The sequence below is a fragment of the Bidens hawaiensis genome, unplaced genomic scaffold (genome assembly GCF_021521415.1).
Source record: "Bidens hawaiensis isolate Kalapana, Puna unplaced genomic scaffold, B.hawaiensis_p1.1 tig00020443_1, whole genome shotgun sequence".
In the NCBI taxonomy this organism is placed as follows: Eukaryota; Viridiplantae; Streptophyta; class Magnoliopsida; order Asterales; family Asteraceae; genus Bidens; species Bidens hawaiensis.
In genome coordinates, this window is record NW_027493122.1 from 31234 (window position 1) to 103322 (window position 72089).

At 39.0% G+C, this 72089-nt stretch overlaps 2 protein-coding genes and 1 pseudogene across 3 annotated transcripts; 2 read left to right on the plus strand and 1 right to left on the minus strand.

Annotated features, from left to right (window-relative positions):
• The first annotated feature begins 25577 nt into the window (after window positions 1-25577).
• On the plus strand, window positions 25578-35728 carry LOC143560750 (uncharacterized). Its single transcript, XM_077048978.1, has 15 exons — window positions 25578-25683; window positions 31215-31292; window positions 32250-32386; window positions 32478-32562; window positions 32636-32738; window positions 32825-32909; window positions 33010-33090; window positions 33171-33574; window positions 33661-33742; window positions 33821-33997; window positions 34086-34139; window positions 34231-34322; window positions 34395-34460; window positions 34554-34600; window positions 35623-35728. Exons 1-13 carry the CDS (start codon window positions 25578-25580, stop codon window positions 34426-34428), a joined length of 1518 nt encoding a protein of 505 aa, XP_076905093.1. The 3' UTR covers window positions 34429-34460; window positions 34554-34600; window positions 35623-35728.
• On the plus strand, window positions 34587-36589 carry LOC143560762 (uncharacterized). The gene is made up of 2 exons (XM_077048987.1): window positions 34587-34600; window positions 35623-36589. Exons 1-2 carry the CDS (start codon window positions 34587-34589, stop codon window positions 36587-36589), a joined length of 981 nt encoding a protein of 326 aa, XP_076905102.1.
• Window positions 36590-37834: 1245 nt separating this feature from the next.
• Window positions 37835-42340, minus strand: LOC143560763 (E3 ubiquitin-protein ligase UPL5 pseudogene; annotated as a pseudogene). Its single transcript, XR_013140184.1, has 3 exons — window positions 40669-42340; window positions 38376-38965; window positions 37835-38306 (listed from the first exon to the last, which is right to left on the minus strand). The product of XR_013140184.1 is annotated as an E3 ubiquitin-protein ligase UPL5 pseudogene (transcript).
• Between the last annotated feature and the right edge of the window lie 29749 nt (window positions 42341-72089).

Sequence of the window (72089 nt, forward strand, 5' to 3'; positions counted from 1 at the left end):
ATAAACAATATTCTAAAGACGTGGATGTAAAATCACTTTGGGTATGTCCGAAAAAATACGTGAAGGGGATGTTAAAGAAACGAAAATGTTGCTTGTGAAGCTTGTCTTCTCGAATGTCGGTTTATTTGAGGTAGGAGAGGTTGACGTGGGAGGTGGTGCCATGATTTATTAGCCGAAACTCATTGGTGTTAATGAAAGGGAATGAAAAGAGAACTTTAATCTTACAAAAATCGGTTGTAAATCGTGATGCTTTTAAATCTAATGGTAAAATAAAATTTATTTAGACAAAAAGTTTTTTTTTGGCTATCGCAAAGACTTGCAAATTTTATGAAACTTTCACATAAAGACAAATGTTTTCTTTTGGCTCGCGGCCTAGGTAGAAAGGAAAGAAATGATTGTCAAGATATCTGACTTGTTGAATGAAAAATAGCCTTAAAGGGCTTAGGATTTGTTTGGAACAAGAAGTTTACTTTAAATATGGTTTGAATAAATAATTACATTATTATTAGTGGTGACGATAATACTAATAATAGTAATATTACTAATAATATTAAATAATATTAATAAATTTTATTAATAATAATATTGATAATGATGGTAATAAGAATAATGATGACGGTAATGGTACTAATAATAATGGTGGTATTAATATTAATAATGATGTTAATAATTTTATTAATAATAATAATAATAATAGTAATAGAGGTAATAAATCCTTTTTTTAAAGAAAATCCATTTGATTGAAAGTTAAATACAGCCAAGGATTTGGGTTTAAGCGCGAGGTGTTAGTAAAAGAAATAAAATATAGGAAAGTATGCAAAAGAAAATATAGACGAGTTTAATGAATTTTGTAAAGATCTAAGTATTGAAACCGGGAAATCGTGTAAGGTCGACAAAGGACACGGGGTTAGGATATTGCATGGTGGAACCAAGTTAGGCCTTCCAAAGTATAGCGGGTGTGCTAGGGTCACCACAATGATAGTAGGCTTGAAGCATGAGGTCAAACATGTGATTGAGGCAAATGGTTAGGTACAGGTCTTGCAGATGGGCGAGTGGCGTTGAGTTTGCGTGGGTTTTAGCAATAAGTGGTAATTGAATCTACCACAAATTAAAGTATATCAACGTTTTAGGGAAGTAAAGTGGTGGAATTTACACATACCATACAAAGGGTGTGTTTCAGCATGAGGTCTTTCGGTTGGGTTTAGTTTGCGTTTCTAAGAATGGTGCTGGGTTTGAATTTGAATTTACTATAGCGATGGAGGTGGGTGTGGTTAAACGTGGAGTGATCGGGATCGCAGAGGCCATTTGCTTGATAACTTGGATTGTCATTTCGCCGGTTGGGTGCGACAACTTGGAAAACGAGAAGGCGTGATACGAAACGTGAAGAATTTGCGTGACTTTGGACGTAAGTATGAAAACGACTAATAGATACATCAATGAAAACAAGTAAAGAAAAGAAATCGCATGAAACAAATTTGAAATCGAAATTGGAATTCCCATGAAACGTCATGAGTTTTCACCTTTCAATAAACGAAAACCACATAAATTATTGAATAATCACATGAAAAAATATTAAACTTACAATAAATAATGAAATCGAATTGAAAATCGAATGTTCATAAACCACCATGACTTTTTAAAATTTCAATTCTAAAACATAATAGTAAAATAACAAAGGAATATTTTAAAATTCGGTTATTACTTTGCAAACTTTTAAAAGTTTAAGCCGTAAATGAGCGTATAAATAAAGAAAACGTGTCACAAATTTTTTTTTAAAACTTAACTATTCTCGTATAAAAATGCATAATTAAATCGTACCGAAAGCTGGGTATTCGTGTACAGACTTTCAGTTAAAACACATTGTAAAACATAGAGTAGTGCAACCATATTCTTTTCACAAAGAGAATATGGTCGCGTTTGAAAACTTAACGTTGTGATTCATATGGCGTTGAAAGTGGTATGCTTTGGCTTAATAGAGTTCATGCTCTTTCCTAACTCTCCAGGTAAGCAACTGGGTCCCGCGTCTGATTGGGATTTATACGCATTGCTTATCCTTAGGTTTCAATAACCTTGGTGTCAAGAGTTTCGAAAAACAGGCACGTCCCCCTTACAGTTACTACATACCCACCATAACGAACCATCTTTAAGAAGAATAGATATCGGAACACCACAATGAAAATCAATAATTGAAAATGTTGGAAAAATTTTTATTTTTAGGCACAAGCCTTGGACTTGTGTGTGCTTGTGTAATTAAAGTAATTGAAGTAATTGAATCATCAGTATAATAGTATTTGCGTACATGAGGCATAAACAAATCAATAATAACCAAATAATGTGCATTGAACAATCAAATTAGGCTAACATAATTTCTAATCACGCAACCTAAACAATTAAGCAAATAAATTATAACCAACTAGAACACTACGTCTAATGTCCTATCTTATAGTCACGGCTTTGATACAAATCTATAACACCCCGGCTAAATCGGAATATGGCCGAGTGTGACGTACAGATTGCCCAAAACACATGTGACACTATTAAGTGACAATATTATCATTAATTAATTTAAACATCAAGTACACAAGTTTGTAACAATAAATACAAGGAAAATACAAGAACAATTAACTACTTGACCTTTTATTAATATAACCTAAGTTCTAATGTCTTTTTCATTTCATCCTCTAATAATTGTACATGTAACATATATATAAAATAAAGTCAACTAAATGAATAGTTGGTGAGTTCACACAAGTTTTGATATACGTACATAAAAATCATACAATTCCATGAACAAGTGTAAATGAGCGAGTAAGGTCCTTTCCAACTGGGATTGTGCATCAGCGTACTCAGATAAGTGCAAGTAAGGTCCTTTCCATTTGGGATTTTTCACCAACGTACTCGGATAATGAGGCCCTTTTCCACTCATAACAACAAAAGTATTGAGCGCAAAGGGGGCGTATGATCATACTATATTGAAGTAATCCATGTTCAAGTAATCTTGAGCAAATAACAAGTAAACACACAAGTCCATGTAGCGAATTGTAGTTTGTAAATAATGAATAAACGAAATTGAAATTTGGATATGATATATATGCTACCCCCAAAAGTAATAAAAGAGTAAAAAGGGGGTGCGAGAAACTCACCTTGAAGTTGAAGACAAACTTGAAATAAAACCGAAAGTGCATAAATGAAACCAAAGCAATTGAACTTCACGAACTAGAATTGAATATACAAAATAAATTATTAATTAACAATTTATAAAAGTAAATAAATCGGGTTGTCAGGATTTAGAAATGTTGAATGTATATTTGATTATGGAGTTGGATAATATGATTTTTATACTTTAACGAATTTTAACGAATTAATATTTAATTATAAAATTACGAGATTAATATCGAGTTTGGATTATGGGATTTTGATGTTAACGGTATATTTTATTTTGGACAACGAATGTGTTAACAAAGTTTAAAGTTTACGAACGAAAGTATATATATGTTTTACGAATTTTAAACAAGGCTTGACGAGTTTGAAAATCTATAGAGATCATGAATTATGGATCATTAATGAAATTTTATTTAGAAAATAATTTCGTTGGCGTGTTATAAATTTTAACGCACTAACAATTATTTATAATATTAATCGGGTTTCTAACGAAACTTATCGGAAACGAAAGTCAGGTTTTAGGTGAAAATGATAAATATAGTTTATAATTAATTTTACTTAACTTAAAATAATTTTATTTGATTTAAAAATGATTCATAAAACAATATATAGTTTATAATAATTAATATAAAGATTTAAAAACAAATAAAACAAAAAAATGCATTGACACGGATTTGAACCCGGGTCCTTATGGACATAACACAACAATTTAACCACTAGACCAGCTTGTTGTTTGATTAAGATATGAAAACAATTAATTATATACTAATACCAAAACCATCATATTCCCCATTCAAACCCTAGGTTACAATTCCATTAATCCGATCAATGATTGTTAAAAGTGAGTTAGGGGTTTTACTAGACGGCCAAAAACAATGATAATAATATTTTACCCCGATTGATGCCCATTTGAGGGAGAACCAAGCCTCGCCGAAAATCGGGTTTCGCCGGAGAAAATAGAGATTTTATAGAGTTTTTTGGATAGTGGTGAAAGTGTGAGCGATTTCAGACGAAGGTGTAGGGTATATTTATACTAGTAACTGGAGCGTTTGAGTGCTAATTGATCGTTAATGATTTTAAAGGATTCCGGTCGTTTCAACGGCGGTTACGAGTTTTATTAACCTTATATAACGAGTTAGTATAGCTATATAACTGGTCAATAACGTAATTTGGTCTAGGCCAAACGTCAATACGTGATTTAATTGAGTCAAAACTGGTTAAAAACTAAGAAATAGGCCCGCCGGAGTCGCAATTCCGGCCGTCGAAATCTTTCACCGGGAAAACGGGTTACCAGGGGGTAGTGACGGCTGCTGCTGTTGTGTTTTATTATTATTATTATTAATATATTAAAATTTGAACTGAATTTACACTTTCAGTCTTTCTAGTTCCAAGTTTAATTAAAACAAGTTTAAGTATATATACCATTTAAACCTTGCAATTTATAATGTTTTAGAATGAAAGTAAAAGTTTATCAATTGGATTATTATTGTATTATACCCGGATAGTTCGGGTCTCGTTTAAGTACAACATTAAATTCCGGAGTGTTGGTACATGTGTGTCAGTAGTTCATAGTCTAGCATTTGTAATCGAGTCTGTAATGTAATTATGTTTATGATTATGTTTATGTTTTTGTACGTGCGAAGTTGTCAACAAGTTCGCTCAGGCGAACTTGTTGAACCAGCGAAGTTATTGACAACTTCGCCTATGGCGAAGTTGTCGTGTATATAAACTGTTCAGCGGAACAGTTTATGAGTTGGTTTTTTAGGTTTTCGTTTCAGTTGTTCAGTGAACGTGTTACGTGTCAGTGTCTGTAATAGTGACCTCGAGTAACGTGTTCGGTTATCAATATAACGTGTGCGTTCATTGTTCGTGTGTTTGGTTTATACATATTCTGCACTCGTATCTAACTACGCAGGGATTCCGCACCTGCGCAGATAGCGACATCCCGTGTACGATCCGTCCAGGAACCTACAATTGGTATCAGAGCCATCGGCTCGATTGTGAGGTTCGGGATTTCACGCGGGTGTAGAAAACGTCTCGTTTGACCTATTCGCGGGACGTGTTTTTGTTGGGATTGTGTCTTACTCGTGTTTGACAGTCATTTTCAAGCCATTACATCGATCGGAAACTGCTAGATTGACGAAATCAGATCTGAACAGTTTCCTTGTTCATCGGGCGAAGTTATCTCTTCAGGCGAAGTTGCCGTCACCGGAAGTAGGGTTTCGGCGAAGATATAAGGATTAAGTGAAGTTAACCACAACTTCGCCTACCCTCATAAGTTCGCCTCAGCAAAGTTATCCTCAACTTCGCTCACCTCCCAAGTTCGCTTACCTCCTAAGTTCGCTCATTCTAAGCGAAGTTATTCTTAACTTCGCCCAGTCAAGCGAATTTAAGACCCAGCGAAGTTACACTTTCCAGCGAGGTTAACTTTCAGCGAAGTTATTCTTAACTTCGCCTACTGTGCTGTTTGGAAGATTTTTTTTAATTTTCGGATTTTCGTGTTTTCAAAAAGATGTCGTCAATTAACATCTCCGATTTGGTCAAGATGGAAGTAGAAGCGGGGTCAGCCACTAAGGCCCCGAGGTTGATGAAAGGAACTGACTTCGTGGCATGGAAGGACAGATTCATCCAATACATTAAATATCAGGATGCAAAAATGTGGGTGTGCATCCAGGATGGATATATCCCTCCAACTATGCAATACGAAGGTCGTGATGTGGTTAAGAAGTATAGCAAAATGGAGGACGAAGAAAAGAAAATGTATGAGGCCGAGAGCAAGGCCCATGCTGCGATAACAATGGCACTTCCTCAAGAGGTTCTCCATACGTTCCGAAAGTACACTTCTGCGAGAGAGCTTTGGGATGCTCTTGAAAATAGATTCGAGGGGAACGTGGGTATCCGTGCATCAAAAATTAAACTTTTGAAAACTCAGTTCTCCGTCTTCAAATTTTTGAAGAACGAATCACTGGATGATATTATCACCAGATACTATCATCTAATGACAGAGCTTAGCAATTATTCGATTGCTTACCGAGAAGAAGAGATCGTTGAAAAGCTTCTCGATGCTCTCCCACCGAAGTGGGAAATGTACACCGTTCTTATGAGGGAAGACAGAGACTTTCCGAATTATGATTTGGAAACGGCAGTAAACAAGCTCAGAACTTATGAGCTTAATATGGTTCGAAAAGAAACACCAACAGATCAGATACAAGACCCTGGTATGTATGGTGCAAAGGTTAACTCAGGCTCAAGTTCGAGGCCTGAATCTGCTGCTTATTACTCAAAAGGGGAGTCAGGCTCTGACTCTTCTCATGAAGGAAACGTTTCTGTAAACTCGAACGGTGATGTCTGTTTCGTTGCTGGAGGATCAAGTACTTCAAAGCCTCAAGCATCCACAAGTGGTTTCTCTGCAAATGCCTCAAGCAATAATTATTCCAAGATGCCTATGAGTGTAAAATCTGCTGAAGAGTAGTTTGCAGTCTATGCATCATTTATTGCTTCCTACGAAAACTACATCCAGGGGAAGATTGTGGACCCTGCTGTTCTGGATGAGGATTACGACCAGATCGATGCTGATGATCTGGAGGAGATGGATTTGCAATGGCAAATGGCAATGATTGTGAGGCGAGTTAAACGGTTTATGAAGAAAACTGGGAGAAAGTTTGTTGGTGGTAGGCCTGGATTCGACAAATCTAAGGTAAGGTGCTATAATTGTCAGCAATACGGGCACTTTGCCAAAGAATGCAGAAATGAAAGAGTTGAACGTGGACAAGGTCGGCCTACACAACACTCTGGAGTTAATAGAGAGATTAATGCCATGTTGACCAGAGAGGCAGGTGAATACAACTGGAACCTGCATTCAAATGAATCTGGTGAGCAAGCGAACATGGCTGAGGCTGAAGTTAAAGAATGTGAGAAGGTTGATGGAGATGAGAAAGCTACTGAAGAAGAAACCGCTTTCATGGCAGATGACAAGGATAATCGCTCCGAGGTAAGTACTAAGAATATTTGTACTAATTGTGAAAATTTGTCTGAGCAACTAACAACAATGACTGATCAGTACGTCCGTTTAGATGCTGATTTTAAAACTATTAAAGAAGATCACCATTTTACGAAAGCAAGAGAAAACAGTTATAAAATTAAAATAAAAGCATGTGAAAAAGACATTCAAAGCTTAAAAACTAAACTTGCTGAGAAAATTGAAATAATTGATCTTAGTTATGAAGTTTTAGAAGAAAAAACTAAAGTGATTGCTGATTGGGATAAACAGATTGCTGACCACCAGGTGAAGGTGGTGGAACTGAACCGCAAACTTGAGCAGTTCAGGAATTCCTCGGCCATCCTTGATCACCTCGTGAGTGATCAAGGTACCTCTGCAAAGAGGGGAGGAATCGGTTATCACGAAGTTCCACCACCCTTTAACCACAACTATACTTATAATCCGAGTGTTCAGAAATCTGTTGATTTCGAAGTTCCTCAGACAACTCCAATCAAGATTACAAGTGTAGAACCAAGTGTTAGCTGTGGTGAAACAAGTTAGCCTGTTTCTAGTGTGAATATTTCTGTTTCGAGTCCAGTCTCATCGGATTCGGATAAGTTGTCCGAATCTGGTCAGACAAAAGAGAAGGTAGGGTTACCCACCGGTGGAGATAAAAGTAAAATTTCTAAAAAGAGTTCTCCACTCAATCCGTACGTCCCACCTTATGTGAGACGAACGGCTGGTAACACTGCCTCTACATCCAAACCAACATTTGACAAGAAAATGGAGAGTCGATGTTGCTTTAGATGTAACAAGTTAGGACATCTAGTTGCAGATTGCCCTTTGAAGCCGAGATTCAGAGGTGTGAAGTCAAATAAAACTGAGGATAAGCGTCATTTTGTTACTGCTAAAAATGAAAACACCACAAAATACCTAAATGTAACTAATACAAGTTTTCATAAAAACAAACCTCAGTTTTTCAACCAAACCGCAAGATATAACACCTTCAATTCACAAAGGTTTGGGAGGCTTTACCCTCAATCTGCAAGGAGATTTCCTAACAGGACTTACAGAAATTATCCTGATGCTAACTTGAGAAAGCCAGGGTACGGGACGTATCGATCCAAGACCAATTGGTCTTGGGTCCCAAGATTCTAACTCTTTGTTTTATTGTGCAGGAACAGTTGAACAGGGCTGCCAACAATCTCTGGATTGTAGATAGCGGCTGTTCCCGGCACATGACGGGCAACAAACACTTGTTGCAAGATTTAAAACCTGTTCAGGGAGCAAGAGTTAGTTTTGCTGGTGAGAGCGGTGGAAGGATTACTGGTAGAGGAACAGTGTCGAATGGAAGGATGACACTTGAGAATGTGAACTTTGTGGAGGAGTTAAAGCACAATCTGCTGAGTGTGTCGCAGATTTGTGATAAAGATTACACTGTCCATTTCACGAAGAATGAAGCGATAGTATTGAAGCCTGGTTTTCAGATACCAGACGAATGGATAGTAATGAAAGCTCCACGTGAAACGAATACATATGTGATGGACAGGAGGTCTACTGAAATGGCCACCGGAGAATCTTGTTTAATGACAAAAGCAAGCGAATCAGAATCAGAATTGTGGCACAGGAGAATGGGACATATTCATCTTCGGAAGATGAACTTCATTGTCAAGAATGGGCTTGTGATGGGCGTTCCCTTAAAAAGTTTTAACTTTGAAGACAAATGTATAGCATGCAAGAAGGGAAAACAACACAAGAAAACCCATCTCACCAAGAAGATCAATTCAATTGCCGGTACTCTAGAACTACTTCATATGGATCTCTTCGGTCCCGTGAATGTAAAAAGTCTAGGTGGTACTTCTTACTGCTTGGTGATAACTGATGACTACTCGCGATACTCGTGGGTATATTTTCTGAAAACGAAAGACGAGACGGCTCAGATGGTGAAGAATCTAATTACAAAAGTTGAGAATGTCATGAGTAAATCAGTTAAATACATCAGAAGCGACAATGGGACAGAGTTCAAGAACTTTGAAATGGAAATCTTCTGTCTTCAGAAAGGAATTGAACATCAATACAGCGCTCCGTATACTCCGCAACAGAATGGAGTGGCTGAAAGGAAGAACCGAACGTTAATTGAAGGAGCCAGAACTAAGCTGGCAGACTCGAAGCTTCCTGTGATGTTCTGGGCTGAAGCAGTTGCTACAGCCTGCTATGTTCTGAATAGGGTGTTAACCGTTAAGAGACTTGGAAAAACTTGTTACGAGCTTATGCATGGAAGGAAGCCCAAATTGTGCGGTCTTGAACCATTTGGGTCTCCTTGTTCGATTTTGAAGACTAATTCGAAATTTGGTGAAGTAGCCGATGAGGGAATCTTAGTCGGTTATGTAGTTGGGACTCCCAACAGACGGGTCTTCAATACTTCGACTTGCAAGGTGGAGGTGGTTTGTAACACCGACATTACTAGTTACCAATCGCCAAAACCAAGCAATGGACCTGCTGAGCTTTTCGACTATGTTAAGCTCTTTAAGTCGTTTAACGTACCTGATTTAGAAATTTCTGAAGAAGACGAAAGAGCTGTGACGAAGATGATATTTGATGAGGAAGAGAATCTATTGCAACGACAGCTGATTGAGAAATCTCAACCTTCCACATCAAACACTATCGGTACCCCAGCGGCCTCAACTGAAGATGAATTTATTAATTCTTTTCACTCTCAGCCAGAAACAACCATAGATGAGATCTCTTCAAATTTGGAAGATAATTTGCATGTCGGTGCTATTCCGCCACGAGAATTCACAAAGATCACCCTTTGGAGAATATTATAGGTGATGTGTCCTCAAGTGTACAAACCAGAAGTAGCTTGAATGAGCACACCTGTGTTTATACAAGCATAAAAGAAACGGGTATAATGAACGAATGTTTATACTCCTGCTTTATTAGCCAGATTGAACCGAAAAATTACCAAATGGCTCTTAAGGACAGCTCGTGGGTCGAGGCCATGCAAGAAGAGTTGGCTCAATTCGAGAAGATGGAAGTCTGGACTTTGGTTGAAAAACCAAGAAATGTGCATGCTATAGGCACAAAATGGGTGTTCAAGTGTAAGAGAGATGATAAGGGGATTATCATAAGAAATAAGGCGAGGCTGGTTGTTAAAGGTTTTAATCAGCAAGAGGGTATTGATTACAATGAGGTGTTCGCTCCTGTCGCCCGGTTAGAAGCGATTCGATTGTTTTTGGCGTTTGCTGCATTTAAAAAGATGAAGGTATTTCAGTTGGATGTGAAGAGCGCGTTCCTAAATGGGAAAGTTGATGAGGTTGTGTATGTTGAGCAACCTCCGGGTTTTCCTGACCCAGACTTTCCTGATCACGTTTACAAGTTGAGCAAGGCGCTATATGGATTACATCAGGCACCTCGTGCCTGGTATTCAACGTTATCAGACTACTTGCTGGAAAATGGTTTTGAAAGGGGATCGATCGACAGTACGTTGTTTGTGAAGAGAGAAGGATGTGACTTCCTGCTGGTTCAAGTCTACGTGGATGATATCATTTTTGCTGCATCAAGAGCATCCATGTGTCAGGATTTTGAGGCTGTCATGAAGAAACGATTCGAGATGAGTGCTATGGGTGAACTAACTTTCTTTCTAGGATTGCAGGTTGATCAGAAGAAGGACGGGATGTTCATTCATCAGACGAAGTACGTTCATGATGTGCTGAAGAGATTCAAGATGGAGGACAGTTCTCCATATGACACTCCAATCTGCGTCAATCACAAATTGGGCGCAGAATCAGATGGTGACGCAGATGTGGACCCAACTCTGTATCGGGCGATAATAGGTTCATTAATGTATTTAACTGCTTCTAGGCCTGATATAATGTTTGCTGTTTGTCTTTGTGCACGTTTTCAGGCAAATCCGAAAGAATCTCATTTGAAAGGTGCAAAGAGGATACTACGGTATCTCAAGGGCAAGCCGAAGCTAGGGTTGTGGTACCCAAAGGGAGGAGACGTTGAACTGGTGGCATATACAGATTCTGATTATGGAGGTTGCAATCAGAGTCGGAAGTCGACAACAGGAGGCTGTCAGTTTCTTGGAGGAAGATTAGTTTCCTGGCAGTGCAAGAAACAGACATCAGTTGCAATCTCAACATGTGAAGCTGAATACATGGCAGCATCCAACTGCTGCTCTCAGGTTTTGTGGATTCAGCAACAATTGCGCGACTATGGTCTGAATTTCTTACTCACTCCTATTTTAATTGATAACACTGCCGCCATCTCAGTAATTAACAATCCCGTAAAACATAGTAAAACTAAGCATATTGACATTCGTCATCACTTCATACGGGATTGTGCTGAGAAGAAACTGATCAAGATCGAAAAAGTTGATACACTGGAAAATTTTGCTGATCTGTTTACAAAAGCGTTTGATAAATCCAGATTTCAAAACCTAATTGAGCTGAACGGGATGATCAATCCCGAGTAACCATGTCTTTGTGTTTATTAAAAAAAAAAACGTCACTATTGCTTAAAATTAGTCGGTTACCTCCGTTTGACGGACATATCCACGGATATGTTTTGGTCCTCTTTTCTACTTAGAAAATGAGGGTCGCCATTAACCAGATGACTGAAAGTGACCGGGGCAGTTATGATGTGTTTTCTTTCTGTCGCTGAAAATTAGTCGGTCATACATAGTTAGAAGGACACATACTTGTATGTGGTCGGTCCAGTTGATCCATTGGATCTTCAGGATTGCCGTTTACCTGAAGACTTTGACTTGATCGGGGTGACTGAAGTCAAAAGTTTTGTTAATGGGAAATGAAATTACTTTTCAAGTCTATTACTTCGTATGAAGTAACTGTGCTATGTTTAACAGAAAATTGATCTAACCTTGGAAAATGATATATATACTGATTGTGTGTGCTTAACTGGTGAAGTTATTAGGCTTAAAAGGCTTTAGGACAATCATTGTATGTCATGGTAACTTTTTATGGTGCGTAAAAATAGATGTGATACAGACTAATTTTACTTGATTTTACGTGGAAACTCCTTAAGAGTTTTGTGTGTCTTCATATATATCTTTTCGAATGATAGGCAGAAAAGCGATTACCCAGTCATACACGAGCCCATGTGTGTTCTGATTCCCGTGAAGAAAGCGTTTCAAGACACTGCAGTGATCCAGATTCGGGACTTGCAGTAAAATTCTACTTTGAAGTATATGTTCAAAAAAAAAATATATATATTTTTTTTTTTGAGGTATTGTAACATAGTAGTAATCATAAATTCAAGAACAGAAGAAGAATACATACAAGATAATCAGACACTATGGGTCGAAGTCAATTCGGGGTGACTTGGGGAAAGCCAAATACGCTTTGAGGATAGATAGGAGGCATCACTATTTCTGAGTTGTTGCCCACTTAAATTTTAAGGATTAATTGAACCTAACTCGTATCACAGAAACGATGAAAACCATCTTAAGTATATTACCTGCTTACAACCTGTCTCTATATGTCATAATACAGCTAAACATGGATCTATGTAACAGTCACATAGTTAGTATGATTCCTGTTAGGATCTTTTCTAAAAACGTAGTGGTCCCTGACTAGACTGAAATTTGATCCCTTATTTCGTTAAATTTTTATAAGTTTTTTTTTCTATTTTTGTAATTGTATTATTGTATAACTGGTTACTTGGACATGATCATTTTTTGTTTAACTCTTTTTGGAAGCTTCTAATGTTAAGTACAAGATTCTTCAAACTTAAAGGGTTGATTTTGAAATTACGGGCAAAGTTGTTGAATTCGGCGAGGTTGTGCTTAACTTCGCCTAGGCGAAGTTAAGGGTAACTTCGCCTGAACAAACTCTGCCCTATATAAGGACTTTTTATACTGGTACAGTACCATAATTTTCAAAGTTCCGGCGAACATATAATCAAAAACCAAATTATCCGGAGATCTTGTTTGCTTTTCGATTTCGATCTTTGATTTCAGTATCTATTATTCATTGACGGTATGTGTTGTCGATATCTTTCAAAAACATACTCGTTCGTTATACCCGGTTCGAGACCTCGGGTCGTCGAACCTTCAAAACCAAGATTTTCAACCTTATGTTACGTGTTCTTGGACGAGCTTTACGTCTTAACACCATTATTATGTGTTGTTCGTCTCTCCTTGATCGTCAATTTGTGCGAAAACATCGGATCTTGGCCGATTGAATCTGAACAGTCGCCGTTTCAGATTCAGGCGAAGTTATGGTTTAGGCGAAGTTATCCGCAACTTCGCCTGGAGCTTAATTTCGCCTGTGGAGAAGTTATCCGTAACTTCGCCTTGAACTCAAGTTCGCCTGAGGCGATGTTGTGATAAGGCGAAGTTATCATCAACTTCGCCTATACCAATTTACTTAACAAGTTTTAGACGAACTTACAGATGAAGCGAAGTTGTTCCCAACTTCGCCTCACCTTTAAGTTCGCCTGTACAGGTTTAATCACAACTTCGCTCGTGGTACATAGCGAACTTGTGAGTTGCTTACACATTGTCTAACTTGTTTTGTTTTGTGCAGATATGGCTGCTATTGGCGGTGCTGGTGGTGACGACGGTGATGATCAACGACAATTCTTTCCGGCCCATAACCAGTATATCATTTTAGATCCAGACGCAAGAGGCGTAGAAGACTACAGGGAGATTATCACGTTTCTCCAGAGATCAAGAATCTTTCATGCGATCACAAATACACTGCCCATTTCACAACCTAACATAGAAGACTTTTGGCAGACAGTATACTATGATTGCAGGCCTGAGCCCCCGGTGATGCGAGCAACCGTCAATGGTCATGATGTGCAGTTTTCCTCGGAAGATATACGGTTGGCTCTGCAGTTTGGTGAAGAAACAAGAGATGACCCAACGGAGTTCGTAGCTCCTTTTCGTGATGGAGCGTATTTGAGGATGGGTTATTCGGGTCCGCTGGGGGACTCGCAGAGGATGAAAGGTTTTTGCTGGATCAGTGGCGCTTCCTGATGCATGTTTTGATTGTATGCATGTCTGGGAGGAAGGCAGGAACGGATGGGATGGGCGCGACGATGCAGTCTGCCATGGCTGCACTGACTTACAACCGACGATATTCATTTAGTCAGATGATCTTTTATGAGATCGATCGTCAGAGAAGGGCTGTGGCGCGCGAGCGATTTATCATGTATCCTCGGTTCTTACAAATGATTCTGAATCATGTCGCTCCGTCGCTACCGCAGAGACGCCCTATTAGATACGTCGAATGCGTGACGAAACGTATCTTTGCTCAGTGCCGCACTTCGAGCACTCGTAGCAAGCCTGAGCTGCGTCCCAGGCATACTCCATTATTCGGGTATCTCATCAACCCGGGGTATGTTCCTGCAGGAGGGGACGAGTTCAGAGACCCACAGCCACATCAGGCGGCAGCACCACATGCTGTACCAGCTGCGCCTGCTGTATCTACTGTGGTTTCTGCTGCTGTGCCAGCTGCTGCATCTTCTGCTGTGCCTACTACTGAAGATGTCGATCTTGATGCTGCTTTTAGCGGCCATGGTTTGTTTGATATGGATGTCTCAGTTTCTCAGGTCATGGATGTTACTAGAGCAGTTACTTCGGTAGCTGACTCCGATCTTGACGAAACATTCGCTGAAGCAAGACGACTAATGGTGTCTCGGGAGAGAACTACGGGAAAGAGGCCGAGAACTGTTGACGAGGATGATGAGGAAGTTGATGAAGAGGAAGCAGTTCAGATTGTGCTCAGACGTTCAAGAAGAGAACGGACAGGTATGGGTTCGGGAGCTGGAGAATCTTCAAGGCTGGTACGTTTTGCTCCACCTGCCTTGTCTGGTATGTCTCTTATTCCTACTACAGCACAGGTTACTGCTGTCGAGACGTCGGCCCCAGCAGTTGTGTCTCTACCACCCCAATCGCTTACTACACCGGTGGTGGTTGCACGATTTGTGGAGTCGACCGTCACTACTACTGCAGGGTTACCAAGTGTACCACCTGCGGTCACTTCTGCTGCTGATGTCCCGCCAACTCCAACGCCTACTTCTGACAACGAAAGGATTGCATCGCTAGAGCGGATTGTTGCTGAACAGACAAAGACCATTGAACGCCTAGTGGAATCCAATCGACTACAAGCCGCCCTCCTGGTTGAACACGGAAAAGTAATAGATGCCTTCAAGGCATTCTTGGCATCTCAGGGGGAGAAGACTTGTAGGGGAGATGAGTTGAGGATGAAACGGAGAGAAGATCATGACGATGATCCCAATGCACCGGAAGGTGCAGGTGGTGAGCTGCCAAGAACCTCTCAGGCTCTTGGGGCTTCCACAGCTGAGGGGGAGTCTACAGGTGCAGCCGGTGACGACGTTGTAGATTTTGATGATGATGCTGATGTTGAAGATGTTATAGATGCGTTGAAAGAGTTGGATGAGGAGGATGATGAGTTTATGAATGAAGATGATGTGCTGCCTGTTGATGAGATCGAGAGGATCGGAGAGCAGATTACTGTTGAAAACGTGATAGAGGAGGGTGAGATTGTAGATGACTCCGTGGAACACGATATTCCGGAGGTTGAGAGACCAGAGTTGGGTGATGAGAGCGTGGTGGAAGATACTGAATGGGAGGAACAACCGAATTGGAAGGAGGGTTGTGCTCACTGGTTCATAAAGACGAAGAAGCCGGCGGTCCCTAAGATGTTCAGAAAAAGTTACAATATTAAGGGATACGCAGAAGCTAAGAAAGGTATTATCTGCTGGTTATATGACGAGCAGCTGCGGCTCTTCGTGATCAAACGATACGATGGAATTCAGTACTTCAGGAGAACGTTGAGATCTCTAAACACACTGCCAGAATGTGAGGTAAAAGATTTAGCCAGATTGGGATTGATAAACAGAAGTGAAGACAACATGGCTAGAATCATCGGGAAGATCGTGTGGAAGGAGTGCGTTAAAGAGAAAAAGTTTGAGCTACTGAAACCACAAAAAGGGAAACTTGTCGAAGACAAGGATAGAGGTCTGAGAGTTGATGGAAAACCTTGGATGGTTATGAAATATAAACCGATCCGGTGCCTTAAAGAAGTACCGATGAAGCTCATGCCCAAGGACGTGCTGAAAGACCTAAAATGGTGGTTCGTGGATTGTGAGACAGCGGAGGCGGTAATGGAAGATGAGGATGAACAAGAAGTGCTTAGGGTTTACGACCCGATGCATCTTGTTAATCTATCGCAGGCTGATCTGAAAGTGCTCAACGAGAAGAAGATCTTCTACATTCCTGCTTGGAAGGATCAAGCTAGGAAATATCAACGGGTGGTGTCGGTGTGTGTTAGAGAGGGAGCGCACGCATAGAGATGCAAGATTACAAGACTCAAGATTTGAAGATCAAGATATGAAGCTACTGCCAAGGGGGAGTCTGTTGGTACATGTGTGTCAGTAGTTCATAGTCTAGCATTTGTAATCGAGTCTGTAATGTAATTATGTTTATGATTATGTTTATGTTTTTGTACGTGCGAAGTTGTCAACAAGTTCGCTCAGGCGAACTTGTTGAACCAGCGAAGTTATTGACAACTTCGCCTATGGCGAAGTTGTCGTGTATATAAACTGTTCAGCGGAACAGTTTATGAGTTGGTTTTTTAGGTTTTCGTTTCAGTTGTTCAGTGAACGTGTTACGTGTCAGTGTCTGTAATAGTGACCTCGAGTCACGTGTTCGGTTATCAATATAACGTGTGCGTTCATTGTTCGTGTGTTTGGTTTATACATATTCTGCACTCGTATCTAACTACGCAGGGATTCCGCACCTGCGCAGATAGCGACATCCCGTGTACGATCCGTCCAGGAACCTACACGGAGTTTTGTTATTTAAATGAAAGGAATAGAAAACGATTGATTTATAACTTGACAAAACTTGAAATATATAGTTATATTATATATATATATAAAAATAAAAAACACCGAAAATTTTAAACGTGTCGGATTTTCGGGTTTGAAAAGTAACGAATGTTACGGGACTTACAACTTTTGGAAATTTCGTCCCGAAATTAAAATAAAATAAATATTTTAAAAACTGAGTATGGGTCGAACCACCGAATCGGATCAGGAATTCGGTTTTGGAGACTTCCATACAATATTTTATGACGCCAATAAAAAATCAGATCCATAATTATGCCCTAACGCCACCCCGCGGCCCGTTCGAAGTTTTCCCATTATTTGCAAAAGGGTATGTTAACCGAGCCGGAGGAAAAACTAAGTATTGGTCGAACCACCGAATCGGGTCAGAAATTCGGTCTTGGAGACTTCCATACAATATATTATGACCGTACGAAAGAATCGGATCAATAATTATGCCCTGAAACCACCCCGCGGCACGTTCGAAATTTTGCTAGTATTGCCAAAGGGGTATGTTCACCGAGCCGGAGGAAAAACTAAGTATGGGTCGAACCACCGAATCGGATGAGAAATTCTGTCTTGGTGACTTCCACACAATATTTTACGACCCTATGAAAGAATCGAATCAATAATTATGCCCTGGCGCCACCCAGCGGCCCGTTCGAAATTTTGCCAGTATTGACAAAGAGGTATGTTCACCGAGCCGGAGGAAAGATTGAGTATGGGTGGGGTCACCGAATTGGATCAGAAATTCGGTCTTGGTGACGTCCATGCAATATTTTATAACCTTACGAAAGAATCAGATCAATAATTATGCCCTGACGCCACCCCACGGCCCGTTCGAAATTTTGCCAATATTGCCAAAGGGGTATGTTCACCGAGCCGGGGGAAAAACTAAGTATTGGTCGAAACACCAAATCGGATCAGAAATTAGGTCTTGCAGACTTCCATACAATATTTTATAACCTTAACAAAAAATCGGATCAATAATTATGCCCTGATGCCACCTAGCGGCCCGTTCGAATTTCTGCCAGTATTGCCAAAGGGATACGTTCACGAACCGGAGGAAAAACTAAGTATGGATCGAACCACCGAATCGGATGAGAAATTATGTCTTGGTGACTTCCATACAATATTTTATGACCCAAAGAAAGAATCAGATCAATAATTATGCCTTGGCGCCCCCCCCCCCCCCCAACCCCACCCCCCCCCCCCCCTCACAGGCCCGTTTGAAATTTTGCTAGTATTGCCAAAGGGGTATGTTCACTGAGCCAGAGGAAACACTAAGTATGGGTCGAACCACCAAATCAGATCAGAAATTCGGTCTTGGTGACTTCCATACAATCTTTTATGTCCCAAAGAAAGAAATCGGATCAATAATTATGCCCTGACGCCACCCCGCGGCCCGTTCTAAATTTTACCATTATTGCCCAAGGGGTATTTTCACCGAGCCGGGGAAAAAACTGAGTATGTGTCGAACCACCGAATCGGATCAGAAATTCAGTCTTAGAGACTTCCATACAATATTTTATTACCCTAAGAATGAATCGGATCAATACAAATGCCCTGACGCCACCCCATGGCCCGTTCGAAATTTTGCCAGTATTGCCAAAGGGATATGTTTACCGAGCCGGAGAAAAAAATGAGTATGGGTCGAACCACCAAATCGGATCAGAAATTCGGTCTTGGAGACTTCCATACAATATTTTATGACCCTAAGAAAGAATCTGATCAATAATTATGCCCTAACGCCACCTCGCGGCCCGTTCGAAGTTTTGCCATTATTTGCGAAAGGGTATGTTAACCGAGCCGGAGGAAAAACTAACTATGGGTCGAACCACCGAATCGGTCCAGAAATTCAGTTTTGGAGACTTCCATACAATATTTTATGACACAACGAACGAATCGGATCAATAATTATGCCCTAACGCCACCCCGCGGCCCGTTCAAAATTTTGCCAGTATTGCCATAGGGTATGTTCACCGAGCTGGAGGAAAAACTAAGTATTGGTCGAACCACCGAATCGGAAGAGAAATTTTGTCTTGGTGACTTCCATACAATATTTTACGACCCTATGAAAGAATCGAATCAATAATTATGTCCTGGCGCCACCCAGCGGCCCGTTCGAAATTTTGCCAGTTTTGACAAAGAGGTATGTTCACCGAGCCGGAGGAAAGATTGAGTATGGGTGGGACCACCGAATTGGATCAGAAATTCGGTCTTGGTGACGTCTATGCACTATTTTATAACCTTACGAAAGAATCAGATCAATAATTATGCCCTGACGCCACCCCACGGTCCGTTCGAAATTTTACCAGTATTGCCAAAGGGGTATGTTCACCGAGCCGGAGAAAAACTGAGTATTGGTCGAAACACCGAATCGAATCAGAAATTCGGTCTTGCAGACTTCCATACAATATTTTATGACCTTAATAACAAATCGGATCAATAATTATTCCCTGACGCCATCCCGCGGCCCGTTCGAATTACTGCCAGTATTGCCAAAAAGGATACGTTCACGAGCCGGAGGAAAAACTAAGTATTGATCGAACCACCGAATAGGATGAGAAATTATGTCTAGGTAACTTCCATACAATATTTTATGAACCAAAGAAAGAATCAGATCAATAATTATGCCCTGCCCCCCCCCCCCCCCCCCCGCGGCCCTCTCGAAATTTTGCCAGTAATGCCAAAGTGGTATGTTCACCGAGCCAGAGAAAAAACTGAGTATTGGTCGAACCACCGAATCGGATCAGAAATTCAGTTTTGGAGACTTCAATACAATTTTTTATGAACCTATGAAAGAATCGGATCAATAATTATGCCCTGACGCCACCCCACGGCGCGTTCTAAATTTTACCAGTATTGCCAAAGGGGTATGTTCACCAAGCCGGAGGAAAACCTGAGCATGGGTCGAAGCACCGAATCTGATCAGAAATTCAGTCTTGGAAACTTTCATACAATATTTTATGACCCTAAGAAATAATTTGATCAATAATTATGCCCTAACGCAACCCCGCGGCCCGTTCAAAATTTTTCCTATATTGCCAAAGAGGTATGTTCACCCAGCCGGAGAAAAAACTGAGTATGGGTCATACCATCGAATCGAATCAGAAATTCGGTCTTAAAGACTTCCATATAAATTTTTATGACCCTACAAAAAAATCGGATCAATAATTATGCCCTAACGCCACCCCGCGGCCCGTTCGAATTTCTGCCAGTATTGCCAAAGGGATACGTTCACGAGCCAGAGGAAAAACTAAGTATGGATCGAACCACCGAATCGGATGAGAAATTATGTCTTGGTGACTTCCATACAATATTTTATGGCCCAAAGAAAGAATCAAATCAATAATTATGCCCTGCCCCCCCTAGGCCCGTTCGAAATTTTGCCAGTAATGCCAAAGTGGTATATTCACCGAGCAGGAGGAAAAACTAAGTATGGGTCGAACCACCGAATCGGATGAGAAATTCTGTCTTGGTGACTTCCATACAATATTTTATGACCTTAAGAAAGAATCGGATCAATAATTATGCCCTGGCACCACCCCGCGGCCCGTTCGAAATTTTGCCAGTAATTCCAAAGGGGTTTGTTCACCGAGCCAGAGGAAAAACTGAGTATGGGTCGAACCACCGAATCGGATCACCAATTAAGTCTTGGAGATTTCCATATAATATTTTACGACCCTACAAAAGAATCGGATCAATAATTATGCCCTGACGCCACTCCGCGTCACGTTCGTAATTTTGCCAGTATTGCCAAAGGGGTATGTTCACCGAGGCAGAGGAAAAACTGAGTATGGGTCGAACCAACGAATCAGATCAGAAATTCGGTGTTGGTGACATTCATACAATATCATACAACCCTATGAAAAAAGCGGATAAATAAATATGCCCTGACGCCTCCACGTGGCCCATTCGAAAATTTGCCAGTATTGCCAAAGGGGTATGTTCACCGATCCGGAGGAAAAACTAAGTATGGGTCGAACCACCGATTCAGATCAAAAATTTGGTCCTTGAGACATCTATGCAATATTTTAAGAATCTACTAAAGAATCGTATCAATAATTATGCCCTGACGCCTCCCCGCGGCACGTTCGAAATTTTGTCAGTATTGCCAAAGGGGTATGTTCACCGAGTCGTAGGAAAAACTGAGTGAGGTTCGAACCACGAATCAGATCAGAAATTCGGTCTTGGAGACTTCATACAATATTTTATGACCCTACAAAGAATCGGATAAATAAATATGCCCTGAAGCCACCACGCGACCCGTTCACCCAGCCGGAGGAAAAACTGAGTATGGGTGGAACCACCGAATTGGATCAGAAATTCGGTCTTTGTGACTATCATACAATATTATACGACCCTAAGAAAGAATCAGATCAATAATTATGCCCAGACGCCACCCCACGGCCCGTTCGAATTTTTGCTAGTATTGCCAGAGGGGTATGTTCACCGAGCCGGAGGAAAAATTGAGCACGGGTCGAACCAACGAATCGGATCAGAAATTCGGTCTTGGAGACTTCAATACAATATTTTATTACCCTAAGAAAGAATCAGATCAAAAATTATGCCCTGACGACACCCTACGGCCCGATCAAAATTTTGCCAATATTGCCAAAGGGGTATGTTCACCGAGTTGGAGAAAAAACTTAGTATGGGCCGAACCACCGAATCGGATCAGAAATTCGTTCTTGGAGACTTCCCTAAAATATTTTTTTACCCTAAGAAAAAATCGGATCAATAATTATGCCCTGACGCCACCCCGCGGCCTTTCAAAATTTTTCCAGTATTGCCAAAGGGGTTTTGTCACCGATCCGGATAAAAAGCTGAGTATGGGTCGAACCACTGAATCGGATCATAAATTCGGTATTGGTGACTTCCATATAATATTTTACGACACTACGAAAAAATCAGATCAATAATTATGCCCTGACGCCACCCCGCTGCCCGTTCGAACTTTTGCCAGTATTGTCAAAGGGGTATGTTCACCGAGCGGGGAAAAAATTGAGTATGGGTCGAACCACCGAATCGGATCAGAAATTCAGTCTTTGAGACTTCCATACAATATTTTATTACCTTAAGAAAGAATCGGATCAATAATTATGCCCTAACGACACCCCGCGGCCCGCTCGAAATTTTGCCATTATTTGCAAAAGTGTATGTTAACCGTGACGGAGGATAAACTAAGTATAGGTCGAACCACCGAATCCGGTCAGAAATTCGGTCTTGGAGACTTCCATACAATATTTTATGACCGTACGAAAGAATCGGATCAATAATTATGCCCTGAGGCCACCCCGCAGCACGTTCGAAATTTTGCTAGTATTGCCAAAGGGGTATGTTCACCGAGCCGGAGGAAAAACTAAGTATGGGTCGAACCACCGAATCGGATGAGAAATTATGTCTTGGTGACTTCCACACAATATTTTACGACCATATGAAAGAATCGAATCAATAATTAAGCCCTGACGCCACCCCACGCCCCGTTCGAAATGTTGCAAGTATTGCAAAGAGGTATGTTCACCTAGCCGGAGGAAAAACTGAGTATGGGTCGAACTACCAAATAGAATCATAAATTCGGTCTTGGTGACTTCCATACAACATTTTATGACCCTAAGTAAGAATCAGATCAATAATTATGCCCTGACACCACCCTGCGGATCGTTCGAAATTTTGCCAGTATTGCCAAAAGGGTATGTTAACCAAGCCGGAGGAAAAACTGAGTATTGCTCGAACCACCGAATCGGATCAGAAATTCGGTCTTGGAGACTTCCATACTATATTATATGACCCTACGTAAGAATCAAATCAATAAATATGCCGTGACGCCACCCCGCGGCCCATTCGAAAATTTTCCAGTATTTCCGAAGAGGTATGTTCACCGGGACGGAGGAAAACTGAGTATTGGTCGAACCACCGAATCGGATCAGAAATTCGGTCTTGGTGACTTTCATACAATATTATACGACCCTACGAAAGAATCGGATCAATAATTATGCCCTGAAGCCACCCTGTAGCCCTTTCAAAATTTTGCTAGTATTGCCCAAGGGGTATGTTCACCGAGCCGGAGGAAAAACTGAGTATGGGTCGAACCACCGAATCATATCAAAAATTCGGTCTTGGTGACTCTCATACAATATTGTACGACCCTACGAAAGAATCGAATCAATAATTATGCCCTGACGCCACCCCGCGGCCCGTTCAAAATTTTGCTAGTATTGCCAAAGGGGTATGTTCCCCTAACCGGAGGAAAAACTGAGTATGGATCGAACCACCGAATAGGATAAGAAATTCGGTCTTGGTGACTTCCATACAAATTTTTATGACCCAAAGAAAGAATAGGATCAATAATTATGCCCTGACGCTATCCCGCGGCCCGTTCGAAATTTTGCCAGTATTGCCAAAGGGGTATGTTCACCGAGCCAGAGAAAAAACTGAGTATTGATCGAACCACCGAATCGGATCAGAAATTCAGTTTTGGAGACTTCAATACAATATTTTATGAACCTAAGAAAGAATCGGATCAATAATTATGCCCTGACGCCACCCCGCGGCCCGTTCTAAATTTTGCCAGTATTGACAAAGGGGTATGTTCACCGAGCCGGAGGAAAACCTGAGTATGGGTCGAAGCACCGAATCTGATCAGAAATTTAGTCTTGGAGACTTCCATACAATATTTTATGACCCTAAGAAAGAATTTGATCAATAATTATGCCCTAACGCAACCCCGCGGCCCTTTCAAAATTTTGCCTGTATTGCCAAAGAGGTATGTTCACCCAGCCAAAGAAAAAACTGAGTATGGGTCGTACCACCAAATCGAATCAGAAATTCGGTCTTAAAAGACTTCCATATAAATTTTTATGACTCTACAAAAAAATCGGATCAATAATTATGCCTTGACGCTACCCCGCGGCCCCTTCAAAATTTTGCCAGTATTGCCTAAGGGGTATGTTCACCGAGCCGGAGGAAAAACTGAGTATGGGTCGAACCACGAATCGGATGAGAAATTCGGTCTTTAAGACTTCCATACCAAATTTTATGACCCTACGAAATAATCGGATCAATAATTATGCCCTGACGCCACCACGCGGCCCGTTCAAAAATTTTCCAGTACTGCCATAGGGGTATGTTCACCGAGCCGGAGGAAAAACTGAGTATGGGTCGAACCACTGAATCGGATCAGAAATCGGTCTTGAAGATTTCCATATAAAATTTTATGACCCTATGAAAGAATCGGATCAATAATTATGCCCTGACGCCACCACGCGGCCTGTTCGAAATTTTGCCAATATTGTAAAGGGGTATGTTCACCGAGTCGGAGGAAAAACTGAGTATGGATCGAACCACGAATCGGATCCGAAATTCGGTCTTTAAGACTTCCATATCAAATTTTGTGACCCTACGAAAGAATCAGATCAATAATTATGCCCTGACGCCACCACGCGGCCCATTCGAAATTTTGCCAGTATTGCCAAATGGGTTTGTTAACCGTGTCGGAGGAAAAACTGAGTATGGGTCGAACCACCGAATCAGATCAGAAATTCGGTCTTAGAAACTTCAATACAATATTTTATGACCCTACGAAATAATCGTATCAATAATTATGCTCTGACGTCACCCCGCAGCCCGTTCGAAATTTTGCCAGTATTGCTAAATGGATATGTTCATCGAGCCGGAGGAATAACTGAGTCTGGTTCGAACCACGAATCAGATCAGAAATTCGGTCTTGAAGACTTCCATACAAAATTTTATGATCCTACAAAAGAATCGGATAAATAAATATGCCCTGACACCACCACGCGGCCCGTTCGAAATTTTGCCAGTATTGCCAAAGGGGTATGTTCACCAAGCCGGAGAAAAAACTGAGTATTGGTCGAACCACTGAATCGGTTCAGAAATTCGGTCTTGGTGACTTTCAGATCGATTGGATGATGGAGAGGGAGGCCAGCTGACAGCGTGGTGAGGATTACACGTTACCTCCCCCACGTTTTGACCACGAGGCTAGCACATCAAGGGTCGGCGCCGGCGCCTCCACCGACGAGGACGAAGACGGCGACACAGTATTGTAGATATTTATTACATTACTTTGTTTTTTTCTATGAAACATTACTATTTTGTATGTTAAGAACTTTGATATTTTGTATGACATGGTATTATACTTTTTAATATTGTAAGGTTATAATGATTAAAATCCAACCAACCAGTAAAGATAAACATGATCATAGAATTAGTTTTAACAATATAATAATCTAACGAAATAAAAGTTTTCACAAATTATGAAAATTGAGTTCAAAGAAGATGCATATTCCAAACCAAAAGAAAAAGCCAACGGCTTGGATTTGGTTTTGCGTGTAACTAAAACCAAAATGAAGATGTAGATTTCATTTTATATTTTTTTTAAACGAATAGCCAACACCTCATTTCTGAAAAAAATTACATGATTTCTAAAAACAATTAAATAATTAAAAGACATATTTTTTCCAAATTACTTTAAATAATTTAAAGAAAAACATCAAAACGCCGCGTAAACCTCTTACCGGGGCGGTTTACAATGACTGATTTGATCGACGACGTAGATGATGATGTTGACGTTGACCATGATTTGACTGTCTCAGTTGTATGCGCCACGTTTATTGCTTTACGTGCCGTTTGGTCCGGTGTTCTAACCACACCGCTGGTGTGATTAGAAAAGCTGTTTTTTTTTCTCTTTCCTGTCTCTATAGAAATTCAAGCAGAGCATGTAATTCCCTTGGCCTCATCTTACCCCATGGGCCATGTAACACTTTGAGGAACAAAGTTCTTGACCCATCATCTTGAATCACAGACATGGACTGATGGACACTTAGGCTGTTCTCTATGGTGGGGGCATTGAAGCCCCAACCTATAACGCTCCGTTGTGGTTTAAAGCCCCTTGGGCGATATACATATATGTATATATGTATGTATGTGTGAGAGATGGAGAGAGAAAACGGTGTCAATCGTTCCACCCCCCCCCCCCCCGGTCCGCGCACCAGCCATCTGTGCGCCTCTACGGTGTTTGGCGTCATCTGCACCCCCAAAGGCGCCCATAGCGTGGAGCCTTAAGATGATCTTCTTTCACAGTCATTGTTTGACCATCTTTAAAGAACTTTTGTGATAATGAACAGTTTTGACATGTCTAACTTTCTGAAGACTCTATCTACCCTAACAGTTTTGTCATGAATTCATCTTTCATGCGTTGTGTGTCATCCTTTTGAACCAATAACTTTGTCACACCATGAACACATTAGGAGAGTGCCCCTAACTCATGAAGGCTTGGGCCATTGAGAGCATTGCGAAATGGATGCTTTTATTTATAGACACGTGTAATGTAACATTTAAACGGTCATGTAACACTAACAAACATAACATGTGTTCTCTTTCTAGTTCGAGAAGCCTAGTTCTTGATGCAAAACATGAATGTGATTTTGAGCATGTATAAGTTAGAAGTTGAACCTGTGTCATTTCTTGTATTATGAGGCATGTAATAATTCACAATTTGTTTGACTTGGCAAACACTTTCACTATTAACTAGGAAGAGAAGTGAGTTTTGAAGAGGCTGATGGAAAAAAACTTTAGATAAAAGTTTTAAAGACTTAAGTAACTTTTTTTCCATAAAGAATGGCAAATTTATGTTTATTCGGGGTTCTAAAGAAAATTATGTTTATCATTCCATTTTTGTAGCAACATGTGCATATTGTCTTATTTAATTGCTAGTTATTTAGTGTTTGTTTAGGATAGACTCCTCATGGTAATGGAACGAGCACTTAATTATATTTTTACCAAATTGATTGTAGTCTAATGGCGTGTGTTAAGGTGTTAATTGTTAAAGATTAAAAATTCTAGTGCCAAGATGGAGAATGTGTAAATTAAAATTATGTGTTATGAGGCTTGGGTGATAAAGAAAAGTAATGTTAAGTACTGTTATGTAGAGACACTTTTTTCTCACCTACAAATACCCAAAATGGGTGGTAATGGGATGAGCTTGGTTTATATATTAACAAATGTAATTAACATTTTTAAATCAAACTTTATAAATGGCAACATTTCATCAATACCTGGTGTGCATAAAACAATTTTTCAAACAAAACCACCATACATACAAACTTAGGTTCAACACACAAGCTTTATGATTTCAAGTAGTTTCTACATACTATTTGCAAGTTTCTTATAACATAAAACACTAATCATAGATATTGTTCAAGGTTTTTGAGTCTAGGTTAAAGTTCATCGAATCCCATTTACCCCCTTTCTTGAATTAAAAACAGAACTGATTTCATTGGTATATAGTCATCAAATGTTTGAGTCTTAAGTCGTTAGAAATCCTCAAAAAAACTTGAGATTTCTAGAAAATTAACTTCAGTTCCTAAGATAATTCCAGTTTTCCCTAATTCATGAGGTTGAAGAATTTCATAAGGCAACCTAAGAGAGTGTGTATGTTTAGTCATGTTTCACATGTTTATTATTTTGGCTACGTTACATAGAAAAGGTAAAAACGGTCACGGACTTGAAGTATTTCTCTCTTACAATCGTTTTGCTATTAGTTTGTTTTGTTTGATATTTTCTATTTTGCTAACAACTAAAGTAATTACTAATTAGTTATAATTATCATGCTAATCAATATAATAACAATATATCAAACTATGAAAGCAGTAAAGATTTCAAACCGTTTTCCCTAAGTTTGATATTTGACTCTTGCCTTTAGTTATAGTGATGGACTTACGGTAAAATATAAACACAAACTCAAAAGATATAAGGTATACCAAAAAATATTGTAAATCATTTGTAAGTAATAAATTGTAACAACAATTAGATATATGTGTTTATCATGCCTTTATTGTTCAATGTTTGTGGGGGTACCAACTAGAATGAACACTTACAAACTCTCTTTGTAGAGTGCATTCTTTTTTCTTTTTTCTTTTTTTAATTTCTAACGGGCTATATATGTGCTTTTTATTTTTCTTTCTACACGTATTGAGCCTCTCACGTTTCGAGCTTTGCTACTAGTTAAGAATATAACCTTTTTTTCTTTTTTTTTAAAGAGGGCAACTTAATAAGTTGTTAAAGTGTTTGGCGTCATAAAGCCTTTTATATTTTAAGTTATAAGTAGTCTAAATAATGAGAAGTCATGGGATTTTGATTTGTATTAAAAGCTAGTAAGGTTTTTTTGTTTTTTTTTTTTTTGTCAAAAGTCCTTTTTGGACTTAGGAACATAATGGGATTTTCCCCTTGGCTGGATCCCTTGTCTTGATCTAGTGACAGCATGTAGACAAGTATGAAACCAACTCTATCGTTATAGGCATTAAGTTTGTGGATATCTCTCTCTCTCTCTCAGAGACACACACACATATATATATATATATATATATATATATATATAATATTTTATTAATTGGGTTTGTAGAGGTTGATTTTTGGAAAAAAAAAGTAGAGTTTTTTTGAGAAAAAATTGGAATCACATGTGACGATGATGTATCGGGTTATTAGATTTTGTTGTTGTAGATGCTCTAATAAAGAATCCCAAACTTATTACAAATCATTTTATTACAAACTAAATGATAGAAAATGATATCGTTTTCTTAAGAACTCACAATCTTAAGCTGCTTCTTCCAAAGTTCTAACACACTTATAATTGCACCTTCCAGTATTTGAATACTCCACTCTTAGATACAGTCTAGAAGGAAGACAAATTATCACCAAGATGATGTCTCTTGTGAACAAGATATGGTATAATTATGTTCGATTGATTTCTCTACAATTATTTTCTTTATTCATTCATATATTTCTCTCTTCTTCCTAACAAGTTTTCTCAGAGAATTATAATAAGTCAACACGTGTGTAGATGTTTATAAGACCGTGTGTAGTGGGCGTCATCCAATCCCATGGAGTCCGCATAGCGCCGGGAACACCGCCCCATAGACGCGCGGGGGGGGGGGGTGGCGAAGAGGTTTTGATTGGTTGGTTTATATTATTATTTTTAATCAATAATAATTATATAAATAATAAAGAGATGATGATTAATAGGGGCTCCATCCATTATACTCATTTAGCCATAAAGCTCCTATGGTAACGTGGCGCCACATGACGCATAACGTTACCATAGGGGCTTCATCCACTACACAATACACACAGTCTAATATACGCGTAAGTTTTCGTTCATTTACATATGTAAATATAAAACCGTACCATGATACATATTAAACTAACGTTATAATCTCAAAACGGTACACAAATAAACGAATTAGTTTGATCCCGACTAACAATATGACCGGTGACAATCCAAATATTTAGTTTCGTTACCAATAACTATCTTAGTCTAATCTTACAGAGTGTTAACTCCGTCCGTCAGTTATTTCTTTTAAGTTACTATTAAAATGACCAGAATACCCTTACTAAAAATAATATGTAGGCAAATTACCAAGATACCCCTTACATCAAATAAATATAAACAAAATAATAATAAATGAATGAATATATTTAGGGGGTGCTAGATAAGGGTGCTCACGGCTTGGTATGAAATTGTGAAACAGGTCATTTGTCTGGTTTTACGGTTGATTTAGTTTTTTTTTTTACTTTCAGTTGTTCGTTTTAAAAGTTTTAAAACCTTAGCGAGCGGTTTAGTTTATGGTTTATATCGAGATCTAACCACATAAAACCGTACCAAATAGTAAAATTGTTATATAGGTTAATATTTCAATATTTCATATTACGTATATTTTACCTTTTCATTTTAGGCCATACGTAATGGGGCCATTATAAGGGCATTGACCTTTTACACTAAAGCCCATATGTGTCTTGAAGTGATAATAATTCAAAGAATATTATCCATTACACATGTTTTTGACTAAAAAGAGTGATAATGACGTGATAAAAAATGTTCCCTTAACTAGGGATAACAAATTGACAATGAGTCGGGTTTAGGGTCTTCCAAACCCATGCCTGGTTATTAAAGTTAGTCCCAAACCCGTTAGGTTTTGGGTAAACCTATTAGTTCATTAAAAATACCTGTTGGATATTCCCGACCCAACACCCGTCAGAAATCTATTGGGTTTTGACAAAATACAACTGGTCAATAACATCTAGTAAGTAACTATTAATCAACTACACCACATATTGCCATAAATTGTCTCAAACCATCAACCTTTGCCCAATAATAATAATCCTACGATGACAATCCTAAATTTTAGTTTAGTTAACAATAACAATCTCAGTCTAATATAACATAGTGTAAACTCCGTCCATCAATTAATTCTTTTAAGCTACTATGAAAATAACCAGAATACCCTTACTAACTAGGGCTGTCCAAACTGCTTGCCGCTCGACACCCGTTCGTCGCTCGCTCGAAAATCGCTCGAAAAATGCCCGTTCGATTTCCGCTTGATTTGGAAATGATCCGATCGGATCGGTTCGATTTGAAAACAAACCAAGCACGAGCAAAGCTTCGCTCTGTTCGGTACGGTTTGTTTTGCTCGAATTATTTTTTTAGTTTAAAATTTATATATAATATGTATTTATATAAAAATATACAAAATTTTAAGGATTTCTTAATTTTCTACTTTTGTGTTACTTCAAAGATTAATTTTAAACCATAGGCCACTTGTTCAATACTTTTACAATTCCACTTTTCCATAAATTTTCAAGTCATTCTGTCATTCAGTACTTCGATTACACATTTGAAAAACTAGCTACTGGTTCTCGTTACACTTGATATATGATCTATTCTATTGTTAGGAGAAAATATCCACCATATATCTTCGCTGAACTTATCATGTTTTTTTATTGCTAACTTTGAGTGTAAGACATTTTAGAGTTGAAACTCTATACATTTTTGCAGTTGAAAGTTTTGAATTAAAGATATTTTGGAGTTTTAGAATTTTAAAATTGAAAATTTTGTACGAAACCAAGCAAAACCAAGCCGCTCGATTTAAAACCAAACCAAGTTCAAGCAGAAACATATCGCTCGTTTCTTTAAATTCAAGCCGCTTGGTTCGGCTCGGTTACAAACTAAACCAAATATGAGCATGCTTGCATTAGGTTCGGTTCGATTTGTGAACAGCCCTTTTACTAACAAGTAACAATATAGTCAAATTAACAAGATACCCCTTTACATCAAATGCATATAAACAATAATAGTAATAACAAATGAATATTATATTTATTTTATTATCAGGGAACCCACATCTAACCCCTGCAACACCGCCGGCCACTGCAATAACACCGTCAGTCGTTTACTGTTGTCAGCTGCTTGGTAAGTTTCTTTTTTGTTTGTAGCTAGCTAGTCTTAACACGACACATATGGGTTTCTATTTAATATAATATTATTCTTCATTGCTAAAAAAACAACTCTTATACATATAGTATCTAACCATCATACACAAAATGCTACTTTGAATTTGGAACATATTGATTTGGCTGGTTTGATTTGAATTTCTACGTTTCTGAAAAGAGTTCAGCAACTCGACGCCGAAGAACGTTAACTTTGTTTTCGGTAGGATCGCTTATCTGTCTTTATATTGTAATTGGATCCTTTTTATTAATTAAACATTTTTATTTATTAAAAAAAGAAAATTTCTATGAACTAAGCCATAATACACATTCGAAATGCGAGTCGGTTTCAATTTTCAACGGTTTTTCGACAAAACCGCACCTTAATGAAGATTTAAACCACTCATTCATTCTTAGGACCATCAAGAGTAGTTACCAATTAATGATATACATTGACCCTAATTCAAGTTTTGTTGTTGTTTGTTTGACTAAATTTTGTTAACGAGAAGAGCAGGCCAACAAATGCTATCTCATGTATTTTCTATACTAATTTTACTACAAGGTTATGTTAGTAAAATTGCAATTTTCTTTTCTTTTCCATTAAACTCGGGGACACGAATAAACTTACATATTTTCTTCTCCTTTTTCTTCTAATTCCTTTTCCTTTCATTAAATTAAACTTTGTCTCTAAAAATTGATTTACTTATACAAGACATATATTTAAGTTAAGAGATTATTTAAAAACAATATTTAAAATTTTAATGCAATAATAGATTTTTATTTTTGTATTTGAGGATTTTATCTGTTTGATTTATATTGTTTTTGATCTATCATAGTTGTAGTAGAATTTTTACACTATTTTGCTTGTAAATTGGCGTTACAGATTATTCTCTTAGTGTACGTGTCGGGATTAAACTATGCGTTATGTTTGTGTACGCAGGTTCTTGTTTTAGCACAGTGATGGCCTCAAGGTTCCAGGCAGCGGCACTTGTATCTTCACCTATGTGTTCAAATGCGGTTGCATGGTCTGAAGAAAACTTGGTTGCAGTCGCCTCTGGACAATGTGTTACTATCATGGTAATGTTGTCATTTACTATCGTGTTACTGTTAGTTACTATTATAGCTCGAAGCCTAAAACTTTGAACTTTTCATATTCATCACTTGGCAGAATCCTGCCAAATTATTTGGACCTAAAGGTTTAATCACAATTCCTGATAGCCAGCCTTTTCCGATTGGTGTTATAAACAAAGAAGGTGCGTTTTTATTACGCTAATCTAATAATATTATTATCATTTTTGAACCTTATATGATGTGGAATGTTCACAGATTTGGCTGCTGGTTGTATTTTGCCTACGTGTTTGTCTCATGACGTGCATGCTTTTATACGCTCAATATCTTGGTCTCCGCTTGGATTGGCTCCTAATGGAGGGTATGATCGAATATTCGAATCCATTAGCAGTGTAAAAGTGACTTATAGCTTAAAAGGTTTAACCTTTTTAAGTTATTTCTGTATAGGTGTTTGCTTGCTGTTTGCACCACTAAAGGGGTAGTTAAGGTCTACCGATCTCCATTTTGTGAATTTTCTTCAGCGTGGGTAGAGGTACACATTTTCTTCACTGGCGTGTCCTAAGTTGTTATAATGTACATAACAGTTGATATAAATTATAAAGTATTGAAAAATGTGTTTTTTCTTTATATAGGTTATGAATATATCTGAAATGCTACTTACTTATTTTGCAAAAGTCGGATACAACGAGGCCAACATTCCTTCTCGAGAAAATGTAAGTTGACTTATAATATATGCGATAACTTGGTATCTTATTTTGTTGTCGCAATGATGTTTAGTCAATAATCTAGCCAGGCTGGTTTAGAGCAAGAGGATAGTGACTATGAGCCGATAACTTCCGTAAGAATAAAAAGCAAAGACAGAAGACAAAGTAAAGTTCGTTTAATAAGCGCAGAGCAGTATGCTTCTCGTAGTGCATTGCTTTCATCCCTTTTTGTTTGTTGGTCCCCGATGCTCGATAGTAAGTCGGGAAGAAGATGTTGTATACTTGCTGTAGGTGCCAAAAGTGGAATGGTTTCGTTTTGGAGAGTCCATGAACCGCAATGCTTCTCCATCACACAAGGAAACGATCCTCCTGTTGCATCACTCATAGGTGTCATCGAGGCCCATAGTTCTTGGATCACATCAATCAGTTTCTCAAAGTTTGTTTCTGATGGATCGCCTCAGCTTCTGTTAGCTACAGGATCCTCTGATGGCAGGTGAGTTGATATTTAAGTATTTACTGTTAAGCGTTCGGTAGCGGGTAGCCAAAATTTACATATTATTATGTTTTTGTTGATTTCAGTGTGAAACTGTGGCGGGGATACACCGATGACCTGCTAAAGTCCAATGAAGACGAGCATGTTTCGTTTTCTCTGTTAAAGGAGGTCAGTGTTTTGTACTAGTCGAATTCCATTTTTTTCATAGGAGTTTTATTGATTTAGATTTTTTTTAAATGTAAATAGCCATTAAACGTTGGGCCGGGGCCTTCGTCTGTACTCTCACTTCTCGTTCCAGACTCTTCCCCACACAAGATACTATTGGCGGTTGGCAAAGGTTCTGGATCTGTGGAAATATTGACTTATGATACGTCGATAGGAACGTTTGATGTATCTGGTTCACATTATGCACATGACCAAATTGTAAGCTTCCACGACTTACTTCTAATAATAGTGATTAATGTGCACAAAGTTTATAACATTCTTCTGTTGGTGATGATCGATGAATCAGGTTACAGGTTTGGCTTGGGCTTATGATGGAAAATGTTTGTACAGCTGTAGCCAGGTACTCGTAGTCTGTATTTCATCTTCCATTGATAACTTTGTTCACAGTAAAACTTATGCGCTTTTTTTTCCTTTTTTTTCGGTCGTGACAGGATGATTCTTTGCGTAGTTGGATCATAAAGGAAATTCGCTTCATGAAGTGCCTTTACCTTCAAATATTCTCGGTGTTAAGATGTCCAACGATGTATGATATCATCGACTCTCTTCTTTATTTGTTGCATTTTTTGTTGTCTCAAAATAATCTTTTTTTTTGCAGGTTCCTAATGTGTCGGATGCCTGTTTTGGCATAGCAATATCCCCTGCCAATCTTGCGATTGCTGTCGTACGATTCATTCTTTTGTAAATCTGTTAAATAAGTTCAGTTACTTCTAGATATATTCTTAAATTGGATTTTTTTTTTTTCCGAATTTTGCAGGTTCGAGTATTTGATGCTAATCTGTTAAATCCAATGTATCAGGCAAGGTAAGTCTAATGCTACAATGCATTTTTGAAGGCTTAGGATCCTCACACACCATTTTTTTCCCTATACGGCTCGTATAGGGCTATACGGTCGTATAGCACCCGAATCATGTCAGTTTGTGTCTGATGTTGTCGGTCATCGTTTATAGTGCCTCGTATAGCCATATACGGGTCCTATAAGTCTATACTAGTCGTATAGACAATTTTTTTGAAATATTTTTTAATGACCGTATATTTAATATATGTGATTTATGACTTTAACATCATATTGTAGGCTTCATGTATAGACAAATTTTTAAAAAAAAATTTTATGACCATATATTTAATATATGTGATTTATGACTTTAACATCATACGTAGCCATCATCCAGATATTATCTTAGTCGCACCATATTTTTTTTTATCAATTTTAGTCGTTTTTCGTTTCGACCCTTTAATGTGTCGTTTCACTTATATAGAATTATGTTTTATATTGAAAAGTTGAATGATATGGTATTTTAGAATAAAATAAATTGTCTATTAATATTTACATAACACGCTTAGTTAAGTAATTTGTAATTGTATCCGAAGAACATTCATTTAAGATTATATTATGTTACACTTTATAATAGTCCATACGCAATAGTCTATACGGGTCGTATAGCACTATACGGCTCGTATAGGCTTGTATAGTCTTTTTCCGGCAGCGATTAACAGTGGTCAAAAGGCAGTTTGAATTTTTCTACAGATGTTTTCTATACGGTCGTATAGCCCTATACGACCGTATAGGTTTTATGGTTTTTCAGGGAGCAATACGAGTCATTTAATGCCTATATGCCTCGTATAGGTCTATACGGTCGTATAGGCTGCAAAAAACTGTTTTTTTTGTCCCATGTTAGTAATTTGTACCCTATACGACCCGTATAGACCTACACGGCCCGTGTAGACATGTGGGGGTGGTGTATGAGGATCACATCCCTTTTTGAAAAATTAAATAATAAAAAACGCTTCTTGGTTTTGATCGTTTGTGGTAATTTTTAATGCAGGCAACAGAAGGCTGTTGTTGAGTTCTTCTGGATCGGCGGGCAAAAGCTTCAAGATGCCATGGATGAAAATTTCCCTGGTTTTCCTAACACGGATTTAGTTAACTGGGGACATAACATACTATGGTCTTTAAATCAGTATAAACGTCATCTTGATAAGCCTTTAGTTATATGGGACATTATATCAGCATTATCCACTTTCTCAAAATCTGAAGCTAACTACGTAAAGCAATTACTGGTCACGTGGCAGATGTCGAGTCTCGGGGTTGAGTGTGATCCTTCTGTTGGAAACGTTTTGCCACGTGTCGTTGCGTGTCTCTCGGACTTGACTTCGCGCCAGCTGCATCTACTTAATGTTGTTACTAGGCATGTTGTACTTAAAGAAGTCAAGTTGAATGACGAAGAACATGCATCTGATAAGGAGGAACCGGGACTATGGATTAAGCTTCTTGAAATGTGTGAAAAACATATTCGAGAAAGGCTTGTCGGTTGTAGTTTTTCTGCTACACTAAACGGTGGTTGGGAGCATGCCGGATTGGCACAAATGAGACTGTGGGTCGTGAAAAATGACAATACGGTTAAAGATTACGTGAAACGTCTTGCTTCTAAAGTTAAAAAGACCGAGAAAAGATATCTAGCAGAAAACGAGGAGCGTTGTAGCTACTGTTCAGCAGGGGTGCCATTTGAGGACACAGAAGTTGCATATTGTGAGAGAGACGAGAAGCATAAACTGACTAGATGTGCGGTTTCTATGGTTGTGTGCCCGCTTACTCCATCGTGGTTTTGCGTGTCTTGTAACAGACGAGTCTCGAATTTGCCCCCCGAGACGCTTTTTACATTGGTCAGATACCCTCCTCCATCTTTGCACAAGAATGGTGAGATAATATTGTCAAAACCGTTGTGTCCGTTTTGTGGGATACTGCTGCAAAGGTTGCAGCCCGAGTTTCTACTGTCAACGCTACCTGTATAGATTCACGGAGTTTTCCACTTCGTCTTTGTGTATATAGCCGAATACATTTAGCATCGAAAGAAACTAATATCATGTTAAAAGGATGGGCTGACTTGTCAACGATCTTCGTGACTAAGCCATTGGATTCTGTTGCACTAAGTTTTTGAGTATTCATTTTGTTTGCAGGAAACATATTATCGGTGTGGGACCATAACTTTAGCAAGAAGGTGAAGGAAGCTATACATTAACCATGTTTAATTATATAATTATATCTGTTTTGCAAGTGCTTTAGCTTAGTTAGTGTATTCTATCTAATGTGTCATTATGGTTTTGGTTGATTTGGACCTGGTTCATGGTATTACAGTATGAATCTTTCTCACATTTGCTGAAGAATGAAGATTGGTTAGTGGTGAATCTTGAAACATAAGAACTCATTCCCTTAGGCTTAACGTGGTGGGCGATTTTGGTGGGGCGACTGGGGCGATTTTGGGGGGGAACACCCCCCCCCCCCTGGTGAAATGGGGCGGGGACGGGAGGGTTGTCGTCGGAAGGAGTTTTGGTTTTATTATTATTATTATATTACTGTGTGTGTGATACTATTTGTAGCCCCTATACTATTACACCCCAGAAACAAATTTTCACCCCTTGCTGACTGGGTGCCACGTGTAGCAATTCGTTTTAATTTGTAGCCCCTTCATGCATAGCCTTAGAAAGTTACAGGTTTAAAAAACAAACACATGACCAAATTGTTTAAACATTACTATAGGTGACAATTGTGAATTTTTTTTAAATAGGTTGATTTGGGTAAAAACTAATTGTATATGGTGTTATTTGGGCCACCTAAACTTAGTTAATTGGTCAATTTGGTTCTATTGATTAAAAAAGGTAACTATTATAAACATTTTAAGTTAGAAAAAAAAACAAATCCCACAATGTGCAAATATTTAGTCTTGGAAAAATCTAACATTAAGTAAAGCCTTAACAGGTACTGCAAGTCTGCATCAACCACTGTCATTATTCAATAGCATTCCACCGCCACCATCCGGCAAACAATTTCAACCCGACTCCATTTCGGTTAACACGTGTTTATACACAAACCAAACAAGACACTTATTTTACCCGTTTTAACTCGACATATTTAATTTGTCACCCGAACCCACCAGACCAGCCCGGTCTGTTAAGCATAAACAGGATTGTAACCAAAAAGATCAATCATCACTCAACCTACTGTTTAAAATGCAAAACCACCTTTCTTCAATTAACTAGTTTCAAAGATGCAAACTGTTACTGTAACCAAAAACCAAAAACCAAAATAAAAATCAACTGCCTTTTTATTTATTTATTATATATATACCCGCTACGTACATATATATATTAACAGACCTAACGTCACCCTTTTCCTTCACGATAGACAATTTAGCACCCCTAAATCTTTACAAATAAGTGACAAAACTGTTGCTGTGTTCGTCTGTCACCATGTTCCAAAGCTGCAGCCCACATGTTCTTGAGTGATGATGTTTAGGCGTTGCTGCATGACCTCCATTGACGGGTAAGCCGGTAAACAGATGCGGTAGAAGCAGGTGTGCGAAGACGGCAGATGGTCAAAGCTGTTCTCGCCCGACTTGTAAATGTAAAGCCTTGAAGCCAAACCACCAAAACCCTCCACAGGTAGATACTTCACCGACGTCCAAAAGAACAGCAGAACCTTTCTTTGCTCTGCTGTCATTTCACCAACAATCTGCACCGCTTAACTTATTAACTGCAAATCCAACACGATTATTTAACCAAAACGAACAAGTTGACTTACCTTCCAGAACCATTGTATTTGAGGATCTGTGTCTACATAGCCATTGTATTCTGTATGCGCCTTCCAATCGTCAACAGAGATAGGACTTTCACTTCCGTGCAGCATCCCGTCAAGATCTTGAAGTTCTAAGCTTTTAAAGCATAGCTTGCGGATTTCTTCGTTTGTAACGATATCTGCAAATCCTCTAGCGAAATGAGTTGCCTGCTCGGAAACGGATGTCACAAACCGATGCTTGATCAGAAGATCAACGTACTCCTTCCTGTTACTGCTATTCACGCTAATGTTTCTGCCATCGGGTAGAAGCTCTAAAACTTTCATGGATCCCAGTTCTTCAGCCTCCCAAACAAATGTTAGACCAAGGGCGTCATCGTCCACTGCATTAGCATTCATGTCCAATATCTGTTTGCAGCTACTGTACAGGTATGGATCAGCATCCTTTATGTCTTCCAAACACACATCTAACCCGCCCAACTGCAAGAAGAATGCCTGATCGAATACTATGCCAACTTGCATTTTATGCATCAAGGCTAGGGCTATTATTCTTCCAGCAAATTTAAAATACTTGAGGTGCATCGGGTCCACCTTAGATGCTGCAACATCAAACATAACCAATAATTAATGGAGTTGGAGAATAAGATACTACACTAACAGGATGAGGTGTTTCTGATCATCGGGAGTCGAGCCTCTCAAGCCATGTTGTGCAGTTTACGGTTAAAAAATGACAGCCCTAGTTGTAAATGAGTTGGGATAATCAGGTTTCAAAAACTTTAAACTATAACCGATAACCGACCGAAATATTTATTCGGTACATCAGGTTCGGGTTACAATTTTGTCGGGTCGGGTTTATCGGGTTTCTGAACAAGTACATTTAAATAGGGGCGTGCACAAAACCAAAACCAAAAAAACCAAACCGAATTAGAAACCAGAGGATCGGTTTTGAACATTAGAAAAAACCGAAATATTGGTTTTGGTTCGGTTTTGTATTTTGTTACGAATCGAAAAAACCGAACCAAATCGAAATAACCAAAAAATCGAAATAGCCATAATATCTTAATTGTAACCATTAAAACGAACTCTGACAATGACTAGTTGTTTAGTTTTAAGTTTTAACATATGGTTAATAACAAATATATTTTGTTTCTACATATGGTTAAAACTAATGATACTGACACTTTTAGTTTTGATTTTGAATTTTAATTTTAAATGTATCTTTTATTAGCTTTTAATATTTGAAATTCAAATATTGAATATTCTATTAATCATTAGATTAAAGAAAAAAAATATCATGCCCAATTTCATTATCTTGGGTCAAGTTTTTTTTGGCCTAAAAAGTTTTGGCTCGATTAGCAAAACCGAAAAAAACCGCATCCAAAACCAAAACCAAACGGTTTTAAAAAATCATAAAACCGAAAGTTTGGTTTTTGGTTCGGTTTTAGTCAAAAACCGGACCGAACTGCACCACGCACACCCCTAAAATTAAAGAAAAAGTCCAATGCTAAAAATTTTGTAAATCTTGATTTAATATTATATGTTTATAAAATCATGTTATGTATGTTTACTGTAAAACCGTGGTGTTTTAAGTTTAGTCATATATAATATGTATAAAATCAAGTGACTCATGTTTTGTAAAGCTTATCATTAGCAAAGCTAGAGGACTGTTAGAAATGCAAATAGGTCATAGAAAGCCAACATATTTCTGTTCAGGAGTTGTGAAAAAACAGAGCTTTAATGTAAGTCAAATTTAACAGTAAAAATGCAATTTGCAGTGCCCGGTACATGAAATGCCCAGTAATTTTACACCTAATTTGGGTTTTTTGGGTTAACGCAAAAAACAAAAAACCAACCCGTTAACCGAACCATTTAACTGAAGGTCGGGTTCGAGTTTCAGACTAATCAAGTACTTGTTCGGGTTTGGGTTACAGTTAAAAATGACAGCCCTAGGTGTAACAAATAGTAATAAGCTCACTAGACAATACGTTGGACATCCAAATTCTTAGCCAACAATTGTGATCCTAATGCAAAAAAGAGAAAGAAAAGCAGCAGCTTACACAAATAAAAGAGAAAAAAAACGATTTTTTTAAATGGACTCAGGCGCGCGTTGTGTTAGCAGACCTTTTCCTTTACGTCTATGTGCAACAAACTCGTTACTGACTATTACTTCTGCTACTCTTGATTACACTACACTTGTCTATTCATGTCCTAGTACTTGTAGTAATATTTAATCAGACACATACAAATTTAATACTTGCATAACCATATACGAGAACACAGATCAACGCTATACCAAACTTACCAGGATTAGGAAAGAATCTTCTTCGATCGTTGGGGCACGCAACAAACAGAGCATTTTGAGGATTAAATATAGCTTGACACACCAAGAAAAACCATTCCCGTAACACACCAGGTCCAGTAGCTTCCTCGTTTTTAAACTCCATAAATAATCCACTACGCAACGTTCCAGGCTCCGCTCCTACAATATATTCAAAAGACTCAGCCAACAACTGCGAACGGTCAATAAGCATCTCATGAAGCTCCTCATACTCATCCTTCACCTCTGGAAGCAACATCATAACCAAATGACGCCTCGATTCAAAGTCCGTGAGCTCCTTACGCTCAAGAATCCATTTATAATCGTCTCCTCTTTTAGCATATCGAACAATCAGATAACATAACGAACCCCTGTTACCCTTCAAACTCATCCAAAACTTGTCTTCTCCACCTTGATATAACACCGCGATACTATGCAACTCCCGTAAGATACAAAGGTACTGATCCCACCCACCGTCTCCTTTCTCTTTCCGCGCCTTGATAAAGTCCTCAACTTTGTTGAGACACAATTGCAGTTTCGCTAAATGATCAAGAAAGATGGTATAAAGACAGCTAACTTCATCACTATACCAAGGAGTATGGTTGTAACGCAACGGTATCAGATTCCCATACGCCACCTGGTCAACGATCTCGTTTCTTAGAGGCCGCACAAACGCCCCGAAATCATTCACGTCACTCTGCGAAGGCCCCAAATTCACAACAGACTCCATACTCGAAACCAAATCATCCGACAACTTAGTCGCGAGCTCAACCACAAACGGAAACATCTCCTGAACTGCAATCACCACCTTCTTATAACAACCGGACTCATAAACCTTCGAATTCCTACCCAACTTAGCGTACTCCACCATCGACCCTAAACTAGTCCGACACAGTCTATACAACGGGTCATCACGAGACGCCGCTCTCGCAAGCAACTTACAAAACTCCAACACGACAGGCGCAAACTCCGAGTACAAAACCACCGGCAACGACTTAATAAAATGCTGAATCGCGTCCTGCGCGCATTTCTTATTCCCGTAACCCGGCGACACGTAGAGCATCACCAGCGCCGCAGGCGCCGACGACGAGAGAAACACATTCAAATACGGTGCAGCGTGATGGTCAACCCCTTCCGTCGTCGGCATCATATTCAAAAAGTCAGTCAATTTCGATTTAATCAACCCAAGCCCAGCTCGTTCGCCATTACACATCCTGCAAACGATCGAAACCAAGTCGTCAATCACCTGCCAGGCCTGGGGATGGCCCGTGCTGCGCATCCGAGCGACCAACACCAACCCGGAGTCATTAGTGATCCTACAGTGATGAAGACTGTGCTCCCACTGGAGCTGTTTCCCGGCGTAGAGGAGGCGTTGTTCGATGACTGGTATCCCGGTGGCGGCATGGATCTTTTCGTGGACAGACTTGATTGTGTCATCCGGGTTGCCGTGTAACACAAGGGTTTTGCCATGAGAGATGGTTTTAACGAAGAAATAGATGCGATTTGGGTGTGATGAAACACTAGGGTTTTGGGTGGAATTGGGATTAGAAGCCTTAGGTTGGAAGTGAGAGGATAAACTAGAGTTTTGATTATTATTATTATTATTATTATTATTATTATTATTATTATTATTATTATTATTATTATTATCATCATCAATTGAAGAAGTAGATGAATTGGGATTAGGGTTATTAATATTATTATTATTATTATTAATATTATTATTATCTTTTCTCATCCTGACTGAGGAAGAAGAAGAGAGGTCATCGTCGACGTAATCATCGAGCTTGCGTTTGATGCGTTGTTGGATGGAATCATAATCATAATCATAATCAAATTCATCGAAAAGGAGACTCATTGAGACGGTGATCGATTCAGAGGATAATCAAATCCTAAGAAGAAGAAGAAGAACATAAAACATTAAGGACTCAACGAACGAACTGGTGGGTGGGTTTTAGTTAAGAGAGAGAGAGTAGAGTAGAGGGTGTGGAGTAATAGTAATTAGAGTCTACAAGAGAGGGGAGAGTTTTTCTATGGTTCCGGGTTTAGGGTTGGGTTTTATCAATTTTTTTTTATTAATCCATGAGAATAAAATGAATTATTATTTTATGTTTATGTTGTGGTGATGGGGGTGGCGGTGGTAGCATTTGGTAGTGATAGCTATGCGGAAGAGTACGTACGTGATGGCTAGTGCTGTAAGCGGACCGGACGTCCGGCAGTCTGTTCGTTTATGTTCGTCCGTTTAATAAACGAACCAGACATGGAAAAAAATTTGTTCGGTAAGCTTAACGGGCAAACACGGACAGAGGTTGTGTTTGTTCAATAGTGTCCGTGAGCGTCCGATAACGCCCGTCTGATACCGTCCGTTTAATAGTTTCGTGTATGTTTAAATTCCTTGAAGAATGAAGAATTTGACGCTTGTTTCTCGTGAAACACTAGAAGTTTGTGGATTTTGAATGCCAAAACGTTATTTTGATATGATTATGTGTTTGGTTACTATGATAAGTGTTAAGTATTTTTTGGATATCATGTGGTGTAATGTTCATTAGTGTTTATGTCAAGTATATGATATGTTTATGTTTGTTTGTCAATTAACGTTCATTAGTATCCATTAGTGTTTGTTAGTCCATTAGTGCTCATTAGTGTTCGGTTGTCCATTAGTGCTCGTTACCGCCCATTTATAATACTAACGAGCGGACACAAACAGACATGGAAAAATTTAATTCTTTAATGAACGGACACGGGCACGAATTTTCGTTCGTTAAGGTGTTCGTGAACGGTCCGTTTGTTCGACAAAAACTTAACGGATGAACACGAACAAGTTCTCGTATGGTTTGGTTAAGTCCGCTACAGCCCTATTGATGGAACATATCACGGCCTAGAGAGTGAGATACGCTAAGTGAATTCCAAATCACACAATCACTTTGCAGGTTCTCCCCCCTTCTTATAAAATTAAGGAATCCTTTAGGGTTGAATCAAGAATAAATAACACGTAGACTTTACTGATAAACTTGAATTCATTTTATTTGATGATTGTGAAAATTTACCTGATTTAATTGAAGCAACCACTGAACTTTAGGGTCATCGGGAAACATTTCAGAAAAAATTTCTTTAAATGTTAGATTGGTTTCTCCATTTTTACTTGAAGATCTCTAACCGATTAATTCCTTCGTCACCTAAGAAAGATAAAAAGGTTGAGTTATTTGATATATATGTTGTTAAAAACGAAAGCAAACTACTGATCATAGCAAATTTCAAAAGAGTGAAGCAATTACTGATAAACTCGAATTCAATTTATTTGATGAATGTGTAAATTTACTTGATTTAATTGAAGCAACCACTGAAGTTTGGCGTCATAGAGCAACATTTGAGAAAAAATTTCTTCAAATGTTAGATTGGTTTTTCCCATTTTTTACTTGAAGATCTTTAACCGACTAATTTCTTCATCGCCTGAGAAAGATAAAAGGTTTTAGTTATTTGATCGATATATTGTTCTTAAAAAAGAAAGCAAACATCAAAAGGTTACTTAATTTAATTTGTGGGTTGTAATCATTAAAGATTTAAGACTAGACTATAGCAATAAAGATTTAGTGTAATGGAAGTAGGCAACTTAAGCAAAGACGACTATGCTCTCTATTTAGAAGGAGACAATGAGGAGGTTTGATTTTGCTCAAGCAAGTAAAGAAGTAGATGAAGGCAACAAAAGCCTTGTATGTTTTTATTATTATTAGACAAACTGAAAATAAATAATTCTATTTTTTAAGTATTGGTCGATAATAATCCTAATTTTAAAAATCACTATCAGAGGTTCCAACTTTCAACTATTTGTGTCTCAATGGACACCCGTTAGAAAACACTTAACGCCGTTAAGTGTTTTTTCCGAGTTTCAATATGATGTTTTAGGGTTTTGATCGGAAGAACAATACGATTCGACTGATGTAAAAATTATCTCGAAATGATGATTCAGGTGGCTTGATTTTTGTTAATTGAAAATCCAAACACCTAAATTGAAAATTTGCTTCATCGCTTGGATTTTGCTGACCATTCTGTTTTAGTTCAGGTACCGTAACGAACGTAATATAAGCCAACCGAATTCGTGCCAGCAAACCGACGTAACTCCCGAGACCGACAATGCTAGAGTTTTACCAACACACATGTTTTACCGACCATATTGTTTTAGTTCAGGTATTGTAATGAACGTAACATACACGATCGAATTTGCGTCGACTCATCGCTGTAACGCTCGAGTTTTATCGAACGAATAAACTCGTTTTAATTTTTTCATTGTTTTTATTTGTTAATCTTTTTATATGTTAGTTTGACAAATTTATTTTTTGGGTTTTAACACTTAGATTTTACCGACGTTTATACCATTATGAACGTAACTGACACTGACCGAATTCTCGTCGACTCATCATTTTGACGCTAGATTTTTACCCGTCAGGGTTTTACCAACACTCGAGTTTTACTGACTGAATAAACATTGGTTTAATTCTGGCACCAGGTTACGAACGTAACCAATACCGAGCGAATACACGTCGACTCTCCGTTACCAATGTTCAGGTTTTATCGACCGAATAAACATTGTTTTAACTATGCTAAATTTTTACAATACGTTATACGAGAGTTGCTAATTTTGTTTGTTTTTTATTTAAAATATGTTTGACAAATATATTTTTTTTGTTTAGTTCCGGTAACGTAACGAACGTAGTCAATGCCGATCAAATTCGTGTTGACTCGTCGCTGCAACGCTCGCGTTTTCCAAACGAATTTTTCATCCTTTTAATATGTTAATTTTTTATTATAAAGTATATGGGCATCGAAGCTGCTTCAATGTTGGCATGTTAATTGTTTTTTCCGTTTAATGTTGGTATTTTAACGAACTTAATTCATACCAACCGAAATCACATTATTTTATCATATAACAATATCACACTCAAATAAGATATAAAGATTCTTCAATTTTATAGTGTTAATTTATGGAAAAATAAGTTACATAAAAGTAGATGAAACAAAAAAAATAGTTAACACCTCCATACGACAAACTCTAATCCTAGTCTATGGATTGATTTACATTAACCAATATTAATATTACATAACTCTTTTACACTTATCACCTATCAGGAATTCCAAGATTTGTAGTTGAAAGTTGAAACCGATCATATATATCTTTGTAGACAATAATGAGGTCCAATGTACTATTGATTGATATTGTGTTTTCAACACCACCAAACTCCTTACTCCCAACCAATTTCCCTTATCCAACACTCACTAACTACTAGCAAAACAATACATCTGTTTTACTTATCTCCTCAATATAACCGTGCGACATGTGTTGATGATTCATTAACAAAGATAAAGCTTTCAAACACGTTAAGTTGGGAGAGTTTTTTTTTATTTTGTTTATATTATTTTAAAAGACTAACTTTATTAAAAAAAAACTAAAAGAGAACCACTTACAAGAGGCAAGTAGCCAAGAACAAGAAAAAAAATACATAAAATAAAACAACCAACCATTTATAAAGGAATATTCACGAAGTTGAACCGACACCACTTATCCCCCACTCAACACATGAACTTTTGCTCCTTTGTTTGACCCAAAGAAAAGATGCCGATTTGATCTCATACACCATCTTGGACATGACAATGGGTACTTTATTAAAAATGAGATCGTTCCTACTTACCCACATAATCCAACACGTCACTGCCAAAATAGATTGAACAGTCAAACGCGAATTATTACATTGATAAATTTGTTTGGGTATTCCAAAATTTCTTCCATCGATACACACTTTGCACACTTAGGTAGCTTTACCCAATTCATAAAAGTTGACCAAATATTCTTAATACCTTCGCAATATACATACAGATGTTGTGCCGTCTCCAGACATGAACAACATATCGAACAGTTCACATTCCCAACATTAATACCCCCGATAATTAACTCGCTTTTGGTCGCGATCTAATTCAACAATAATCTCCAAATAAAAAATTTTATTTTTATAGGTAACCAATTAATCCAAAACTTATAATTATGTACCTCATACTCCAAATTGTAAAAAAAATAAATCTCACATTAGAAGGTTCTTAGATTTAAATTTCACATGTGACAAAAAAAATAGAAGAAATTCGTTGTAAAATAACATATATATATATATATATATTTTTTATGTTATAATACATTAAATTAATAAATTAATAGTCTATGTACATGGTTATCTTAATATGTATAAAACATATAAACCATTTTACTTTGGGTTATGAAATTAATTATAGGTTAAGATATAAAAATGTATATAAAACACTATATATTTATAACCACTAAATAGTTTGGCGGATAACAGGAGTAACTAATATATTAATGTTTTTGATTATGCTTACTCCATCATATCACATGTGTAACTTCGTATATGAATACATTTAGTAGCTCACCGTCTTGGATTACGTCTATGTTTTAGCTGAGAATGCACCAAATGTGTACGTGGTGGTCAAATCTCATAAATGAATACATATCTAGCAACTTCATAACTCTATAAATTCAGAATATGAAATCAATCTTCTACTCATAATATTCAAAATGGCTCAACACCTTCTACTTGTGACAATAGCTTTTGTTGGTGCAATCCTCATGAGTGGAGGAGGCGTGTCTGGCACTGGTACTGGTACTGGTACTGGTACTGGTACTAACCCGGTGTATGGAGACGGGTCGTGGACTGTCGAGAAGTCTTACATTACGGACTTGGGGAAGTACGCGGTGGCATGTCACAACCTTGTGTCCAAACATCAGCTAACGTTCCAGAAGGTGATCACATGTGATCACCTTCCGGGGCTCACTCACAGGTTGACCATTCAGGCAGCAGATGGTGGGGTTACGCATACCTATGAAGCTTTGGTTTGTGACAAGCCACTGATACGATTTAAGAAACTTATTTCCTTTAATCTGGTTTAAAGGAAGTTTTATTGTAATGTCAATAAAGTTTAATTAAAAACTGAATAATAAGCTTTAAAAGCGTATCTACTTCTAGAGATGTTCAAAACGGTTTGGGACTAGGAACCGGAACCGGTTCCTAACCGGTTCCTATATTCAAAACCCCCTTTTAAACCGGTTCCAGGCTCGAACCGGTTAGGGAACCGAACCGGTTCTCCCACCCTCGGACCCCTAACCTATCTAACCGGTTCTTACCGGTTCCTAAACCGGTTCCTACACTGTAACCGGTTCCAACCGGTTACAGTGTAAATTTTTTTTTTTTTCGTTTTTCGTTTGCGATTTGGATTCTAAACTACGATTCGTATTTGTATAGCATGAAAAATAAACAAAACAATTAACATAAAATTCATTTTATTTACTTTAAGAAGTTCAAAAAAAAAAGGTTACATGTTTTAAAATCTTCAAAAACAAACTAACAAAACATTAAACTTATAAATATAAAGTTGTGACATATTATTTCTAGAAAAGCCTTCTTGTTCGTCGTAATTATTGAGCGGCGACTTCTTCCTCGGAATTACTTGTAGAAATGCCTTCTTCTTCGTCGTGCACTCGAACATCAAGTGGTGTTTCATCTTCGAGAGTGGTTACGTGTGGAATACGATCGATTGAGTCCAAGTGATCCTTTAAGCAAATGCACATCTCCACCGACTCCGAATTTAGTCTTGTTCTTCTCACCGATATTACCCTGCCACTAAGAGAAAAAGCGGATTCCGAAGCTACCGTAGAAGCTTGGACGGTTAGTAAATCACGGGCCATGGTGGCAAGAATCGGAAACTCGGTTATCTTTACCTTCCACCAAGCCAAAACATCAAAAGTGCCATATTCCTCTTCGGATAAACCGGTAGAGTAATCATTTGCACTATACCTTCCTAGTTCGCTTGAAGGGGTGTTACCCTTTTCTTTTTTAGCCGTTACGTTGCGAACGGTGTTCATAAGGCTAATCATGGGATCTCGTACTCTAGTAGCACTTGAACTTGATGAAGACCCCCCCCCCCCCCCGGCATAGGCATGTGTATGTTTGACCCATATTTATTTAAATAAAAGTCATACATAAATTTAAAATTCAAGTTAAAATAATTTTTTGCCTCTGTTGAAAAGTTTGGGTCAATTTTATGCATATCTAAGGCTGAAAAAATTTCGTCTATCACACATTCAACCCCCGTAACATTTAACATTGGGTTTAAAGCGGCGGCGCAAGTAAAAACCGGTGGCAATTCAAGAAAGTATTTTTTTAATTTAAACTTCATTGGTAATATGATGTTTGAAAACATTGGACTTTTATTTTCAAATTCTTTAAGATTGTTAACCATTAAAAATAACTCTGAAAGAACCAAGGGACTTGTCGGATAATACGTTCCCGATAGTTTCGTAGTTGATGTTTTAAAAACTTCAAGAAAAGTCGATAAGTCATTGATAATTTCCCATTTCTCATTTGAAAAGGGGATTGCCAAATCATTCTCGGCAAGACTAGAATGAAACATTTGTAAAGTTTCTCTTTGTTCCAAAGCACTTTGAAACATTATGCAAGTGGAATTCCATCGATGAGGTACATCCCAATTAGCTCCCAAAGCTTTTCTTCCCGTATCTTTACAAAATTTCTATAATCCATTTGTCTTTTTTTACTTTTCTTAAAAACTTCATGTATCATTAGTCTAAAATTGTTTATAACCGATGTAACCTCATCCGAAGCAAGTCCGTCTTGCACGATTAAATTAATGATATGTGCAACACACCTTGAGTGAAAAAATACACCATTGCAAATCGGCGTATATTTTAATTTTAATTTATCAACCGCCGATGTATTATTCGACGCGTTATCAAATGCCATTGAAAATATTTTATTTTCTAGTTTATAAGTTTTTATAACATAATCTAAAATTTCAAACAAATTATCTCCCGTATGTGGATACTCAAAGAGTTCGAAAGCAATGGTGCGTTTCATCATTTCCCACGATGACGGGTCTACCCAATGAGCGGTGACACAAAGATAAGATTCGGGTAGACCATGTGGAGCCGACCAAACATCACTAGTTAAGTTTATTCCCGTATTTATATTTTCAAAATATGCAATTAGTACCTCTTTGGCCTTCTTCCACAATTTTAAACAATAACGTTTAAGAGTATGACGACTTACGTGAGTGTATTGTGGTTGAAGCGTACCTCGAATCATGGCGGTTAAGCGAGGGTTGTCGAAGTGGCTAAACGGCAAAGCTTCTTGAATCACAAACTTCGCCATACGATCTTGAACTCGATCAATTTGGTATGTAAATATTCCGCCTTCACTATCCATTTGCGTTTGTTGCGAATCGACGTTCTTTTTCAACGCCTTGCAATACGGTTTTTCGATGTGTTTCTTCAAATTTGAATTCGAAAGTGGGTTTAAATAAACCCCACAAAACTTGCACCGAGCCTTCAATGAATGGTCACTCAATTCAACCAAATCCCAATTGCACCAAATCTCTTGATTACGATTATGAGGTACAATACGAACGAAACTTGGTTCGGCGTTGGAAACTTGACCAACCGATGATTGTGAGGCAGCCATAACAACAAATATGAATATAGAAGAAGAGAAAACAAGAGATTAGAGAACTCAAAACGTTGTAATAGCGTTTTTTTGTATTTTTTTGCGTTCGGGTTTGCGTTTTGAGTGTTGTGATGAACCCATGACACCAAATACCTATTTATACTAGTAGTGGGGTGTTTAGGGGAGCCAAAAAACGGCTATTTTTGACCCCAACGGTCAAAAAACGGCCAAAAAACGATTTCCAACGGCTTAATCGATCCAACGGCTAGAACCGGTTCCTAACCGGTTCCGGATGGAACCGGTTAGGAACCGGTTCCGGTTCGGTTCCGGTTCCTACCCGCCCCCACTCAGAAACGCAAGAACCGGTCACGGATCATCGGGTTGAATCAGATAGGGTCCGGTTCCTACCAAAAACGGGTAGGAACCGGTTCGGTTACGGTTCGGGTCCACCGGTTCGGTCCCAGGAACCGGTTTTTTTTGATCAACTCTATCTACTTCTACGTATTTTTCATTAGTGTCAGGCTTCAAGTACTCACGTGTCATGTGACATTCGAAAATTTTATAATATGCTATATTTCAATTTGAAATTCGAGCTATATTTTATGTTTTTTTGACAACCAAACCTATAAAAAGGTTTGTAGCATATCACTTTAGCACGAGCAACACCCTTACTCTAACTGGGATTGCTGAATGTCGACACAGTCAATCGGTTCACTAAATTCATTTAAATCTAACAATAAGTTTTTATGTATATCTATATATATATATATATATATTAATATCTTTACAGAATTATGCATTGTTGTAGAACTCGTTAGGCGTTAGTCGGGTAGTGGGTAGAGACTAGCGATTAATCAGGATTAATTGGATTAGAATTCATATACCAATTATATATACAATTTTCAATTTTGACCGACTTTAATTGCTTGCGAAATTCAGTCCCAATTTTTTTTTATAACTTCTTTAAATTTTGAATAAAATAATAAATTCTTGGTTTCTTAGTATCATGGTAATATACAAACAAAACTTTATTATGAATTAGTTTGAAATCCATCGATAAACCAAACTAGTCCTTAACACATTATGAAAACGATAAGCAAGTTCAGGATACGTGTTCATTTTTTTTCTCTTTTGTCCCCGAGAGCTTGATCAGCGTCCTCCAAATCAAACATCAAGCTTTACATGTGATATTGCAATGTAAAAAGTTGGTATAATCATACACAACCATCACTAGGTGAAGAGGTAGGTACCAGCAGAGACCAGTTGGACCCGCAGGACTCACCTTGAAAAGAGACGTCTGCGCAGAAACCAACTGGATCCGCAGGACCCACCATGCTCAGAGACGTGACGTCCTTACGCGCAGTACGCAAGCTGTTCCCGCAGGAAATGCCTCCCAATGGTGAAGTACTCCGCCTGTTCCCGCAGCTGCGGATACAAGCCATCAGGGAAGGCCACCCGCGCAGCAAGGCTACACGCACAAGGCACTTAGCTCTCAAAATAATTCAGTAATGTCACCTGAAGAAGGAATGAGCAAAGCCGGGAACAATCCCGCACAAAGGCGGGAGGGGAATACTCCCGCCCAAATGAGCCAGTCCGTACGATACTGGAGGATCTTTTGTACTGTACCTGACGAGGTATGGGCAAAAGATCTGACCAGAGATACGACAGCTCATTGACAACAGTATGGCGAGCAGCATGCTCTTGTACTGTATGTCACTATTAGCCGCTGCCTACTCACCAACTCCTGTCATACCACGTGCATAGCCTGCAGTTGGTGGAAAAGGAATAGTACACAGCAGGCCTGGTCACTGTCAGCCGCTGCCTACCCACCAACTGCCAGCATGGCACGTGCGTAGGCCACAGTTGGTAGAACAGGAATACTATTCAGCCGGCTATACCTTCTTGGAAACCTACCTTCGGCTATAAATACCCCAAATGGTATGATCATCTCATATTATCTTGTATCTCATATCTTATACCTGATATCTGCTCTAGCAATATCTTAATATACACTTATATTCAAGAGCAATCTAGTCTGATTCTCACGCCGGAGGGTGGTCACAAGGAGGTACCCCCCCCCTTCTCAGTGACGAGCTCACGGTGTCTGTTTTGCAGGTTATCAAAAGAACCATCTTTGCCGGATCTAACCCCTCGTGGGAAACATCTATTTAACCCCCAGATTATCCGTAATCTGCCCGGGGTCGATTAGTGTTTCTTCATTGGCGCCATCCGTGCATAAAAGCTAGAACTTAATTCTTTTTCAGTTCTCAAAACTTCTGGAAAGATGGTTAAAGAAACTCCGGTAACCACAACCCCAGCTACTGGGGGGAATACCGACGACTACACAGTTTTTACGAACACTACCCCGGTTACCCAAGCCGGGGTAAGTGCAGTAAATTTTACGAACACTACCCCAGTTACCCAAGCTGGGGCAAGTGCAGTAAATAATCTCTCACTGGGATTCACCGATACCCAGTTAGAGAGACAAAGAACGAGGCTCCCCCGCCAAACACTCGATGAAGTTAAAGCGTGGGCGGAAGCACGTCAAAAAGAATTCCAAGCTGAGTTGGATGAACGCTTACGTTCACTCCAACAGCCTGAGGAATTCATAGAGTACTTGGATGATGATTCGGAGGAATCCGATAGTGACGCAAACCCTCGTCATAAGGCGAAAGGGAAGCGTAAGGAAACGGACTCCCAACCGAAAAGGCATTTTGGAGAAACCTTCAAACCAAAAAACGCGGGTGGAAACCCACGTGACTTCTCCAAAACATTTACACCAACTGCTGCAAAGGCGGGAACGTCCAAATTTGCAAGGGACATTGCGGAAGCAATCGTCCCGAAAAGTGCCAAACAGATGTCCAACATCGGCACTTACGATGGTATATCTGATCCAGACGATCATTTGAACAGGTTCATAGCGGGGGCAACCGTCAGTAGTTGGACGGAACCTACGTGGTGTTACATGTTCCAAATGACGCTTGTGGGGGCAGCTAGAGCGTGGTTCGATCGTCTATCGGTCCACCACATCTACGATTGGGAAGACTTCCAGCAGAAGTTTAGCCAACACTTCAGCCAACAAAGAAAGTATACCGAAGAGCAATGGACAATCCTCAATTGCATTCGAGAGGAAGATGAATCTTTTCCAGACTTCATCACTCGCTTCAACTCAAAGAAGCTAAGTCTGGGTAATATTAGCAAAGATCTTGTTCGCGCTGCTTTCATCCAGGGCGCGAACGACCCAGAGCTCATCCGCACCTTAACGGGTAGAGATGGCATGCCATCCACATGGGATGCCATCATGACAGCAGCTAAACGCTTTGCGGAAACGGAAAAGCAACTGGGTAGATATCTCCCCCAGAGCACAAACCTCTACACTCAGAAAACAAGAGAAGACAACGTCCTTACCGTCCGACTAAATAAAAAGCGGAAGCTAGGTATTTGGCAGTCAAGGGTAAACTTTGACACCTCATCCGGCTTGCAACATCGGTTGGGCGGAAGGGATAACGTACAGTCGAACCAGAACTCCAGATGGACGCCACTCACCAAAAGCGTCACCGAGATATTCGCCACTGAGGAGCTCCCATGGCCAAAGGCTCCAATAATCCGACATCGTCACAATGCTGATCGGAGCAAATACTGTGACTTTCACAGGACAAAAGGCCACAACACTGAAGAATGCACAGACGTAAAGGACATCGTCGAAGCATTTGTCAGAGATGGGACGCTCGCGCACCTCGTGGCGTAACGAACGCTGAGCAGGCTGATGCGTGTAAAACCCCAGTTGGGGAAAACACGATGAAAATTGCAGCTTCAATGTTGGAGACAACATACTGCGTAAACAACGAGATCCCGAACCAGGTGCATATCGGCTCGATGGCACTCCCATCCCAACAACATGGAAGGGAGCTCAACTACACAGTTTGCATGTAGATCAATTCCAAACTTGTAAAGAAAAGGCCCAGAGCCACTTCTAATGGAAATGATTCTCCTTAGAACATTGATGCTGATGATCTTATATTTATGAACTTTCCACACTGATATGCCGGTCTTCACCGCATACATAAGTGGGGAAGTCGTTGCTTGTGGAAGGCGGCAAAACCCGCATAAAAACAAAACGGCAAACCTTCACGCAGGTCAGTCATAGGGAAAGCTTGGTGATCCCACCAAATGAAAGTGCCGGTCCTAACCGCACAAATCATGATAGAAGAAACCGAACTAACCTATTGACAACCACGCGTCGAACGGTTAACCTATTCAAAACCCTTAGAAAATTTCTAACGAAAAGATGAGGAAAACCTCCACGCAGGTCAGATATAGGTGAAGTTTAGCCATCCTACCAAGTGCAAGTGACGGTTTTACCCGCACAATCACGAAGGAGGAAGCAAAACTCCAACCTATTATCTACCACGTTCAAAGGTTAACTTATTATAAACCCTTAGAAAATTTCTAACGAAAGGATGAGGAAAACCTCCACGCAGATCAGATATAGATAAAGTTTAGCCATCCTACTAAGTGCAAGTGACGGTCTTACCCGCACAATCACGAAGGAGGAAGCAAAACTTCAACCTATTATCTACCACGTTCAAAGGTTAACTTATTCTAAACACTTGGAAAGTTGCTAATTTAAACTAAAGTATGCATGAGCAAGTCATATAACGTTTATAAAGCAAGTAATCCAGTGAAAAAAAGATTTATATTTCATAATAATTCAAGTATTACAAGAATGGCCGGGTAACTACCCGCCTACAAGAATATAAATCTGTACAATGTAAACCTATCCTAACAGTGGGAAGGGATCTTAAGGTTCAAGCTTCAGGACCACTCCCCCCAAACCCACTTGTACCCGCACCATCAGTTGGCTATGGCGGTTCAAGGAAGGTCTTTAGAATGGCTAGCCCATCATCAGCAGCAGCAACTTCGTTCACCTTCTCCACCACCGGATGCGGGAAGGCGGCATACTGATTCACTGCTTGGTCATATACAGCTTCAGTATCAACATCATATAAAGGGAAGTTGGAAGGCGGGATGCCTTTCTCAATGAACCCTAGACCAAGCAGGAAGCCGGCCTTTTCCCCATCCTCATGAGAAGCGTTGAGGGCTGCGCTCATAGCATCGTCATAAGATGTATCCGTGAAGACCCGATGCACAACCTACAAAAAGAAAATGTGTCAAAACCTTTTCTAAGTACAAAAAAAAGCGTAAAGACATTATGAAGTTAAGCTTACCTGAGACAACGCTTCTCGAAGAAGCCATTCCTTGGCAACCAGAGCCTCCTAGAGGGCGGCTTGAGCTTGGTTACGGGCGCGTTCGGCTTCACTTTTATTAAGGTTGGCAAGCAACACTTCCTTTGCAGCAGCCTCTTCAATGCCCTTTAGCTTCCGCTCAGTGTGGTCAAGCACGCCCCTCTGGTCCAAGATCTCTTGGAGCTTCTTGGCGTCTTCCATCGCCAAGGTATCATGAGCCTGTTGGAGCGCCTCAAGTTTGGCTTTAAGTTCCTCATTCTCGAGGCGTAGAGGCTCAGCAACAGCTTCAGCCTTGGTGGCCCTCTCGGTTGCGTTCCGTGCGGTTTCCTTAGCCAGCCGAAGCTGTTCGTTAACAGCTTGGGCAGCCTTGGAACGGGCCTTGAGACGGGCCTGAACTTCAACCTCAAGGGCCTTGAAGGCCTTCTCCTTCTCCGCAGCAAGGGCGGAGAGCCTCCTGTTCTCCTCCCGGACAGCCCGCGCCTGAGCTACTTCTTGGATACGAGCTGCTTTTAACTTGTCGTTTTCACGACAAAGCAGCTCGACGCGCGGCTGCATCCGGGCCAGGAGAATCCGAAGCTCATTGGTTAGCCTACCCTCCTGGTAGCTAGCCATTGCTTCCCCCAACGCACCACTGGGAGCTGCGTGACGAGCCCACTCCACGCACTCCACAGGCGTGCGAAGGGTTGTTCCTCGGCGGATGTTCCATCGTGGAACATACACTTCATTGGAATCCGACACTGCAAAAACAAAAAGCAGTTAGGAAAAGATGATATATAAAAAAAAAGGCCAAAAGAACCCTACGCACCTGTAGGGTCGACAACAGGCCGATAGCCGCCAAACCCATCACCTGAACCCAAGGGAAATCCATCCAAGAGGTCAGGCAGATGGGAAGGAGGCAGAGGTTGGCGAGAAGCCCCAAGCATACCTGAAGGATCGGCCGTATTTGCCGACGTCGGAGGAGGCGTGGAGGCCGCCGCGGTAGAAACCAACGGAGGTGAACTCACCGGCGGTGAACTCACAACCGTGGTCGCCGCTGCGGAGGAGCCCGCAGAAATAGTCACCGCCGGCTCGGTGAAAGATTCAGTAAATATAGCACTGACAGCCGGCGGAGATGTCGTCACAGTTGGAACAGTTGGCTCAACTGGGTGAGCAACTGAACCAACTGAAGCAGGCGCGGACGCCTGGGTCATCGCCTCAGGTAGGTTGACCAAACCTACCGTCATGGGTCCGGAGGTGCTCCTCCACGCTCCACCCTGGAATGCGGTAGCATCCACGCCTGCACAAAGAAGATATATAATAAGAATAATGGTGAAAAGATATGAAGTTAAAAGTAAAGAGTTTGTACTTACGGGTTTTCTTGAGCCTAAAGGTGCGAACAGGCGGGGACGAACCCGATGGAGCCGGCCTCTTCACGCCGCTCACCGTCGTCGTCCTGGGCTGCTCGGAGGTGACAGTCGTCTCAACCTCCGGAGCCGGCCTCCTCGCTCTCGGTCTCTGAATCAGACCGATGCACCGGATCGGCAGTGGAGGCAACCTTCGCCTTCCCCTTCCCGCCAGCAGCCTTCTTCTTCCGCACCAACGGAGGACCATCTGCGGATTCCTCATCAGAAGATGACAAGATTAGAGGAATTCCAGCAGAGGTTTCAGCATTGAGAGGTCGAGGGTTGAATAACGCCTTACCTGGCCGCGTGGCGCTCAGAATAGGGTGGCCTGGCGGGTAGACCTCCACAAACCGATCCCTCGTTTGCTCCAAGATGGGCAACTCGTTCTCATCGAGAGCACGAGTACCATTCCGAGCGGGACCATCACTCTCCCGCGGCTGCAGGAGAGACCGTAAGTCGTTCCCCTCTGAAATAAAAGAAAAACAGTTAGAAGACAAACCTATATAAACAAAGAAGACAGAGCATACCGTAAGGGACAGAGTTCAAACCGTATTCGAGGACGATGGGAACCTGTGACGCCTCCTTCCACACCCTGCTCATCCCAAGCATCACCATCCCAGACTCCGCAAAGCGGTACACCGGAGTCTGGATCCGAGAGATCTTGGCGAACCATTCCGCCTCTTGGTAGTTTGGGGCGTGAAGGGCGGGGAGTGCTCTCCCATTCTTAAACGTCATCGCTATCGGGACGACGCGAGCGGAGATATAAAAAAACTCCCTCTTCCACGACCGAAGACTGCGCTCGGTTGCGCAGATCTTCAGACCCTTGATCCGATTGACCAAGGTATACCACCCCTGGATGCACCTCCAAGAATAGAAGGTCATCAGGCGGTCAACATGGGGCTCCACGCCCAGAATGAGGCACACCCACTCAAAGTGGCGGATCTTGGCGATCGCCATCGGGTGTACCTCCGTCAGATGCACACCGTGCCTCTCCAAGACACGGTATACAAACTTCGTCAATGGGAACCTGAGATTCCCATAAACGAAGAATGCAGCATACACCCCTATTTTGCCTTTGGGGGCATCGTACACCGTCTGGTGTGACTCCGGAAACTCAGGCTCGAACGGCTCGAGCATGAACTTCCGGACGATGTACTGAAAAAGCTCAGTGGGAAGAGCACACTGGCATTCGCCAGCAGTGCTCTTATCGTCTTTATCAGACGTAGACGTCGGGATCTCGACGTTCACGTCAGATTCCTCGGCAGCAGCTTCAAAATCGTGAGTAGAAGACATGTTTGGATGTACAGAAAAACGATTTCAGAAGAATGCTAGACGGAATAGTGAGTATTCGCCGGAAATCGTTTAGAAGATGAAGAGAGAAGTGAAAGTGTGGATTGCAAAGGACCCTCTCCCCCTTTATATACTCATCGCAATTAATGCGATGAATTTAATGCGGAAGAGAGAGAAATCGCAGGTGCAATGAAACTATGACACGTGGCAAAGAGCAAGCTGGCAACAGCTGTTGAAAGGACGCGTGCCATTAATTTCGCGGCCACGCGCCCGAAAAATCACGCCCACGCGCCTGAAAAAGCGCCTGGAATGACCATATACTGTCACGTCGCCATAACTTCCTGCACGTCCTGACACTGTCAGAAGAAACCGTCGGACGACGTTTCAACAGTTTGGACTGTTCTTATCCTTTCACCAACTCTTCGAATTTCAAAATTTCAAAAAGATTCAAAAGTAAGCGGGAATATACCCCTTACCTTGGCAACCAAGTAACTATAAGACAGGTGCGAGTACAGTGTTAAGGCAAAACCCTTCACATACTTAGCACCTGCAGGGAATTGAAGCCAATAATACCTCGGCAACCAAGTAACCATAAGACGGGTGTGGGTACAGTGTCAAGGCAAAACCCTTCACATACTGAGCACCCGCAGGGAATTGACGCCAGGAATACCTTGGAAGTAAAGTAACCGTAAGACGAGTGCGGGTACAGTGTCAAGGCAAAACCCTTCACATACCTAGCGCTCCGCAGGGAATTGAAACCAAGAAGGATCTTCTGGGCCATGCTTGCGGAAACGGGAATAACATCCCCGCATAGCGGGAACGTCGAGAACTACATTGTTTGAAGCTCCAAGATGGAATTGGTGGCTTTAACATAATTGATCACTATGTTCAAAACTACCAAAACCTCATGGAGAATCTACACAAGTGGGACTCAACGCTCCTGACTTGCGAGGAGGTTACAGACCTACCCGCATCATACCCAAAGATCAAGCAGGAAAGTCGGGAATTTCTGCAAGTGACATTAGGACTTCCGCGGGAAGAATCCCCATGGAAAACCTTAAAACTAAACCCTTTTCAAAACCCTTTGCTTAAGTCCAAAAGTTCACCTCACTTATTAAACATTCATGAGAAGAACATTGGACTGGGGGGACTTGAAGAGGTAGGTCCCAGCAGATCCCAGTTGGACCCGCAGGACTCACCTTGAAGAGAGACGTCTGCGCAGAAACCAACTGGATCCGCAAGACTCACCATGCTCAGAGACGTGACGTCCTTACGCGCAGTACGCAAGCTGTTCCCGCAGGAAATGCCTCCCAATGGTGAAGTACTCCGCCTGTTCCCGCAGCTGCGGATACAAGCCATCAGGGAAGGCCACCCGCGCAACAAGGCTACACGCACAAGGCACTTAGCTCTCAAAATAATTCAGTAATGTCACCTGAAGAAGGAATGAGCAAAGCCGGGAACAATCCCGCACAAAGGCGGGAGGAGGAATACTCCCGCCCAAATGAGCCAGTCCGTACGATACTGGAGGATCTTTTGTACTGTACCTGACGAGGTATGGGCAAAAGATCTGACCAGAGATACGACAGCTCATTGACAACAGTATGGCGAGCAGCATGCTCTTGTACTGTATGTCACTATTAGCCGCTGCCTACTCACCAACTCCTGTCATACCACGTGCATGCAGTTGGTGGAAAAGGAATAGTACACAGCAGGCCTGGTCACTGTCAGCCGCTGCCTACCCACCAACTGCCAGCATGGCACGTGCGTAGGCCACAGTTGGTAGAACAGGAATACTATTCAGCCGGCTATACCTTCTTGAAAACCTACCTTCGGCTATAAATACCCCAAATGGTATGATCATCTCATCTTATCTTGTATCTCATATCCTATACCTGATATCTGCTCTAGCAATCTCTTAATATACACTTATATTCAAGAGCAATCTAGTCTGATTCTCACGCCGGAGGGTGGTCACAAGGAGGTACCCCCCCCCTTCTCAGTGACGAGCTCACGGTGTCTGTTTTGCAGGTTATCAGAAGAACCATCTTTGCCGGATCTAACCCCTCGTGGGAAACATCTATTTAACCCCCAGATTATCCGTAATCTGCCCGGGGTCGATTAGTGTTTCTTCACTAGGTAAGAGGAATACACTTAAATAATCGATCAATGCATGGTATATTTTATGCACATGAGCATAAAAACCGCCAAACATGGGCTATATCGGCGTTTCACTCAATACGGAAATTTTGAGTACAAGGGGAAAATATGTGTAGGTCAGAATTGGCTCGATAAAAAACAGGTCGGGTAAAAAACATGGTTATTACATGTAAAAAAAAGACTAAACAATGGAGTACATATTAACATAAACATATAAATTAACCTAACAAACAGAACGGCTAACATAAACAAACCTACAAACTATTTATAAAAAAACAAACAAAAACTTAATTATTTAAATTTTCTGTGTGGTTAAAAAGGTAATATAAAAAATTTAAAACACCAGTAAAAGCTTAATTAGAATTGCTTGGTCAAAGTGTTGGTGGGAGGGAGGTCTTGGTAAGGTTTTTAAGTTTTTATTAATTTAGCTATTTAAATAATAAAGTCAAAAACCTTTTATTATAAGTAGTAGTGAAGTGGGCCTATGGATGAAAATAATTGTGTCTCAACCGGCCTCATATATCTATAAACAAATCTCTATTAATTCATGGGCTGCATGGTGGGCCTGTGCCCTCTCTCTTATCAGTTAACACCTAGGATCTGCCCTTTGTATTATTTGCAAGGCCGGCTACGAGGAAGGACCAGGTGGTCGACGTCTCGACGGCCCCGGTCTGACATTCCTCTTCAAAAATTATATATATTTTTTTTAGAAAAAATTAACATGTATTCTTAATGTTTAAACCCAATTACTTAACTAATTTAAGGTCCAATTTTTTTCCCCTTCGGTTCAAAATTTTCACGATTCTCGAAGACGCCTCTGATTCATTTGCTTAGACCGGCATAAAATACATTCACGGGCAAAAAATACACTCACCCTGCACGAAATCAAAATTTTCAACTTAAACTCACACGCCTCGATCCCGAGCTTCTTGTACTTGTTTCTAATCATCATAATTGCAAGCAATGAGGTTAAAACTTAAACGCATAGTTCAAAGCTTCGAATTACATTTTCAACTCCATTACTAATTCAAACTATTACTTAGAAACATGTCAATAACATAACACTACACGATATATAGCCTTTGGCAATCATCACTAAGTACATAACTACCATAGGTTCATGTTTCAACTGACAACTATATTATCGCAATTTGACTTTCATATTTTTCTATAATCTTGATTTATAACATAAAATTCATTCAATTATGTTGCATTAGAAGTTATAAGACGTTCAAATAATATCATGGTTATAAAAATCACGCTTAGGCACTAATTAATAATGGCGACAACTTTCATTTTGTAGCAATTAATAACTGAAGCAGCACCACAAGTTTGAATCTAAAATGTTGCATCAACTCTTTAACACGACACAAACCAATATAGCTGCTGATTGAGTTGAGTTTCTTTCTAAAAACTACAGCTGGGTAATACTCATATTTGCATTTTATCATATTTGCAGTCCGGGCGATGGTAAAATTCAAGCGTTGTCGGTCTCGAGCGCTGAGACGGTAAGTTGACGCAAATTCGGTAGGCTTCGTTACGGTACTGGAGCTAAACAAAACGCGGTGACTATTAGAATTTGTTTGGTTACTTTCACGTTCATTACGATACCGGAACTTAAAAAAAAACAAATTGCGTCAAAACCCGAGGATTGTTGGTCCCAGACGTTGCCCGAACCCTGTCAGTCCCGAACGTTGATGCGATGAGTTTGCATGAATTCAATCAGTTTCCGTTACGTATCCGTCACGTAAAAAAACAAAATTAACGTTTGATCAGTTTCGTTATGTTCATTACGCTACCTTACTACAAAAGAAAATCAAAATAGCGTGGACAAGTTTTGTGCCGACACTTGGCCCAACAAAGACTTGACGGCACTAGCAGGCCCGGCCCATGTACCAACCAAATAAGGCATTGGCTTTGGGCCTCCAATATTTCTAGGCATCCAATTTTATATGGGTTATTTACAACATCTTTTACATTGGTTTTTTTTATTAATAACTTGTTAATAGGTCAAAAGTTAAGACTTAAGAGTGAGGTCTATGTCATTAATTATTCATCCTTGTATTATGGTCACATAATAGAAACAATAAAATAAAAATAATGACATAAGCTAATGGCGGTTGATAGTTAGTATATTAGATTATTTATTGTTAGATACTTAGATTTTTTATAATGTCAAATAGAATTTAAAAGTTTGAATCAGGTCATTCTAAAATGTTAAAGAAATTAACAATATTTTAACTTTGTCAACGGTAAACTTATTAGTTTATTATTGCCGGTCCAAATCCTGAGAAATAAGGTTTATATTATATAGATTTTTAAAAAAAGACCTCAATATTTTAGTTCCGCTTTCCAGAAATGTTGAGACGGCCTTTAGCAGTAGACTTCTCTTTTACTATATATAGTAATAGTAATACTAATTGTTGTATGAATCTATGGTTGCTAGATTTATGGTTGTGGCTTTAAGCCTTTCAGGCATCTGACAACGGTACAACTAAGTATACACTTTGTGCTTGTAGCTTTATTATTTAACTTTTTCTTCGAGCACAACTCACAATATGCTTATAATCTTGTCATTTTTTCATAATAAGACTCATAGCTTCTTGTGTGATTCAAAGCTAATAACTTGAATATCAAATCAGTTGTTATAACAATGCTGAATACAAATTTAAAGCAGTGGTAACTCTATTGTTAAGTTCCCGGTTGTAAGGCAATGATAGTCGCCACACCTTTTACGACGAGTTACACTGTTTCAACCTAAACAAATGAGCATCAATTACTACGACCATATGTAGTCAAAATTCACCACCTTCAGACGTTTTATCTCATGTGACGCCCAATCAGCATTTCAAAATTTTGCAAACAACAGGTGTTGTGGTAAAATGCCCATAATTCTCCGGCAATCATTAACTAACCCCCTTCCCCCCCTTCCTTCTCTCCCTCTCTCACAAAACGTCAGTCCAATCACGTTGCATCCACAAAGTTCATCCCCAAAATGTGACCAAAAACGTCCCCGGTGGGAGGGGGTGTTCCCAAACGTTTTGGCTTCGAAACACCTTCACAGTTTACCCACTACGATTCGTCTAAGAGTATTAAGTGAATATTATGAATTTATGGTAAGGTCATCATTACCAAAGATATATATATAGTCTATTCAAGATTGGTTTATGATTTTTTTTCCATCTTAAATTAATCATAACCATTCAACTATAAAATCAATAGATTAGATTGCTTTCACACTTCTTATTTATATAACTCTTTGCATTTTAACTTATCCTTAATATATATTATTTATAATGTAGGCAATTTAATTACATGAGGAACTTATATAATCCTACATAGTTACAATAAACAATGTACACATCAATTAGACCGTGTGTAGCGGATGGACCCCATGTTAGGGCGTTTTACGCCATGTGATGCCTCGTCATCATAGGGGCGTTTTGACAAAAAAAGGTGTAGTGAATGAAGCTCCAACCAATCATTACCATTATTTTATTATTATTTATCAAAAAAACCCACCTATCATCTTCCACCCCCCTCCCCTTCTGGCGTTTTATGGGAAGCGCTCCACCCTTCCATAGCACCCGGGGGGCAGTGTTCCCTCACTATTGGGGCTCCATAGGGGGTGAGAAACACCTCATTATCATTATTTTATTATTATTTTATCAAAAAAACCCACCTATCATCTTCCACCCCCCTCCCCTTCTGGCGTTTTATGGGAAGCGCTCCACCCTTCCATAGCACCCGGGGGGCAGTGTTCCCGCGCTATGGGGGCTCCATAGGGGGTGAGAAACACCCCACTACAAATGGTCTTATACAGTGTATGCAATTTATATTGGGAACTTAAGTAATCTATCTACACAACTCCTACAGGGTAACAATATATAATGTAGACACCACTAGTATAGTGTAGAGACAACCTATATGGGGAACTTTTGTAATCCTACACAGTAAAAATATATAGTTTGGTGCCACTAAAGTAGTATGGGGGAACTAATGTGGTGTAGGAAACACTTAACATATTGTATTAATCACAATTAGTTAGCATATTTAAGTTTAAAAAGCGGAAATCATCTTGATGATGGTAAAAAAAAGTGGCAAAATAATTATTATTTGATGATGGTAAAAAAAAAGTGGCAAAATAATTAGGATGATGGTAAATGATGAGGATAAGATAAATTAACAAGAAAAGGAATCCCAATAGATAGCACGCGTTGTCTTGTAGATTGGACCTTGTGTATATGCAAAATTCTTAAAATGAATAGTTTACCCAAAACTAAAATTAATGTTAAAATACATAATTGATGAGAGTCTCTTTAGGGGCAACACTAGCAAATGCAGCTTTCAACCTTGCATGCCATTTCCATCCAACTACTCCAAGACAAATGAACCATTAAACAAATATATATATAGAGAGAGAGTGAGAGACAGAGAATGAGAAGAAGTTGGATATGAGTGAGAGAGACAGAAGGAGAATGTTGGTTGTAGAACCAATGTAACTTTTGATATTGAGAATAGTGATTGCAGAGAATGTTGTGTGTGTGATATCATATTTTTCTTATATAATATATATAGTACATAATAATATAAATAAAAGAGCAAGCGGGCATGTCGTTTGAATCTATAAATGACTTTGTGATTATAATTACAATAAACAAAACGAACAAACAAACGTATTCGGTTAATCAGTAATGTTCCACTAGTAAAGTACAATCTTGGAAGTATGGAACTAGGGCAAACCTTATTAGCTCCTAATGAAACTAGAGACTCGATCAACAAACCTTTCATTTTTTTTTCTTCTAATATTGATAACATAAAGCGCATACTAGTAGTAGAAGAAAAAGAAAAGAAAAAAGTAGCAAATGGACTTGAAAACGATCCTCAAACATGTAGAAATTAGTACCGAGAAACCAACATCTAGCAAGAGGACAAACCAAAGGTAGGACATCCTTAGTCACCAAGACAAAGCTAAACCAGATTAACAAGTCTATCTAAAAGTACATAACATTTATTCTACGTCTTCAATGACTCTCATCACACATCGATCTTCGAAAAGATGCAAGTCTATCAAATCCTGCTTAATCTGCTCATTACATGCCATCTTTATGTCTGCCTGTGCTCTTCCTTTCCATTGTGAGGGTCTTAATGCTTCAAACACGTATAAACATATCATATAAAATATCATACAAAATATGATATCATATAAAATATAAAATATGAAACTAAATTTCTTGCAAAACATTATAAACAGTATGCCCAAAAAAAAGTTTAAATATCATACATATTCTTTGTTAACAACTAAATTTATTAAATTTACTAACTTTATTTATTTAAATATATATAATTTATAGTAAGACCATTTAAAAGTAAATTAGGTATTAATTTTCATATTTATCTAACAAATTAATTCAATGTTGAATTTCAATAACGAATTCAGATCTAGATCGTCTAAACACACGAACATCGCTCTTGAATGAATATAGACGGATGTAGTGCATGGTCTGATTCATCAGGTGATCACGATCAATGAATTGATGTACAAAATAATCGGTAGTGTAATTGTATAAATCTTTAAATAATCAGAGGATTTATCGTTAACCAAATGAAAGTTACATGAACATCTCTCTCTCTCTCTCTCACATAAGTTCAACCACCATGGGAAGGAACGAGAAGACTCACTATCATTTACACGTAGTTACATGACATTGTCCTTCGGCTTTTTACGCATTTTACCACAAATATTACTGCGATTTTAGCATGTATTTATTGTGATTATCGGTCCATATTTATATCAGTTTTCAATCAATATTTTAGACACACACACACATATATATATAGACATATGTGAGAGTTATTCTAAAAAGAAGTAGTTTAAATTAAGAAGACTGAGAATAAATCATAACCACTGGATCATGTTAATCAATGGTTGAGATTTAAAATTACCAAAAACCGACATAGTTTCCTAGAATTACTATTTCACCACTATAACCGACATATATTTCACCACTATAACCGACATAGTTTTCTAGAATTGTTCTTTCATCATAGGTTGTAATGTCACATGTCAAAAATATATTGGTTCTTGTCATTCTTAGAAAATTCTTTATTTTATTTGAACCCATATATATATATATATATATATATATGAAATTTGGATTTTGAAAGGAATGAAATGATCATGTCCATGAAAAGAGGGCGCCATATATTCTTAAGCTAAAGTCCGAAGTGCTTTAAGCTTTTATAAATTTTGGTCTTTGTTTCTTTTTTAAGGGAGGGGACACGACCCCAGCCCCACCTCAGCCTGCATGCATAAATTAATATTCATATTCCTCCAAACACATCCTTCCATTCACTACCTTCTAAACTCTTGTTTTGGAGCTTCTGCAAAACCACCCTTTTACCCTTCAATTCTCACATTACTATATTAATTAGACTGGATCTAACAAGTACTCCTAGATTGGCCTCTATGTTGTTTTTTACTTGGATTCTTGTGACTCAGCTGCCAATTCCTCTCCTTTCTCTTCTTCAATCATTCCCTAGTGGAATAATATCACTTGATACCTATCATGCATCATTCATTTACATTTTACAAAACACACATACATACATACATACATACATACATACATACATACATATTAGGGGTGTGACACACTAATTAACCTAATATTAAATATGCCTGTTTGGGTAGTCTAAGCAGTTTCGGATCAGTTTTAGGACCAACATGTTTAGCTATAATAGATTAACAGCTAAATATACAAACCTCTACATTTGGTTATATATTAAGCAAAAAACATCCGCCTCTTCTATTCGTGCTAGGTTGCGCATCACCTAGCTTATTTAAGTGATTTTGGGATATATGCATATGAAGTAGCGAGTGCTTTTTATTATTGTTGTTGTTGTTGTTATTTATTTCAAAGTTACAAAGAACCGACTCTAAGAGCACTCACATTGGAGTCCTCATTCGCTACCCCTCACCCAAATATAAAGAACATATAAGATTTTATTCATTTTCATTCATACATTAATTGAAGTACTCATCCTTTTATTTAATATCTCAAATTATATGGAAAATTTAACTAAACCTTCAAATTTGGATTCGTTATTTACATATCCTATATTTTAATGCGGTTGTAAGTGAAAACATGCATTATTTAATTTAATTGATGATGAATATATACGGAAATCGGATGAGAAGTTTTTTGAAAATAAACAAAATTTATGACAGAATGTAAATTTTAGTTAAATTTTATAGATAAAGATGATGATTGTGAATATGCTCTAATGTAGGTGTGTATATTTTGTTGCATGCTCATCTATATATCCAAACAGTCAAACACCACCAAAGCTAGTACACACTTTGTAGACATGTAAACAAAACTAAAAAAAAAAGTAATATTAATTTGAAGAAGTAAATCCTTTTAAAAATCCCTGCCACTCTATATAAAGAGAAGCAACTTAAACTAGTATCAACTTTCATGCTCCCCACTGAGATACACTTGGTTTTATTCACATAACAACTTCCCACTTCCTCTGTTGTCCACCTAACTCTAGTCTAAAGTAATTAATGGTTGATAAAAAGATGATTTGTTCATCTATTGCCATGTTACAAGAGAGGTTTAGACAATTAGAGAAGGTGAAAGAGATGAGAGAAGAAAGAGAGCTTTTGAAGTTGATATCATACAATAATAATACTAATACTAATAATAATCATCACTCCAACTCCTCTCATTCTTTCGATCATTCGGTTTTCCATTCGGATATCGCCTTCCCTACTCCGAAACACTACTTGCAAGATTATTCTCATGACCTACTCTCCCTCTCACTCTCACTCTCCTTGTGGCAAAATCCACACATGATGATCAATAAGAAGATGAAGCATGACATGACTTGCTGGGATCATGAGATCAAAAGCAGTACTCCTCAAAAGTTAGCCACCAAGCCATCTTGGCTGATCACCAAAAATATTAATGAAGCTGATGATGTTGATACCACTCTGCATCTCTAGCTAGTTACCACATAAATAAATCTATAATATTTACATAATAGAGATTTTCATTCCTTTGTTTTTTAAGATATTTATTATTATTAGCAGCTCTAATATATGCATCAGTGAGGTACTATGTGTTTTGCATGAACCCATGCACCTTATGTATTCAAGTCTACATCAAATGATCAAATTAAGTATGCAGCTTGTGTTTGTATTGCCTTATTAAATCTAGTGTATGTTCCATTACCTTGCTATATGTTATCTTCTTCAATGTTCTAATTGATATTCATCTCATCTTTATTCTTTATTGAAGCTGATCATATATATATATATATATATGATCCTAAATTCCCTAAATTTTAAAAAAATTGTTACGTTGAGTTTTTTCGAGTTCTTAAAACTCAAAGGGGTTCTAAAAAGAAATCAAACATATATATATATAATCATTTGTTCAGAACATAAACTATTTTCATGCCACGTAAACCATTGGTGATCATAATTGATATCATGTTCAAGATTTTCTAATTTTCTATGCATTGTCAGTTTTTCCATAGAATTAGCGCCAGCAATGTGAAATGATACAGAAATATCAGAAAAAGATTAACATGGACCAATTGTATACACCCTAGGCAAATCTCAAATCAGCCGTGGACATGAGAGATTCTTGGTTTAAGTAATGACCCATCCTCTTAAATCACCAACGTGTTTTGGGTTAGTTGGCTGTGGAGCACATGAAAACTCCACGGTTAAACGCGCTCATGTGGAAGTAGTATTAGAATGGGTGACCACCTGGGAAGTCTCTACCGGGGAAACCAAAAACAAATCCGTGAGTTCCTGGATGGACCATCCATGGGGGCAAACGGAAAATATCGGTGATACGAGAGTCAAAGTTAAGATTATTAAAATCCAATATCTCTTAAAAAAAGCTAGGAATAATTGCATAAATCAAGATTGAGAAATGAGAATAAAGTTTAAATATCTACTACTAATGTCTAATAGGTTAAGTGACATGATAATTGAGAATTAATTCAATATAAGTTCAATTGGTCTTCTGGTCTTATGTCATGGAGGTGATAGTTAAGACTTGAGATCTTATGGTCTAAGGTTCAAAACTTGACTCAAAGGGAATCATGTGCCAAACTCAGTATAAACAGTTAACATACTATTTTAGGAATGTTCACTCGGTTATTGAAGATAGTTCAAAACGTTGTTAAAAGAATTAAAAAAAATGGATCAGTGGTGTTAGTTTGAACTTACGAACTCAAACTTGCATGAATACTTAATTAGTGCAACTTGTTTTATAAAAACAAATCGTATCATTTGAACGACTGCAAGTGAACTACTCCCATTTGTGAAAAATAATAAGCCGTACAAATATCAGAAACATATATTACTGGTTTTTGTGCTATACCACGCACCCTAAATTCCCGTTCCTATTGGACTTATTCCAATTTAAAAACTATCATCTACCAAATTCGGCCATTACTTGTTTGGGGTTTGTTTTTGGATGACCCTAATTTCATGTGATCACCAACACCAAAGATTATATATATAAAATTATCAATATTGTTTGAATATATGCATCATAAGTGAATGTATATATAATTTCTCTCAGCCACAAGTTGCTGTTACTTGTCACAACCATATATAAAGGTGGGTCCCACGATTACACTATTGGCGTATATATCTTTGGCATAAATTATTTGCTTTGATGATTTTAAAAGTATTAGCAATGTTACTATAAGATGTACACATATATATGTTCATGTTATATGCCTCTATTTTCTTTAAGGGACCAAAACTGCCTCTATTGATAAAATTATATGCAAAAAATGTTGAATAAGAGAATTATCATGGTCGATCGGTCCATGGTCTCACGGTAGAACAACCATCAACTCTAAAAAGAATTATGAGATTAAAATACTAGAGCGAGCATGCGCGATCTCTTAGGATGCTAATCGGATACTAGGGTCGGATACCAATGGTATTTGTAAGGCCCCGTTACCGGTGCCTCACATTTGGACGTTGGATTTACTTATAAACGCAATTCTAAATATCAGAGTTAATTAAAACTTTATGCGAAATATAAAACTTCAATCATAAGACATTACATAACTTTCAAATCTTGTTTTATCAAACATTCAAAGTCATTTAAAAACAAAATATAGTCTTTAAAACATCATAACATTCCCTTGAGACGTCAGTGTCTTCAATTCAATGCCATGTGTCCTCATCAAGCAAACTGTCTCATTCTACTCACATGCGTGCATACTAAAAGTCAGCTACGCTGAGTGAGTTCTAGTTAATCACACATAATACAATACATACGTTTACCTTCAATTATGCATCCGAAGATGCATAATGATTACTTTACTAATTTACTTACATTACATAAGTTCATACATACGTTCGTACTTTAATTCTTTCATACTATATAAATTACTGTCCTTTTCTATCTCAGATATTATTAGGGTCTGGTCCCTCTTTCCTTTGTCTATCTCAGATATTATTAGGGTCTGATCCCTTTCTTGTCTATCTCAGATATTATTAGGGTCTGGTCCCTTTTTACTTTTCTATCTCAGATATTATTAGAGTCTGGTCCCTTCTATCTCAGATATTATTAGGGTCTGGTCCCTCTTTCTTCATCTTCGTACATACCTTCTTTACATACCCATAAAATACATACTTTCTTTAATCATTCATACATACCCATATATTGTACATATATCTATCATACACATTCATCTATCATAAACATACCTCCCTTGTTAGCATGTGCAATATCCGAAGATCGTTCACATACCGGCAAGCTTTCATTCACATTTAAGATATACATACATAACATATAAACCATATAAGGCATACATTCACCAGTTAAGGTAAGTGTATTAACTATCACATCGAGTATGCACATAGCCCCGAAAACATAACAGAAAATGGGGCTAGAAACTCACCTGAATGCGGTTACGTTCACCGTTTATGGTAATCCCTTTCTTGAGCTTGGACGACTAACTGTATAACAATTACACGTATCAATTAACTATTACTACTCGTATCGTATTTCTATCTTTATATAACCCACAACGAACGGGGTCCGGGGGCAGCCCCTAGCAGGGTCCAAGGGGCAGAGCCCCTGGCTGGGGTTAAGCTGCCAGGTCAGTTTGGAAAAATTTTATTTACATTAACTGTCTTAACACATTTTTCACTAGGATTTTAATCCATTTCTCAGCGAACTTAACTTTTGGCGAACTTAATATTAAGCGAAATTAACATTTAGCGAACTTATATACAAGCGAAGTTAAACCTTAAGCGAACTTATGCCAGGCGAAGTTATAACCAGCCACATAGTATCTGGCGAACTTAACCAGCGAACTTAGTCAACAGCGAAGTTGATCATAAGCGGACTTATACACCCAGCGAACTTATATACCCAGCGAAGTTCATACAGCAGCGAACTTATAACCAGCGAAGTTATACAGTAAGCTCGCTGCCGTCGGAGTTCGTTTCATCAATCCAAAACACGCGTTTTGCGACCTTTATTCGCTTATTATGGTTCGGCCTTAGCCTCAACCGTTACCTAGTCCGATTGCGGCTTAAGCTTGACCCGAATGAATCGTAAAGTTTTAATCTTTTTAAGCTAAAACGTTCCAACTCGGCTCAAGGGTTCATTTAATCGAGCCGTTTCCATTTTCGGGTTCATTACATTCATGTTTATCATCAAGTTTACAACTTTATGTCACGTTTATACCCGATCTATTCCAGACTCAAGTTTTAAGGCTAAACGTCTATAAAACGTAAACTTTAAAGATCGAAACATACCTTT

Excerpts from the sequence above, each read along its gene's own strand:
- LOC143560750 (XM_077048978.1), top strand. The coding sequence starts at position 25,578 with ATGACTGATTTGATCGACGACGTAGATGATGATGTTGACGTTGACCAT. Across the intron at positions 32,387-32,477 it reads GACAATGTGTTACTATCATG|AATCCTGCCAAATTATTTGG; the intron begins GTAATGTTGTCA and ends ATCACTTGGCAG. Across the intron at positions 32,563-32,635 it reads TGGTGTTATAAACAAAGAAG|ATTTGGCTGCTGGTTGTATT; the intron begins GTGCGTTTTTAT and ends GAATGTTCACAG.